The sequence below is a fragment of the Mesoplodon bidens genome (assembly GCF_964165515.1).
Source record: "Mesoplodon bidens genome assembly, chromosome: 1".
Lineage (NCBI taxonomy): Eukaryota > Metazoa > Chordata > Mammalia > Artiodactyla > Ziphiidae > Mesoplodon > Mesoplodon bidens.
Genome location: NC_138176.1, coordinates 229,409,940 through 229,482,028, shown reverse-complemented (window position 1 = coordinate 229,482,028; position 72,089 = coordinate 229,409,940). Strand labels below are relative to the sequence as shown.

The 72,089-nt window shown below is 38.5% G+C and overlaps 2 protein-coding genes across 3 annotated transcripts; both read left to right on the top strand.

Annotated features, from left to right (window-relative positions):
* Positions 1 to 37,338: 37,338 nt before the first annotated feature.
* FGG (fibrinogen gamma chain) lies at positions 37,339 to 45,701 on the top strand. Of its 2 annotated transcripts, XM_081249096.1 has the most exons (10): positions 37,340 to 37,493; positions 37,595 to 37,639; positions 37,832 to 38,015; positions 38,127 to 38,220; positions 39,764 to 39,894; positions 40,185 to 40,318; positions 41,497 to 41,681; positions 43,135 to 43,412; positions 44,787 to 44,956; positions 45,480 to 45,701. In XM_081249096.1, exons 1-10 carry the CDS (start codon positions 37,416 to 37,418, stop codon positions 45,492 to 45,494), a joined length of 1,314 nt encoding a protein of 437 aa, XP_081105222.1. In that variant the 5' UTR covers positions 37,340 to 37,415; the 3' UTR covers positions 45,495 to 45,701. The 2 variants fall into 2 exon arrangements, with proteins under 2 accessions (XP_081105221.1, XP_081105222.1); XM_081249095.1 differs by lacking the exon at positions 45,480 to 45,701 and having other exon boundaries at positions 37,339 to 37,493; positions 44,787 to 45,433.
* A 10,106-nt stretch (positions 45,702 to 55,807) lies between these two features.
* On the top strand, positions 55,808 to 63,896 carry FGA (fibrinogen alpha chain). Its single transcript, XM_081244528.1, has 6 exons — positions 55,808 to 55,961; positions 57,862 to 57,987; positions 58,779 to 58,962; positions 60,059 to 60,204; positions 60,791 to 62,249; positions 62,982 to 63,896. The coding sequence occupies exons 1-6, from the start codon at positions 55,824 to 55,826 to the stop codon at positions 63,689 to 63,691; spliced, it is 2,763 nt and encodes a 920-aa protein (XP_081100654.1). The 5' UTR covers positions 55,808 to 55,823; the 3' UTR covers positions 63,692 to 63,896.
* Positions 63,897 to 72,089: the final 8,193 nt, after the last annotated feature.

Sequence of the window (72,089 nt, the reverse complement as noted above, 5' to 3'; positions counted from 1 at the left end):
TCACAAAGAGAGAAAACTAGAGGCCAATATCACTGATGAACATAGATGAAAAAGTCCTCAACAAAATACTAGCAAACAGAATCCAACAGCACGTTAAGAGGATCATACACCATGATCAAGTGGGGTTTATCCCAGGAATGCAGGGATTCTTCAATATATGCAAATCAATCAGTGTGATACACCATATTAACAAATTGAAGAAGAAAAACTATATGTTCATCTCAATAGAGGCAGAGAAATCTTTTGACAAAATTCAACACCCATTTATGATAAAATCCCTCCAGAAAGTAGGCAAAAGGGAACTTAACTCAACATAATAAAGGCCATATATGACAAATGCAGAGCAAACATCATCCTCAATGGTGAAAAACTGAAACCATTTCCACTAAGATCAGGAACAAGACAAGGTTGCCTACTCTCACTACTCTTATTCAATATAGTTTTGGAAGTTTTAGCCATAGCAATCAGAGAAGAAAAAGAAATAAAGGGAATCCAAATTGGAAAAGAAGGAGTAAAGCTGTCACTGTTTGCAGATGACATGATATTATACATACAGAATCCTAAAGATGCCACCAGAAACCTACTAGAGCTAATCAATGAATTTGGTAAAGTAGCAGGATACAAAATTAATGCACAGAAATCTCTTACATTCCTATACACCAATGATGAGAAGTCTGAAAGTGAAGTTAAGAAAACACTCCCATTTACCATTGCAACAAAAAGAATAAAACATCTAGGAATAAACCTACCTAAGGAGACAAAAGACCTGTATGCAGAAAATTATAAGACACTGATGAAAGAAATTAAAGATGATGCAAACAGATGGAGAGATATACCAAGTTCTTGGATTGGAAGAATCAACATTATGAAAATGACTATACTACCCAAAGCAATCTATTGATTCAATTCAATCCCTATCAAACTACCACTGGCATTTTTCACAGAACTAGAACAAAAAATTTCACAGTTTGTATGGAAACACAAAAGACCCCAAATAGCCAAAGCAATCTTGAGAAAGAAAAACAGAGCTAGAAGAATCAGGCTTCCTCACTTCAGACTATACTACAAAGCTACAGTAATCAAGACAGTGTGGTACTGGCACAAAAAACAGAAGTATAGATCAATGGAACAGGATAGAAAGCCCAGAGATAAACCCACACACATATGGTCAACTTATCTTTCATAAAGGAGGTAAGAATAAACAGTGGAGAAAAGACAGCCTCTTTAATAAGTGGTGCTGGGAAAACTGGACAGGTACATGTAAAAGAATGAAATTAGAACACTCCCTAACACCATACACAAACATAAACTCAAAATGGATTAAAGACCTAAATGTAAGGCCACTCACTCTCAAACTCTTAGAGAAAAACATAGGCAGAACACTCTATGATATAAATCACAGCAGCATCCTTTTTGACCCACCTCTTAGATAAATGGAAATAAAAATAAACAAATGGGACCTAATGAAACTTAAAAGCTTTTGCACAGCAAAGGAAACCATAAACAAGATGAAAAGACAGCCTTCAGAATGGGAGAAAATATTTGCAAATGAAGCAACTGACAAAGGATTAATCTCCAAAATTTACAAGGAGCTCATGCAGCTCAATATCAAAAAAACAAACAACCCAATCCAACAATGGGCAGAAGACCTAAATAGACATTTCTTCAAAGAAGATATACAGATTGCTGACAAACACATGAAAGAATGCTCAACATCATTAATCATTAGAGAAATGCAAATCAAAACTACAATGAGATATCATCTCACACCAGTCAGAATGGCCATCATCAAAAATTCTACAAACCATAAATGCTGGAGAGAGTTTGGAGCAAAGGAAACCTTCTTGCACTTTTGGTGGGAATGTAAATTGATACAGCCACTATGGAGAACAGTATGGATATTCCTTAAAAATCTAAAAATAGAACTACCATACGACCCAGCAGTCCCACTGCTGGGCATATACCCTGAGAAAACCATAATTCAAAAGGAGTCATGTAAGGACTTCCCTGGTGACACAGTGGTTGAGACTCTGCCTGCTGATGCAGGGGACACGAGTTTGTGTACTTGTCCAGGAAGATCCCACATGCCACGGAGCACCTGGGCCCGTGAGCCATGGCTGCTGAGCCTGCGCGTCCGGAGCCTGTGCTCCCCAATGGGAGAGGCCACAGCAGTGAGAGGCCCACGTACTGCAAAAAAAAAAAAAAAAAAAAGTCATGTACTACAATGTTCTTTGCAGCTCTATTTACAATAGCCAGGACATGGAAGCAACCTAAGTATCCATCAACAGATGAATGGATAAAGAAGATGTGTCCCATATATACAATGGAATATTACTCAGCCATAAAAAGAAACGAAATTGAGTTATTTGTAGTGAGGTGGATGGACCTAGAGTCTGTCATACAGAGTGAAGTAAGTAAGTCAGAAAAAGAAAAACAAATACCGTATGCTAACACGTATATATGGAATCTAAAAAACAAGCAAACAAAAATGGTCTTGAAGAACCTAGGCACAAGATGGGAATAAAGACACAGACCTACTAGAGAATGGACTTGGGGATATGGGGAGGGGGAAGGGTAAGCTGGCACAAAGTGGGAGTGTGGCATGCACATATATACCCTACCAAATGTAAAATAGATAGCTAATGGGAAGTAGCTGCATAGCACAGGGAGAACAGCTCTGTGCTTTCTGACCACATAGTGGGGTGGGATAGGGAGGGTGGAGGGAGGGAGATGCAAGAGGGAAGAGATATGGGGATATATGTATGTGTATAACTGATTCACTTTGTTATAAAGCAGAAACTAACACACCATTGTAAAGCAATTATACTCCAATAAAAATGTTAATAAAAAATAATAATAATTATGTGACATGATAGAGGTCAAGGTATTACTGTTTCCATATTTGTTTTCTATAAACACATTAAATAAGTTTAAATCTCCCGAGGAGTATCTTCCTTTCCATAAGAGAAAAACATGCCTACAGTTTAATTCTCTTGGATAAGATTTAGCATGTTCGTCATCACATTGGGATTATTAAAACAGAAGTCTGGGCTTCCCTGGTGGTGCAGTGGTTGACAGTCCGCCTGCCGATGCAGGGGACACGGGTTCATGCCCCGGTCTGGGAAGATCCCACATGCCACGGAGCGGCTGGGCCCGTGAGCCATGGCCGCTGAGACTGCGCATCCGGAACCTGTGCTCCACAACAGGAGAGGCCACAACAGTGAGAGGCCCGTGTACCACAAAAAACAAACGAACAAACAAAACCCCAAAAACCAGAAGTCTGTCACATGTTAATGTTGCATCAGATTTAAAATATATCAATAGATAGTTATGGCAGCAAATTCACTCATAGCAGTTACTTTTTAAGTAGGGTAAAAAGAAGAACCTCTGTTTTAGAAGAAGGACACAGATGAAATAACAATACACTATCTACACAGAAATAGGATGGCTCCCAAGGTTCTCTCCACAGCAATTTTCACAAATCATAAATCTAACCCTGCAGATAGTACATTTAGCAGGCCTGGCTCTAGGAAGATAAGCTAATTATCAGATCTGTTCTGTGTACACTCCAAAAAATGAGTCTATTGGTTTTCTGTGGGTTCCTGACACCTATTACTAATATTACAAATATCCAAAGACCCAGAAAAAATATTTGCATTTCACAAGTGGGATTTTACATCTTTTGCATTTTACCAGGAACCAAGCTCAGATGGTACTAAGGAAAGAGTGCCATGCAAAACATGATACTTGCCTGAAACATCCAGCTTTTCACACTGAAGTGTTAATAAAAGAAGTTATTAATTTAATTTCCCTTCGGTTGTGACACAGAATGTATCACTTGCAGCAAAATCCATCAGCTGTAATAAAATGATGGTAAGATTAGAGCGGTAGATAATGACATACCAAATAACTTTATGCTTTGTAAGAAGCACAATTTCAATTTAACCTTCATGTCCAAAGAAGGATCCAGAGTCATTTTAAACACTACCTTCAATGAATCAATAAATCTTTCATACCACATATAAGTGGTTTAAACATAAATAATAGACATAAATGGATAACCAATCTAGGCAGCTTTTTTTTTTTTTTTTTTTTTTTTTTGCGGTACGTGGGCCTCTCACTGTTGTGGCCTCTCCCGTTGCGGAGCACAGGCTCTGGATGCGCAGTCTCAGCAGCCATGGCTCACGGGCCCAGCTGCTCTGGGGCATGAGGGATCCTCCCGGACTGGGGCACGAACCCGTGTCCCCTGCATTGGCAGGTGGACTCTCAAACACTGCGCCACCAGGGAAGCCCTAAGCAGCTTTTATAGGCAGATTTTATAGAGTAACAGACCAGAAAGAGATTTCTAGAGCTCAGTCCTGAGTTATACCAAAACCCAATAATTAGACCAAATTCAATTATGGTTATTGTTTATCACATTATATAACTTCTTGCTTAGGAGGTATCACATAAGTGTCAGTAACCTCTCCCATGATGTCATCTCCAGGGACAACTATTTTCAAATTGACGCCAGCCTTCCTGGCCATCTTGTCAAGGGCAACAGCACACTCCAGAGGATTGATACCCCCAGCATTGCTGATCATGCGCACACCTGCCAGAATAGAAACACCATGGCAGCCACTTTGACCTGAGTCCCATCACCAGTTTACATTCAATGAACTCCTCTCTCTTCATATTATTTTTATGTTGTTTATTTATTATTATTGTTTTTTCTTTTAGAGGCAAACACACCACAGACAATGGCATCCCTGTACAATATTTAAGTGGCTGCAGCCACTTCTGGTGTTTATGCTCCTCAGATGCATGGCTAGTAACTGACGTGAACCGAGATGTAAAAGTTAGACCTTAATAAAAATATCTGTGGCCTATTAAAGAAATGATTAGTTTTAATCTTTAAAATTCTCTGGATTTTCTAAATAATCCTCTAGAGAGGACTGATCCAATCAACTACCTTTCAGAAGCTCTAATCTTTAACTCCGTCTCTGACAGTGACTTGCTAAGACAGGCCACGTGGAACACTAAAGCCTGAGAGGTGAACAAAATTCCAGAATTCTAAAGAAGACAGGACTCTAGTGATCACCTATTACACTAGTTCTTTTTTTTTTTTTTTTTTTTTTTTTTTTTTTTTCTTTTTGTGGTATGCGGGCCTCTCACTGTTGCGGCCTCTCCCGTTGCGGAGCACAGGCTCCGGACGCGCAGGCCCAGCGGCCACGGCTCACGGGCCCAGCCGCTCCGCGGCATATGGGATCCTCCCAGACCGGGGCACGAACCCGTATCCCCTGCATCGGCAGGCGGACTCTCAACCACTGCGCCACCAGGGAGGCCCATACACTAGTTCTTATCTTTCTAAGGTTCATTATCCTTTGTGGAATCTGATAAAAGTTATGGATCCTCTCCTTAGAGGGGAAAAACATTTTTCTGTTTATAATTTAGGGGGAATCTCAGATTCCTTGAAGCCCATCCTTGGAAATCAGATTAAGAAACCTTGACCTCATCCACTCACATCATTTACAGATGAAGAAGGTAAGGTGAAGAGAGGCTAAGTGCCTTGTCCCAGGCCACAGCTTGTTAGTGACAGAGGGCGGATGAAACCCTGCTCTTCCCACTTATTGTACAACTGCTGCATCTGCGGGGTCAGACTCTCTATGGACTTTTGCATGTGGGGAGAGATGGGGTTAATGACAAGAGCCATCAGACAATATCTGTAGAGCTTTGAGTGTTCTGCTAACCACTCCTATTAACTGTCCAGAGAATGAGGAAGTATATGCAGTTAGAATTCATACCCACTCATCCTCTAACAGAGGACAACATTCTTTCTCTGTTTTCACACTCCTCAACATATTCAGCTACATCTGAACCCACCCCCAACCTCCTTCCTCCACCCACCAACACTTTCTTAAAACTCCCTCCTCCTTGCGTTCTGTGACTGCACTTCCAGGTTCTTCCCCTGTCTCTGCAAGGGCTCACCACCTCCGCCCCCCTCCTCTTCCCAGGGGTTCCCTAAAGCTCAGCCCTACCCTCCTTCATATCCATTCTCACCCTCACACAGAAATCCTTCCCAATAAGGGCTTCAATTGCTACTTCCATTGAATGAAGCTCCCTCCTCCAAACCTGCTTCTGCTTCTACCCTCTCTTCTAAGGAGAGTGTCTTGAGCCTTATTTGTAGGGGAGCATCTTGCTCTCTGCCACGTAGCAAGAGCAGTATTAATTCTTGTGGATTACTAGACATTTTATTATTCCAAAATTATACAATATAAATAACCAATACCTGGGGTTCATGAGAAGTTTTGGTAAGTCTGACACTTTGTTTTGTTTTTGCCTTACTTTTTCTGGGTAACTAATTTTTTAAAACGGGATATAGCTCCTCCTGGTGGAAAGTAATGATATTAAAAAACCCGACCCTCCTAACTGGTGTATTCTGAAATGCATCAACAATAAAGCTAACGGGTATAACTACGTCCAGACTATTAATTATTCAAAGCTCTTCATCTTATGATCTTAAATAACAACATACTCTAAGGGATTTATCTTTCTTAAGCAGAGATACATTTTCAGTACTTAAAAAAGAAATATTCAGTAATGCCACCTCTGTACCCAGCTGTAAGACTTTCTTTGTTAGCCCAATAAATCACAGCACTGTGATAATAAGGCCAGAGCCCTGGATTTGGTTCAAGTACGGTTGGCACCTTTTATGCGTCCTAAATCCACAAGTTTCACCCTGAGTCCAGCAAGTCATCTTAGTAAGATTTGAACTGAGCCGCAGAAGACCCAGGGTGAGAGAGAGCAAACAACCACAATTCTAACCCTCTGACTAGAAGTCAACCCAAATATGCTGGTGAGTTAACAGTGGCCATATTTTAAGTATTCTAATGGCAACTGCCTGCTTTCCTCAGAACTACACCAATGTGGCTAATAAAGCCCTTTTAATAAATGTTCATTGAGTTATTTATTTACTTTTAGTGACTATATCAGTCAAACAGTTTTATTTATATATATATTTTTTTAAAAAATTAATTAATTAATTTATTTTTGGCTGCGTTGGGTCTTCATTGCTGTGCATGAGCTTTTTTCCAGTTGTGGCTAGCGGGGGCCAATCTTCGTTGTGGTGCACGGGCTTCTCACTGCGGTGACCCCTCCCGTTGCGGAGCACGGGGTCTAGGCGAGTGGGCCTTAATAGTTGTGGCCCGTAGGCTCAGCAGTTGTGGCTCATGGGCTCTAGAACACAGGCTTAGCAGTTGTGGCGCACAGGCCCAGTGGCTCTGCGGTATGCGGGATCCTCCTGGACCAGGCCTCGAACCCGTTTCCCCTGCACTGCTGGCGGACTCTCAACCACTGCGCCACCAAAGAAGCCCCTATATATTTTTTATATATAAATCCTCTCATTCTTAAAAGTTGACATGGCACTGAAAACAGGAAATTAGGATGATTTAATGACAAACATTTTTCAGATTACCTTTTTGATGCATGTCCTTTATATATGGAGCCATGGCAGTTTGTACAAAATCAGGGACATAGCCCATGTCCTAAAATATAAAAATAAATGTGTTATGCACTATAAACTGTATGTAATCAACTCAAAGGCAACAGACTAATCAATCTTTTAATTACTTGCAAAGCTACATTAAATATTAGGTAATTGTAATATTTATGTTTACAATCAATCAATGGAAATGTCTAACAATATGTTCAAAATAAATGGAACTTTCATCAGCACCAAAGTGATGAAATAAGGATAATAACTTTAAAAAGTAATCACTTTTCTTTTGTGATCTATTAGCAATTTTAATTCCGAATTTCCATTAAAATCTAAAATTTCCAACACTATACATGCCCTGAGCATTCATTATGAAAATCCAACACTAATTCTCAGTAGAAGCCAGTGAGTTCACATGTAATTGATAGATTATAGAAACAGATGCAAGAGACCAAAAAGGTAGATTGGCGTAAGAGTTACCAGGAGTGATGTAGTTATTAAAAAGTAACTCACTTTCAGTCAAACTATAGTTTAAAGCACAAACTAGATAATTAGTTATGTTACTATGGGTTCATTTTTAAAAAATTAATTCTACCAAGTAAAAGCAGGTACTACATAGACTAAATAACAAAGTTGTACTAACACTTTTACATATTCTCTAACAAGCTAAATCATGCGAATGTTTCTCTAGTCTGAATGGAATTTCTACTGGGATAGTCCATGCCTCAGGCCAACATCTAGGTCCTACATATTAATATAAGAAAACTTAATCCACTGGAACTAATAGAACTAACAGAAATATTTCAAAGTTAAGACTAAGACATTTATCACGTACCATACTTGACGGCATAAACGAATTTCCTTACGAATTAAACGAATAAAGCTTTTTATAAACATAATTTTAGTGGGTATATAAGCTTTCATTGCCTTGATCTCTCATCATTTATTTAATCACTTCCTTATTGTTGGGCATTTAGGCCTTTAGGTTTTTGTGTATGTTATATATAAGGCTGTATTATCCATCTTTGAGAGCAAAGCTCTTCCACGGTTAGCTATATTTCCTTAAGACAATTCTGACAAACTGATAGTTAATAGCCAAATGACTTACATTTTTTCTCCAATAACAAGAAGACCTCACATTTTAAAGTCTTACAATAAGTCACATAAACATTGTCTTGTATAATTAGTCATGTGTGGCTACATGGCCATTAAAATGACAACAGTACTTAACTTACAGATGATTTTTCTTTTGTAGCAGTTAGCAGACATATCTCTGAGAGATAATCAAAAACAAATAATCCAGCTGCTCTCCGTATAGTAGCTGAGGAACTGGAAGTAAAGTACAAAGTGTAATTTACTTTTTAAAATTTAAGTTTAATAATAATTTAATCAAAATTGGAAAAAATGTGTAAGATCTCATTTGCTTTATATTTTCCAAATACAGAAGCTGTAGATATATACTTATGCTTTTTGGGGTTATGCCCTGGGAACCCTTTCTATCGCAATGAGTTTTTGGTCATTGTACTTTACATCTAAGCACTGTCATTTTAGGGTGAAAATCCACATACTGAACCCTGCTGATTAAAGGAAAAGTAAATTATTGCAGGGTAACAGAAAAGACAAGAAAACAGAAACATATCTATAGCAGTGGTAGCAGATATTCCTATTCTCAATGTGTTCCAAAAATTATTTCCCTCAAATGGCAAGGATCTCTTGGTAAAAGAAATGATATATTTCTAATTCATCAGGTGTTAAATCTTTGCTATTCCAAGCTTATAATCAATTCAGGCAAAAATCAACACTGCCCCTCACGAAACTTGCTCTGATGCAAATATGAGAGGTCAAAGGGGAAATCTGCTCTGACCAAGCCTCTAGTTTTGCTCCTTCCATGGTTCTAAGATAATTGGCTGTCTTCAAGTTATTTCCTAATTGAAAACCTCAAAGCCAGTTCCCAAAATGCAAAACAAGAGGTATAAAAAGTCTAAAGAAAAATACTATCAAAAGATATTGTTTCCTCCTAAACAGTGGTATGTTTAAAGGTAGGAGCTTTGTCTTAATGTGGGGTCCTGAAGTCTCCAGCACTGTACTCGACAGGCACTTAGCAAAAGTTGGTTGAATTAATGGCTGAATGAATAAGAGAATATATTTCAAAACAGTTCTTCTTCTTAAAGGTTTCTTCACATCATATCTCTCATTTTTCATAAGCTATTATGCATAACCAAGGGGTACTTAAACCTCTAATTTCTTATTAACTGCCATAAGATCCCTTTCTTCTGAACTGTTGAAATTCCCAGACCCACTGTAAAGATTCTATGTAAAAGTTTTTCACAGGGAAACATTTTCCACTATGTCAGAGACCTTGGCACAGCAAAACCTTATGTGAATACATAAAATAAGTGCAGTGTAGAAGTATTGCTTAATTACTGAGAAGTCATTTACACATTTTTCCCTATATAATGCAGCTACAGTATGCTATAAGACAGACGGATGGCTTTTACAATCATAAGAGTAAATTCAGACATGATGTGATATACATATGAAAAACCCTTTAAAATATGAGGAGAAATTATTGAAAGACAAATTGTTCTATAATTAATTCTATGTTATTTCTCCAGGACATTTCAGCTCAGAAAGGTCAATAGAAACTACTTTGAGATGAGAAACAGAACCATCTGATGAAACGTCCATCAATCTCCAATTAAACTGTTCTACAGACTGCACACAGCAGAATCTTTTAATTAGGGATTTCAGAGAATGATGACAAATCTCACTTTGGGATTTCAGGTCAAGATGTTTAGTAAAAGTGCAAAATTCAAACAAGGCATAACAAGTGGTTGTGTCTGCGATCGTGGGAATATTGTGGGAAGGGCGAAAAGAAAGACGAGAACAAATGGATGGCACAAAGATCAGACAAAGACCGCTTTGTGGCTGACAGATAATCACATGACCACCATAGGCTGCAGAGACAATGCAAACTCCAAGATAGTGTTGGAAACCACATTGCAAATGAGTATCATGTATTTTTAAATGTTTCCTTGTTCAGATTCTTAAATCATCATACCTGCCAGTGAGTGTTTCAATAGTCCAGAAGCAAATGAAGTGGCTCACGAAATATGCTTTCTTGAAAAAAGGTATCTGAACAAGTGGAAGACACAGTGGAAAATTTCAAGAAGGTGCAGAACTGGCTGTCAGTCTGCCTTCCCCACAGTGCACAGGAACATGCAAAGAGCCCAAGCCAAAAAGGGAAGGTGCAAGGATGCAGAAGCATCAGAGACCTAGCTAGATGCTGCTCTCCCAAGGGCTGCAAGGCGTCCTCACTGAAGTCACCCTCTGTGGAGATAGAGCTGAGGGTCGGAGTTGGATCTGACTTTGTCCCACTCTAACTGTGGGGCTGAGGGCTACTGAAGAGTTAAATGAATGACATTGCTTGTACATTGTGTTAATTAGAACTCTTAAAAAAAGTAAATAGAGATGAGAATATAAAAATAATCATCTTAAATTATTTCTCTACGGTTTATATTTACATTTTAAAAAGTTATTGTTGTTTGCTGAGAGCCCTGGGTTTTTGAAAGGTAAACAACATGTTGAATTTGGTATAAACCTGGAGATAAAACAAAGAAAGACCAATAGAATTTATCTTGGGTTCAGGAAATAGGTTGTATTCTGTTTTGTATTTCCAAGGCCCAGTACGGTGCTCAAGAAATATTTATTGTTAAGTAAATACTAAACTAAAACAATTCAAATTATGTAGATGTTCCAGAATTCCTGATGAATAAATATGAGACTCATAGATATTCCTAAAGAATAAATTGATGTACAATAAATGACTGATATACTGTGTGTGAGAGGCACTATACCAAGCAAGAATGAATAAAACCTGGTCCCAGTCCTCTGAGTGCTTACCAGGCCGTCTTTACTTTATTGAAAAATAAAGGCATTTATTGGCCACAACCAATTGCTTTTTAATTAATTAACTAATTAATTTTTTGTTGCATTGGGTCTTTGTTGCTGTGCACGGCTTTATCTAGTTGAGGCGATCAGGGGCTACTCTTCGTTGTGGTGCACAGGCTTCTCATTGCGGTGGCTTCTCTTGTGGAGCACAGGCTCTAGGCGCATGGGCTTCAGTAGTTGTGGCACATGGACACAGTAGTTGTGGCTCATGGGCTCTAGAGTGCAGGCTTCAGTATCTGTGGCGCACGGGCTTAGTTGTTCTGTGGCATGTGGGATCTTCCCAGACCAGGGCTCGAACCCATGTCTCCTGCATTGGCAGGCAGATTCTTAATCACTGCGCCACTAGGGAAGCCCCACACCCAATTTCTTAACTGAAGAAGTCCCTTCTTCAAGTGTAATGTCCCAAGGTCAAGTACACCCATCTCTTCTCCAGGTCTAGGACAGCTCTGTCCTGGTTGAACCCTCACACGTTGGGATCATCTCCCTCTCAACACCAGGTGGTGCACTCTGCTTGGGCCCCTAGGGAGCCTAGCCTTGTTCAGATGGGGCTGTCAGGGAGGTGGGGTTTGGATCTAGGGAAACCTTAGAAGGTACCTGGGTTCTTGAAGTCATTCTGAACCTGCATGTACTAAAGAAGGTGTTGCACATCACACCTTAAAAGGCACATCACAACCTAAGTAGGACTGCTTGGGAGTCCTCAAGAAGGTTTTGAAGCTGTCTCCATATATGTAGCCGTCCTATACACTATGATCTTTAAATCTCCACCCATAAGAATACAAAACTAGGCCTGAGTCTCAGCCCCTACCCCCCACAGCAGTGCCCTAGAAGCTTCTAAACTTAGAGTCTTAAGAATATGGACTATGGGCCTATGTAATATATAAATATTACAAATCACTTTACAGACTCATTCATTCAATAAAGATGTATTGATAAATTTACCTGCTGCTTTGGACTGAATGTTTGTGTCCCCATCAAAATTCATATGCTAAAATCCTAATGCCCACTGGGATGGTATTAGGAGGTGGGGCCTTTGGGTGGTATTTAGGTCATGAATGGGATTAATGCCTTTATAAAAGAGATCCTACAGAGCTTCCTAGCCCCTTCTGACATGTGAGAATACAGCAAGGAGCCTTTGACTTGGAAGAGAGGCCTCATCCAACCATGCTGGCACCCTGGTCTCAGACTTTCAGCCTCCAGGAACCTGAGAAATAAACTTCTGTTGTTTGTAAGCTACCTGGTCTCTGGTATTTTGTTACAGTAGCCCAAAGAGACTAAGACATATGCCAAGCACTGTTCTAGGCACTGGAGACACAGCAGTGATCAAAATTTTCTTTGGAGTTTACATTCTGGGAAGGGGGTGGGAAGAGGAAAAAAAATTCCAACAGCTATTTGGCAAGTGCGGTGGAGAAAGATAAGGCAACGTAAGGGGTTAAGAGGTACCAAGAGGGACTGGGTAGAATTGTATCTATTGGATGTGCAGTGGTCAAGGGCAGGTGTGTTTTGTAAGATATTTGAGTGAGCAGAAGGAAGTGGAGCCAGCCATGAGTTGTCTGAGGAAAGAGTGTTCCAGATGGGGAGACTAATAAGTGCAAAGCCTCCAAGACAGGGATGTTCTTGGCCTATTGTAGTAATAGCTGGGAGGTCAACGTGCCAGCAGTGTTTTACTTTTTTATTTATTTATTATTTATCTTTGGTTGCATTGGGTCTTTGTTGTCATGTGAGGGCTTTCTCTAGTTGCGGCGAGTGGGAGCTACTCTTCATTGTGGTGCACAGCCTTCTCATTGCGGTGGCTTCTCTTGTTATGGAGCACGGGCTCTAGGTGCGTGGGCTTCAGTAGCTGTGGCACGCAGGCTCAGTAGTTGTGGTTCGTGGACTCTAGAGCACATGTTCAGTAGTTGTGGCGCATGGGCTTAGTTTGTGCGCAGCATGGGGGATCTTCCCGGACCAGGGCTCAAACCCATGTCCCCTGCATTGGCAGGTGGGTTCTTAACCACTGTGCCACCAGGGAAGCCCCCAGCAGTGTTAGTAATGGGAGGGGAGGGTGGCAAGAAAGAGATGAGGCCAGACTAAATCACATAGTCTTTTAGGTCACTGTAAGGACTTTGGATTTTACTCTGAAGGAGATAAACCATTGGACAGTTTTCATCTGAGGCAGGACATGACTAACTTGCATGATTGCTCTTGCAGCTGTGAGGACAACAGATTGCAGAAGGGCAAGGGGAGACTAGGCAGGAGGCTATTGCTATAGTCCAATTAGAGGGATGGTGCTTTATACTAGAATGATGGTGAAAGACGTTTGACTGCAAAAGTCTTGGCCTGAGCGTGGAGAGATAGGGTTGCCATTTATGGAGATGGGCAAGACTGGGGGTAGCGGTGGGGATCAGATCTGGGGGTGAAGATCAGGAGTTCAGCTTTAAACATGTTACTTCTGAGATGCCTTTTACAAAAGATGTCAAAAAGGCAGCAGGATGCCTTAATACGGATTTCACAGGAGGACTAGTCCATGTTGGAGGCATAAATGTGGAGTCTATCAAACCAAAAGAGTAGGTGAGACAGAGGAGAGGCCTGGGACTCTCCACACTTTAACTTTTAGAAATCGAAGAGGATCCAGTCAAAGAGACTGAGAAGGAGTGGGCAGGAAGGAAGGCAGAAATTCAAAAGACTTCCAGAAGAAAGCATTTTAAGGAGAGAGTGATCGATTTGGTCCAATACCACTGATAGGTCAAGAAGGATGAGGGTCAAAATTGACCACTGAATTTCGCACAGTCATTGGCCAATGGATGATTAGTAGTACTACTAGCTTCCCTGAAATGAGAAAAACAAGGTTCTGAGAGATTAAATAAATTGAACAACAAAGGTCACATAGCCAATTAGCAAGAGAACTGGGCCCAGAAGAAAACACTGAACACAGGCCTTCAGAAGTTAGCCCTCTTTTTGAATCCCAGACCAGGCTCTTCTACAATAACCTTTTATGATGCCATCCTTCCTGTGGTAACCGCCATGCATGAGAAGGGCTCTAAAAGAACACTAAGACCACAAACCAACAGGAATAAACGTCAGTAGAATTTTGGGCACAATGACAGTCAGACAATGGTTTGGCATTTCATGACAGAGACAATGGCCCTCAAATCAAATAGACAGACACTGCAACCAGGACAGGCCCAGGTGTCAAACACACTTCGATGCAAAGAAATGTTGCATCTCCTCAAAATGAATTCTCTGTTCATTGTGTTTTGCTAGATGATTCCCATGTAAATAAGTAGATGAATCAATACCCCCAGGCCTGATTACCATATGTTACTAGTGCTACATATAATCAGGACGTGAATAGAGGGGATCGGATCCTCCATCCTCTTTCCTTTATTTGACTTATCAAGGTGCTCAAAAAGGGGGAGAGAGGGAAGATATATTTTCACTTTCAATTTAAAAAATTCAAACAAAATTTTTAGGGGGCCAAAGGCACAAGAAAGTCCTAAACCATTCAGGTATAAACAGTCCCTTTCCCGCCCCTCAAACTCACAACCCCCAACAGACAAAGAGGCTGGATCATTTAGGGAATCCACTCTGTTGCCAACGTCTGCTCAATGATTTTGCAGACTAGGAAGTGAAGATTTCTAAAGGGAAGAAGAGCGGGAGATGAATGAAAAAGAGCTGGACAAGGCTCAGAACAGGAAAATCACTGAGGACAGGGTGGGGAGGGAGGGACTGACCATCACGGGCCGGGAAAGTGGAGAAGGCAGGCACTTCGCCAGGCCAGCGAGAGGCTGCACTAGGGTGCACCCGGCCGACCCTCCTCCAGAGCTGGGTGCATGGTGAGGCTCCGGCCTGGCAGAGTCCAAGTGCCACCGCTAGGACTCGGGGCCCAGACCTGGGGTCTCTCTCCAGGGTCGCAGCTGACTCGGCGTGCCTCCCTTCCCACCTCTCCTTCCGGGATTGCGGGCCGCTGCTCGGTTACCTGACACTGCCGTGTGTCCCCAGAAGGCGGAGGCACAGCACAAGAGCATGGAGCGGAGCATGGCACAGCCCTCCAGCCCCTACTGGCACCCTGCACCCGCCTCGGCCTGGGTGCCCAGTGTGCAGGGCCCCACGCCTGAGGCGGCCGGCTGCAGGAGCCCGAGCCTGGGTGGGAGAGTCACCCTCAACAGGTGCAGCACACAGGGCTCCGCCCATGGCCGTGTGCTGGGAAGCCCAGATGCCTGAGCTCGTGCCCGCGTCCCACTCTGCCAACTCGCGGGGTGACAGCGCCCGCATGCCCCCTGCTGGCCTGGCCCCACGTCAGGCCCCCCTGAGATCAATTCCAGCAACCACGACTGCAAAACGTTGTTTATGGTTGTGGCTCATCTCCTTCCCTCCGGTTTTGGAGTTTGTGCCAAAAACTTAAAGATTCTCCCTGCACTCCCCATTCCCTTCCAAATTCTGAGTTTGAGAAGGAAAAATCCAACAAGATAAAGATATAGGAGCCCCCAAATTATCTTCCAAGTAGCTAGAGAACTGTATGAAGGTCAGCTCTGTTTCTCCAGCCAGGACCATGAAAAACCTGTTTTGTTTTGTTTTGTCTTTGTATAGTTATAAATACCATCCAATCAAAGCATGCTGGCACACAGGATGACTGCAAATATTAATTCCTAGGTACTTAAAGGGATACAAAAGAACCATGCACAGGGAGTTACAATCTAGTTAATTATTAGTGAACAAAGAAAGGGGAGCCAGTCTCCTTTTTTTAAACTTAATAGTTGAATTGTTTTGTTACCATTAATGCACTTATCTTTCTTTCAAGTCCCCTGGTGCTGGCTGTCTTCCTAGTTTGAATTTAGCAAAGCAAGAGTTCAAGTTAGAAAAAGTAAAATAAAAGGAAGGAAACAGAAACCAGGCCTTGCTTATTTAGAGGATAATTAATAAATCTTATGGATTATCTGGGCAGTTATGTGACTAAAAATAAAATAGTTTACATTTATTGAATTCTTACTGTTTACCAGAAACTGATCTAAGAGTTTTATTTACTTTATAATAAAAATAAGCTCTTATGAGTTTGCTTTAAATATTTTACATTTATTAATACATTAAATAAAACAACCCTATGAGATGAATACTGTAATCATCCACATTTTAGAGTTGAGACTGAGACATAGAGAAGGTCACACAGCTAGAAGTCATAAAGCTGGAATTTAAACACAGGTGGGACAGAAAGATAGACAAGATGAAAAGGCAGAGGGCTATGTACCAGATGAAGGAAAAAGATAAAACCCCAGAAAACCAACTAAATGAAGGGGATATAGGCAATCTTCCAGAAAAAGAATTCAGAATAATGATGTTAAAGATGATTCAGGACCTCGGAAAAAGAATGGAGGCAAAGATAAAGAAGATGCAAGAAATGTTTAACAAAGAACTAGAAGAATTAAAGAACAAACACCTAGAAGAATTAAAGAACAAACAAACAGAGATGAACAATACAATAACTGAAATGAAGAATAAACTAGAAGGAATCAATAGCAGAATAACTGAGGAAGAAGAACAGATAAGTGACCTGGAAGACAGAATGGTTGAATTCACTGCTGCTGAACAGAATAAAGAAAAAAAGAATGAAAAGAAATGAAGACAGCCTAAGAGACCTCTGGGACAACATTAAACGCAATAAAGTTCACATTATAGAGGCACCAGAAGGAGAAGAGAGAGAGAAAGGACCCGAGAAAATATGTGAAGAGATTATAGTTGGAAACTTCCCTAATATGGGAAAGGAAATAGCCACCCAAGTCTAGGAAGTGCAAAGAGTCCGAGGCAGAGTAAACGCAAGGAGAAATATGCTGAGACATGAAGTAATAAAATTGACAAAAATTAAAGACAAAGAAAAATTATTGAAAGCAGCAAGGGAAAAATGACAAATAATATACAAGGGAAAAATGACAAATAACATACAAGGGAACTCCCATAAGGTTAAAAGCTGATTTCTCAGCAGAAACTCTAAAAGCCAGAAGGGAGTGGCATGATATACTTAAAGGGATGAAAGGGAAGAACCTACAACCAAGATTACTCTACACAGCAAGGATCTCATTCAGATTCAATGGAGAAATCAAAAGCTTTACAGACAAGCAAAAGCTAAGAGAATTCAGCACCACCAAACCAGCTCTACAACAAATGCTAAAGGAACTTCTCTAAGTGCGAAACAAAAGAGAAGAAAAGAACCTACAAAAACAAACACATAACAATTAAGAAAATGGTAATAGGAACATACATATCAATAATTACCTTAAACATGAATGGATTAAATGCTCCAACCAAAAGACACAGGCTCACTAAATGGATAAAAAACAAGACCCATCTATATGCTGTCAACAAGAGACCCACTTCAGACCTAGGGACACATACTGACTGAAAGTTATGGAATGGAAAAAGATATTTCATGTAAATGGAAATCAAAAGAAAGCTGGAGTAGCAATATTCATATCAGATAAAGTAGACTTTAAAATAAAGAATGTTACAAGAGATAAGGAAGGACACTACATAATGATCAAGGGATCAATCCAAGAAGCAGATATAAAAAAGATAAATATATATGCACCCAACATAGGAGCACCTCAAAACATAAGACAACTGCTAACAGCTATAAAAGAGGAAATCAACACTAACACAATAATGGGGGGACTGTAACACCTCACTTACATCAATGGACAGATCACCCAAGCAGAAAATTAATAAGGAAATACAAGCTTTAAATGACACAATAGACCAGATAGATTTAATTGATATTTATAGGACATTCTATCCAAAAACAGAAGATTACACTTTCTTATCAAGTGCACACAGAACATTCTCCAGGACAGATCACATCTTGGGTCACAAATCAAGCCTCAATAACTTTAAGAAAATTGAAATCATATCAAGCATCTTTTCTGACCACAACACTATGAGATTAGAAATCAATTACAGGGAAAAAAACGTAAAAAACACAAACACATGGAGCTTGAAAATACGTTACTAAATAACCAAGATATCACTGAAGAAATCAAAGAGGAAATCAAAAAATACCTAGAGACAAATTACAATGAAAACATAATGATCCAAAACCTATGGGATGCAGCAACAGCAGTTCTAAGAGGGAAGTTTATAGCAATACAAGCCTACCTCAAGAAACAAGAAAAATCTCAAATAAACAATCTAACCTTACACTTAAAGCAATTAGAGAAAGAAGAACAAACAAAACCCAAAGTTAGCAGAAGGAAAGAAATCATAAAGATCAGAGCAGAAATAAATGAAAGAGAAACAAAGAAAACAATAGCAAAGATGAATAAAACTAAGAGCCGGTTCTTTGAGAAGATACACAAAATTGATAAACCATTAGCCAGACTCATCAAGAAAAAATAGGAGGAGGCTCAAATCAACATAATTAGAAATGAAAATGGAGAAGTAACAGTTGACACTGCGGAAATACAAAGCATCCTAAGAGACTACTACAAGCAACTCTATGCCAATAAAATGGACAACCTGGAAGAAATGGACAAATTCTTAGAAAGGTGTAACCTCCCAAGACTGAACCAGGAAGAAATAGAAAATATGAACAGAACAATCACAAGTAATGAAATTGAAACTGTGATGAAAAATCTTCCAACAAACATGAGTCCAGGACCAGATGGCTTCACAGGTGAATTCTATCAAACATTTAGAGAAGAGCTAACAGCCATCCTTCTCAAACCCTTCCAAAAAATTGCAGGGGAAGGAACACACCCAAACTCATTCTATGAGGCAAACGTCACCCTGATACCAAAACCAGACAAAGATACTACAGAAAAAGAAAATTACAGACCAAAATCACTGATGAATATAGATGCAAAAATCCTCAACAAAATACTAACAGACAGAATCCAACAACACATTAAAAGGATCATACACCATGATCAAGTGGGATTTATCCCAGGGATGCAAGGAATCTTCAATATATGCAAATCAATCAATGTGATACACCATATTAACAAATTGAAGAATAAAAACCATACAATCATCTCAATAGATGCAGAAAAAGCTTTTGACAAAATTAAACACCATTTATGATAAAAACTCTTCAGAAAGTAGGCATAGAGGGAACCTACCTCAACATTATAAAGGCCATATATGACCAACCCAGAGCAAACATCATTCTCAATGGTGAAAAACTGAAAGCATTTCCTCTAAGATCAGGAACAAGACAAGGATGTCCACTCCCACCACTGTTATTCAGCATAGTTTTGGAAGTCCTAGCCATAGCAATCAGAGAAGGAAAAGAAATAAAAGGAATCTAAATTGAGAAAGAAGAAGTAAAACTGTCACTGTTTGCAGATGACATGATACTATACATAGAGCATACTAAAGATGCCACCAGAAAACCACTAGAGCTAATCAATGAATTTGGTAAAGTTGCAGGATACAAAATTAATGCACAGAAATCTCTTTCATTCCTATACACTAATGATGAAAAATCTGAAAGAGAAATTAAGGAAACAGTACCATTTACCACTGCAACAAAAAGAATAAAATGCCTAGGAATAAACCTACCTAGGTAGACAAAATACCTGTATGCAGAAAACTATAAGACACTGATGAAAGAAATTAAAGATGATACAAACAGATGGAGAGATATATCAAGTTCTTGGATTGGAAGAATCAACATTGTGAAAATGACTACTACCCAAAAGAATCTACAGATTCAATGCAATCCCTATCAAATTACTAATGGCACTTTTTACAGAACTAGAACAAAAAATCTTAAATTTGTATGGAGACACAAAAGACCCTGCATAGCCAAAGCAGTCTTGAGGGAACAAAACGGAGCTGGAGGAATCAGGCTCCCGCACTCCAGACTATATTACAAAGCTACAGTAATCAAGACAATATGGTACTGGCACAAAAACAGAAATATAGATCAATGGAAGAGGATAGACAGCCCAGAGCTAAACCCACACACCTATGGTCAACTAATCTATGACAAAGGAGGCAAATGTATACAATGGAGAAAAGACAGTCTCTTCAATAAGTGGTGCTGGGAAAACTGTATAGCTACATGTAAAAGAATGAAATTAGAACACTCCCTAACACCATACACAAAAATAAACTCAAAATGGATTCAAGACCTAAATGTAAGACTGGACACTATAAAACTCTTAGAGAAAACATAGGAAGAACACTCTTTGACATAAATCACAGCAAGATCTTTTCTGATCCACCTCCTAGAGTAATGGAAATAAAAACAAAAATAAACCAATGGGACCTAATGAAACTTAAAAGCTTTTGCAAAGCAAAGGAAACTACAAACAAGATGAAAAGACAACCCTCAGAATGGGAGAAAATATTTGCAAATGAATCAACGGACAAAGGATTAATCTCCAAAATATATAAATAGCTCATGCAGCTCAATATTAAAAAAAACAAATAACCCAATCCAAAAATAGACATTTCTCCAAAGAAGACATACAGATGGCCAAGAAGCACATGAAAAGCTGCTCAACATCACTGATTATTAGAGAAATGCAAATCAAAACTACAATGTGGTATCACCTTACACCAGTTAGAATGGGCATCCTCAGAAAATCTACAAACAACAAATGCTGGAGAGGGTGTGGAGAAAAGGGAACCCTCTTGCACTGTTGGTGGGAATGTAAATTGATACAGCCACTATGGAGAACAGTATGGAGGTTCCTTAAGTTGAACAGTATGGAGGTTCCTTAAATAACTAAAAGTAGAATTACCATATGACCCAGCAACCCCACTACTGGGCATATACCCGGAGAAAGCCATAATTCAAAAACACACATGCACCCCAATGTTCATCGCAGCACTATTTGCAATAGCCATGTCATGGAAGCAACCTAAATTCCCATCGACAGACAAATGGATAAAGAAGATATGGCACATATATACAATGGAAAATTACTCAGCCATAAAAAGGAACGAAATTGGGTCATTTGTAGAGACGTGGACGGATATAGAGACTGTCATACAGAGTGAAGTAAATCAGAAAGAGAAAAACAAATATCATATATTAGTGCATATATATGGAACCTAGAAAAATGGTACAGATGAACTGGTTTGCAGGGCAGAAATAGAGACACAGATGTAGAGAACAAACGTATGGACACCAAGGGGGGAAAGTGGTAGGGGGGTGGTGGTAGTGTGTTGAATTGGGAGATTGGGATTGACATATATACACTAATATGTATAAAATGGATAATAAGAACCTGCTTTATAAAAACATAAATAAAATAAAATTCAAAAATTTTAAATTAAACAAACAAACAAAAAACAACCACAAGTGGTCTTGGCTCCAGTGTCCTTGCTCTCAGCTCTCATGTTACACTGCCTCACTTAACCCTCACAGCAAATCTACATGGTGGGTACTGTTATTGTCTCCATCTTACAGGCAAAAAATGTAGGCACTGGGAGGCTAGGGAACTGTCCAGGATCAGAAGAGAGCTGGTAAGTGGTTCAGGCAAGACTGGACTGGTATCCATCAGTCTGATCCTTATCTAACCACAGCAAAAGAGATGCTATTTTCGTACATTTAGCCATCCAGAGAGAGAAGGAATTGCCTGGAAAGCGTGTGAAGCTTTCATAACCTTCAAATACTGAGCCCCTGGGCTTTAGACTCAGTCCCTCATGCCCTTTCTCAGGCTTAATGCTGAGCTGGACTTTCTCTCCAAGCAGCTCCATCATTCCTGCACTCCACTAGCAATGCTGAGAACACAGGCGCCCTTGACTAAATGCAGAGTTAGGCAGTCCTGCCATTGTACACAGAGGGGATCTCTCTTCCCTGAGGAGCGCACAGCAGACTTAAGGACCTACACACTGAGCTTCCATCCTCTTTGCGGCCGGGCCCCCAGGACACTTTGAGAAGGGACAGCCAGTACTACCAAGCCCTCTGGGCTCCTAGTTGGGAAATGCTGTTGTTTTCTGAAGGAGAACAAGAGCGATCAAAGAGGAAGCACAGAGGATGTGTACGGCCATGACCATATACAACTTGGTTTATGTCCGTTTGTGAAGCTCATCTCTTTCTCCCTGCCCAGGCAAGGCCTATCCTGCCCAATATAGTGAGGTCGAGGGATATTGGGTCTCATCAAGGAAAAAGATAGGACCAAAGGTTTGGGGCAACACTTTGATAGGTTTGCATGCAGAAGGCGGGGAGGGGAGTCCCAAACAGCATGGGACCATCAGAGGCTCTGGCGGAACAGGGCAGCACCCAGAAGAGTAGGAGGGTAAGGGAACTCCCAGGGAGAGGGGGTGGGGGAGGTACTTACACATTTAGATGAGGGCGCTCAGCAGCCCCTCTGGGAGTCTCTGGGTCAGGGCTCTACCAAAGGCCAGCAGCAGAGCGATGTCTCTAACAGCTACGAAGCTTCTCTGTCTGTGGCTCGCAGATGCTGGATGCGGTTTCTTAGGGTATGCAAAGCAGGCCATTTCTAAACAGCTAAAAATCTTCTCATCTAGGCTGTGTTTAAAACAACTGAATACGTTGTAAATATGAAAATTTGGCTTTGGTGCCCACAGGCTTTTGAATTCATGGATCCTAGCCTGTTGTCTTCACAAGTCAGGAGCCAATATACAGGGGCCATCTTTTGCTTATTTATGTAACATCTTAAGACCCAGTAGGAAGTGCAGCCAAACACACCCAGCACCCACTGCTCCACCAGGCCCAAACTGATGCACACCTGAATTCTGGATTCAGGGTTCTGACCTGAGAACCCACTTTGAATGCTGGTCATTGGCAGTGGCTGATGATTGATTCCCACCTCACCATCCCTTCATCAGCACAAAAGCAGAGAAATCTAACATTCAGACAATAAATAATATATATGCAAAAGGAATGTGTAGGAGGATATTTTACCTGCAAGAATCTATGAGGCAGTTTGAGTGGAGAGGTATGCGTCCACCCAAGTGTGACTGTTGTTGTCTAATTTCACCAGCAGGTGGCGCTGTTACATCACATATCGGAGAGGGTCTGCCTTCCACCCTAGGGCCTGAAAAGAAAGCATGCTTAAATTCCTTATACTCTGGTCACTAGCTCTAGCCAAGCCCTACGTAATCATGGACATCTACAATAACACGTGTGATATTAAACCCATTCACTATGCAGTCCAGCAGATTCCTCCAAGACCCTCAGGAAATTCAGTACACGTATTTAATTTTTGGAAAACAAAACAAAATCTATTTACCAGACAGTCTACCTGCTCCTGGCTCCATCGGACACGAAATAAATAAAATGACTGCTCCACTACTCACTCTGTATTGTTGAACATATTATCTCACAGAGAAGGTTCTCTCTATATAATATTGTTTATTTTTTTTTTTAATTTGAAAGCATTCCAAGGCCCAGATAAATAGGTGAACTCAAGTCTGAGAGATTTCACTTTGGAGATATGAAAGTCTTTGTACGTCTGTAGGATTGGGGCGTGCAGCAGAACAGAGCCATTCTTTCCTTATGTGTCCTGTTAGCCTGAAATTCAGGTCCAAGTTCTGTTCTCAGGCCCTTTTATTTTCACACCATATTTTCTTCTGGGAAACTCTCATTGTCTACCATCGACTCAACGTCCGTTCTCATGCCCAAAGCCCTGTCTCCAGCATTCCTAAGCCATCACCTATTACAGGTCTTGCTACTGCTCAAACTTAAAATGTGGGAAATTGGGCCCATCTTCTCTCTCCCCTAAGCAACTTCCTTCTTCTCATTTTCTTATTTCTGTTAATGGCCTCCCATCTCCTCTACCCCTCAGAGTTATTATCTTTGACCCTTTCCTCCCCTCCACATCCTCCCAGTTCAGTCCTTCCCTAAGTCCTTTCTAGTCTATTTCTGTAAAGTGCTTACATCTCTCCAAACTATTTCTTGAGCCCTTTGTACGTGCAAGGACTCCTGTGCTGTGTTAAGGCCTTGGACTTGGCGCCAGTCTACTTTTCGTTCTTTTGGCAACATTGAAGCAAAACTCATAAAGCAGTACATATCAATAAATTGAATTACCAAAAATATAATTTTAACTTAACTAGAAGGAACTGATGCAGTTTGGTTTTTTATTCTTTTTGTCGCAATAAATGATTTCACATGTCTTCAGAATAAAATATAACAAAGCGGAATTATGTGAGCTTTGAGATTGCTGAGTAGAAATTGGGCCCCTTATGTAAAGCAGGTGTGATGACTCTGCAACCCAGTGTAAGGCAGGGAATTCCCGTACTTTCCTGGGCATAGTAATCATCTGGGGAAGCTTGTTGATAAAATGCAAATTCTTAGGGTCCATACCCTGATACACTGATTCGGTAGATTCGGAAGGAAGCTGAGGAATCTGCATCTTTAAACAAAATACAACAGAAATCTAAGGAGCATTTTAAGGAAAAGTCACGGAGAAGAAAATCCAAGTATTTAATATAGAAATAAAATATTGTCCTTACACCATGAAATTGCTTTATAAAACTACTCTTAGTCACCTCATTTATGTTATTTGATCCCATAATTCTCTCCCAAGAGCTGACTGTTTCCTAAAATCCTATGTTTAGAAGCTCATATCTTTGGTTTCTAGTTTTATCTTAAGTTTAAATTTCAATCTTGGTAGAAGTAACACCTCAGCGTAGATCAATCCATTCATACCACACGAGTGTTTCAGACCCTGTTCTTGGAAGAGCAGGAAGTAGGCAAGACTCCTGAAAGGAGAAAGAAGGTGTCACATCATGCTCACGTAGGCTGGGGAGCTGGGCCAGGGTTTCCTCACAGCAAGCAGGGGTGTGGCAGTCTGAGGCTCATTGCAAATGGTAGTTGAGGAGTGGAATGGGCTCAGGAACCCAAAATCCTGCAAGCTTCCCAAATATAGGCCATGACCCCTCATATTAATCCTGGCCTGGGGCACAGGTGAGTGAGCTGGGCTAAAGCACGGGACCAGGCAGACGAGCCTAAGGGAAAGGGCAGGTGAAGGGCCTTTGGCTTTCCTTACCACACACACTAACCCAAGTCTTGTGTGCTCCAGACTTTCTTATGTTAGTGCAGGGGCCTAATGTAGCTCCCAAACACAGTGCTATTATAAATTCTTCTATTTCCCATCTTCTAGAATTTTATTTAACTTTGTTAAGGTATTGCTGTTTGGTTAGAACCCACTTGGTCCAGGCAAGTGGGAGTAGCTCAGAGGGCTGTGTGTAGCCTTCTCTCCTTACACTTCATAGAGAGGACCCAGAGAGGGAGTGACTGCCAGGTCCTGGAGGTTCTTCCTGGTTTTTGGCATCTGGGGACTTGTTCAGCCTATTTTATGGCCATCATTCAAACTTGTATTTGTTTTAAAGTGTTATATAGTTTTGCTTTTGTTTTCCAAAAATTAAATACATGTGAGGTCCCCTTCTGTCACAAAGTCACAGTGAGTGTCTCTCTCCCCTCCTGATGCCACTCAAATGCAGACATAGAAGAATCCCCATGGTTCATCCATGGGCAGCTGCTCCCATTTTATAACCGACCCGCCCTGTGGTATCTGATTGTCTTGCTGCATCTGAGAACAGATTTCGCTCTGAAACATATGTTTTCAAGGCTGGGTGTACTTTGTCTTTTCTTTTCTTGACGGACCTTGTAAGCCCCTTAATGGTCATGTGCTCTGCCGCCAACTGCATTTTAATATTTTATTTCATTGTTCCAGTAATATTTAGTATTTAGTAATATTTTCATGAAATATGTTTTATATTCAACAGATATTTATTGAGTGCACTGTTTGAAGGGCTTCAGATAACAGTGGATAAGAATCCTTGCCTTCATGGGGCTGACCTAAAATTTATTTTAATTAATTAGTTGTTACATGAGTATAATAATATCTTAAAATTTTATGGGACTGTGATAACCTCAATCTGACTTAGAAGATCCGGCTGATAAGTTATACTGGGCATATTTTTGCAGAGGAGGTTAACTACAAGGCCAAGAAGTTTATATTTAATTGGGTAGGAGATAAGGAGTCCTTGGAGGCTTTTGATGAGGAAAATGGCATCATCAAAGCATCCCATACTTGACAGTAGTGAGTAGATAGACTTCGTGGTGTTTGGGGGCTAATTTTCACAGGGTTCCTCTATTTTATTCTCGCTCTGTCACGTAAGTGGGCTTGTCAAATTTCTGACAACCCCAAATCAAAAATATATGCATGTTGGCTCCAAACCAAACACCCTGCAGGGGACTTCCAAGTGGCAACGGTGAGCCAGCCATGCACTTGGCAACTCTCCCACCACAGAACCAGCAAAGTCACAGCACCCAGCAGAGTGCTTCCCAGATCACCAGACCTCAACTAGCACTGACTCCCTGAGGTCTTTTCTATTTTTGCTCACAGTCTTTGTCACCGGTTGACATTCCATACCATGTTGTTTATCGCCTCCTGCTCTCCACTAGAGGGTAAACTTCTTGAGAACAGGATTTTGTCTAGTTTGCTCATTGTGTTGGACAAGGAGGGCCTGGCATATAGTACCTGCTCAATAAGCATTTGGTCCGAGATCCAGCGGAGGAGCATCATGGGGAGGTGTTCAGCGACCCTTTAACCAAATTTGGGGGTGCATATTTGATTAAGCATGATTTCAGGAATTTTCCTAGGATGATGCTATACAGTGCATGTGTCAGAGCCGAGGCAGTTTGCCACGTGAGGAGGACATGAGGAGGGGTGTAGAGAAGGGGCCTTCCACACCCATAATGTGATGATGCAGAATTAGATATTGATGAAATTAACCTAATATGGCATATTGGGTGATATCCACAGGAAGTGCTGAAATAATAACATTGGGTCGTTTTCTGACCTAGAGGGGTGCGTGATTAAGCCATTGCTTTCCTGGATCTTGATTAATGGAATTTCCTCTGTGTTGTTTATAAACTATGAGACACAGTGCTCTAAATTTTGACTTCTTTTGTTTCTTGATGGATACGTTTGTCCTAGTTAGTCCTGCAGGCACAGTAGTAATCAACCAAGAGTGTGGTTTACACTCTGGTCTTCCTTGCAAAACATTCAGTAAATATTTGGGCTCTTACAAATCGTATCTTTGTTTACTGATCAGAGGTCACCGTGCCATCACTGAAGGTAAAACATACACAGCAATCTCTGCTTGAAGAAGGGTAGCAGCACATGTCACCTTTCAGGGATGAAGCAACGGCCTTCAAAATGTCAGTGAGAAGTTAGCCTTTATACACAGTGTATTCTTTGTGGACTTAACTCGGAACAGAAAGGATTTTAGTACAATCACAGTAAGGTAGTAAACTAACCCAAGCAGTTGCAATTTAAAACAAAGATACAAGTCTTACAAATGTTTATTTGCCCTCATTCAAGACAGAATGTTAAAGTAAACGTAGGCATTAAGTGAGATCAGATGACTCATTTTGTTGACCTGGCAGCATTCTTATCTTCCCTCCTTCTTTGGGAATAGATAATTGTTTTTCTCCAAAGATAATTTGTTGGCCAAAAATGACCAGAGTTTCTCAGAGGAATGAAAATTAATAGCGAAAATTCTTTCATAGGGCAAGGGATCTCAAATTGCAAATTTCATGAAGATAGGAACAAACAAACACACCAGAAACTTAGTAATGGACCAACTGGGCACAGCAAACACTTAAATCTAACTTCTCCATTCCAGTTTGTGTCAATCCAGGGCAGCCTCAGCACATTCCTTAATCTCCAGCCAGTATTAAAAATGGCTGATTCTTGGCCATTTTGGGCTCTGGATGTAATTCAGATTAGGATAATCCTTCTCTCTTAACGCACTCAGTTGCTTAATTTCATCCGTAATTAATTAAATCCCATCCGTAGCACTCTTTGAGCATCCCTGCCCTCAGCCAGATGCCTCCATGGACACATCCAATGAAAATTTCTTTGTAAAGTTAAGAAGCTCAAAACCCAACCTGTGACTGCTGCCCCACCCCCAGGGAGAACTGTATATTATGTGCCCCACGTTGTTCTTCTGTCTTTGATTTACATAGTGAAACCAAAAGCACATTGTTCATAGACTATCAAGAAAACATTTTCATTTTCACTTTCCCTGGGCTATTTTAATAAACAAAGCAAATATTCTAACAGACAACTTAGGTTGGACTGATTTTCAACAGTGTCAACAGCTCATTTCTTTCTGCCTATTTTGAGGATATCCAATTCTGAAGAATAAGGCTACAAATTAGGTCTATAGATGGTTTCTTATTAGAAAAATGGACATATCATTGTCGGCATTGATTTGAGCTTCCTTGGACCACCCAACTGATGTATCTTCCTCTAAGCTACTGATAGAATTCTATTCATCAACTCCTATTTACTTGAACCATGTGGTCAGCATTGAAAAACTGCTTCCATCTAAAATTGGAATGAAAATACAAGCGTTATAAAATAAGTAAAATTCAGGTTTGAGAAAGACGGTAGCAGCCAACCTTGTTTCTAATCCAGAGAAGGAGACAGATAGGCAGATTAGATAGATAAGATAGATGTAAATATATGTTCATACAATCACACACACTTGTGCATATGCATACACACATTATTTTTTAAAATCCATAAACTCCACTAGCAACCATTCCATCAGTGAATAACTTTGGTTCTCATAATAACATTTTGTATCTGTATATCACGTTAGATTAAGAAGTGTTTCATGATTCTAGTCACAGTCATAGTTAAGAGTGCAGGCATTGGACCCATGGGTTTGGAACCCCGTTCTGGCACAGTGACCTTGCATATATCATCATAACCCCCCAAAGACTCTCTTCATTCATAAGATGCAGATAATCAGATCTAACTACAAGGTTCGTTGTGAGGATAAATGACAGAATATACAAAACAACATCAACTAAACTACAGCATGACGTGAAACATAACGATGATGCTCAGAATCAGTGGTTTTTTCTATTATTCCTTTAGGCCTTTATCATTTGTTACAGGTCAGGATGTCTTAAATTTAACTCTACATAATCCAATTCAAATTCAGCAAACAATTTGGATCAGAGGTGAACAAAACAGAAAAGGGGGCTCATAGGGTGAATTATCAATATACATGAAGACTGTTAGCAATATTTTGAAATATTTGAAAATTATATTTTCAAATCAGAGCACAAATAGTTGGATAATAGGTGATTTGGAAAATTATTATTCCAGTAAGCAAGCTCATTGACCTCTGCATGAAATAAAATGATTATTTTGGCTTAAATATTACCTCTGCTATTTTCTCAGAAAACCAACTGGGGAGTAGAAGAAAGTTGATTTAAGAAATACTCTTCTTTCCTGGAATTCATTAATCATTTATAATTTATCAGAGAAAAAATGTGTCCCAAACATGGATGAGAACAACTAGTTAAAATTTAACAAACCTAAGTGACTGAATGCAAGGCCAATGTAGGTCACTAAGTCACTGTTGGCCATTTTCTCTCAGAGAGCATCTTTTCTGATAGGATTCTGATTTAGGACTTGAGATTGTGGTAAAAAAAACAAGTCTCTTCTATAAGATTCTGATAACACATATTAGATTCCAAAGCAAGTCAGCAAAAACCAGAATATACTGCACTTCTAAAACTGGATAAGAAAGAATTTCTAATTTCCTCAATTTAACTGTTTATTAACCTTGTGAGTATGAAGTTATATATATATATATATATGTTAACATAAAGGGTAAACATAAAGTTATAAATTGTTACCTTACATTCAAGAAATCAATATTTTACAGTCTTCAACAAAAAGAACTACAATGACAACATGCTCTGCCCAACACACTTACTGGTAGGACGTACACCTTTTCATAAGGTGAGCAGACTGGTTCTATTATCATTTCATCTTTGATGGGTAGAATTAATTTAGGTGTCATTTCCACCTAAATTAGACAACAAGATGCTCTCTCCTCTGGGAAGCATTACAGTATCAACCTGCAGTTAGTTGCAGATAGCTTCCCAATTATCCTAACACCATACTAATGTCATATATTGAGTAATTTTTTCTATCATCACTGATATGCAATGCCAACTAGATTGTACTAAACACCAAAATATATTTAGGCTTATATCTCAACAATATTTATCTATCTACCTATAGTATTACATTGTTTAAAAAATCAATATCACTTTGTTTAAAAAATTATGGATTTATAATATGCTTTTATATTTGAGAGATAGTTTTGCCCTCATTTTTCTTCCTCTTGTTTAGAATTTTCCAAGATAATTTTATCTCTTTTTTTCATTTGAGCTTTAGAAACATCTTATCTAGTTCTTAAAAAAGGAAGAAAGAAAGGAAGGAGAAGAAGAAAAAATCTCATTTTTAGCTTTATTGCAATATCAATACAGTTCTAAATTATCATGGAAATAATTGATACTTTTATTGATTCTTTTTATTTAGGCATAGAACATGAGTTTTTTTCAAGTTCTTATTTTGTATCCTGATAGTATTATTTGGAATTTTTAATAATATCAATCTTCCTGCTTATTTTTTGTTAAATTTTTCCTTAGATATTTTATCTAGTTGAGTCTGTGTGGTGGAAATTATAAGTGCAATTTTTTCTTCCATTATATATTTTAACTGGTTGTTGTTTCTGTAGATGATGGCTATATTGATTTCTAATTAGTAATTTTTATATACCCACCTTACCAATAGCTACTTTCTAACTGATTATTCATTTATCTTTACATAATTACCCTTGCCGAAGTCATTTATTTTTGCAATTTGGAAGTTTTAAGGGCTATTAGAAATGTAAACTTTATTTATTTATTCCAGCCCAATTCATTTTAGTGTCATCAAATCATTATTCAGTGTCTAATATTGTTATGCTAGGGGCAATAGCCATAAAAATCAGTTTATAATCTAATGAGGTGGATGCAGCATGTGTATATACAATTTTAGGTTGCTATAAATGCTATGAAAGCGGTGGAGCTGGCCTCCAGAGCTTGGGTTTTGGTTCTGGAGGAAGCAGGAATCAAGACATAGCCAGAGATGCAGGAGTTTGTGTAAAGGCAATCTAGGTTGAGGGAGCAGCATGTAAAAAACGAAACACATGTGAGAGATGGGAAAATATGGTGCATGTTAGGGATATTATGTGATTCAATTTGGTTAGACTAGAGAGTGCAGGAGATAGAATCAAGAGAGAAAAAGTAGCAGTGGTAGGAAGGGACATTTATTATGTTTACATTCACTGTGATGGGATATAGAAAGTCATGGAAGGTTTTTGAGCAGGTGAATGTCATAATTAGAGCTCCATTTATAAGAAGATGAATCTGTCTGAAATATGACAACTGATTTGGAGCAGGAGGTAACTGAAGTGGAGGAAGGGAAATCAGTTAATAGGCAGCGTAGACAAGCAGTATAGACAAGAAATAAAAGGGTCTTCTCTAGGACACTGGCTGTGAAAATAGAAAATAGCAATAAAACAGAAGTGACAGTGAAGGCTTCTCTTGTGGTGCAGTGGTAAGAATCCACCTACCCGAATTCTATCAAATATTTAGAGAAGAACTAACACCTATTCTTCTCAAACTCTTCCAAAATACAGCAGAGGGAGGAACACTCCCAAACTCATTCTATGAGGCCACCATCACCCTGATAACAAAACCAGACAAAGATGTCACAAAAAAAACTATAGACCAATATCACTGATGAACATAGATGCAAAAATCCTCAACAAAATACTAGCAAACAGAACCCAACAGCACATTAAAAGGATCATACACCGTGATCAAGTAGGGTTTATCACAGGAATGCAAGGATTCTTCAATATACACAAAACAATCAATGTGATACACCATATTAACAAATTGAAGGAGAAAAACCATATGATCATCTCAATAGATGCAGAGAAAGCTTTCGACAAAATTCAACACCCATTTATGATAAAAACCCTGCAGAAATTAGGCATAGAGGTAACTTAACATACTAAAGTCCATATATGACAAACCCACAGCCAGCATCATTCTCAATGGTGAAAAACTGAAACCATTTCCACTAAGATCAGGAACAAGACAAGGTTGCCCACTCTCACCACTATTATTCAACATATTTTTTGAAGCTTTAGCCACAGCATTCAGAGAAGAAGAAGAAATAAAAGGAATCCAAATTGGAAAAGAAGAAATAAAACTGTCACTGTTTGCAGATGACATGATTCTATACATAGAGAATCCCAAAGATGATACCAGAAAACTACTAGAGCTAATCAATGAATTTCATAAAGTAGCAGGGTACAAAATTAATGCACAGAAATATCTTGCACTCCTATACAATAACAGTGAAAGATAATAAAGAAAAATTAAGGAAACAATCCCATTTACCATCACGACAAAATGAATAAAATACCTAGGAATAAACCTAACTTAAGCAGACAAAAGACCTGTATACAGAAATCTATAGACACTGATGAAAGAAATTAAAGATGATACAAACAGATGCAGAGGTATGTTCTTGTTCTTGGATTGGAAGAATGAACATTGTGAAAATGACTATACTACCCAAAGCAATCTACAAATTCAATGCAATCCCTATCAAACTACCACTGGCATTTTTCACAGAACTAGAACAAAATGTTTCACAGTTTGTATGGAAACACAAGACCCTGAATAGCCAAAACAATCATGAGAAAGAAAAACAGAGCTGGAGGAATCAGGCTCCCACACTTCAGACTATACTAAAAAGCTACAGTAATTAAGATAGTATGGTACTGGCACAGAAACAGAAATATAGATCAATGGAACAGGATAGAAAGCCCAGACATAAACCCACACACATATGGTCCACCTTATCTTTGATAAAGGAGGCAAGAATATACAACAGAGAAAAGACAGCCTCTTCAATAAACAGTTCTGGGAAAACTGGACAGCTACATGTAAAAGAATGAAATTAGAACACTCCCTAACACCATACACAAAAATAAACTCAAAATGGATTAAAGACCTAAATGTAAGGCCAGACACTATAAAACTCTTAGAAGAAACCATAGGAAGAACACTCTATGACATACATCACAGCAAGATCCTTTTTGACCCACCTCCTAGAGAAATGGAAATAAAAACAAAAATAAACAAATGGGACCTAATAAAACTTAAAAGCTTTTGCACAGCAAAGGAAACCATAAACAAGACCAAAAGACAACCCTCAGAATGGGAGAAAATATTTGCAAACAAATCAACGGACAAAGGATTAATCTCCAAAATATACAAGCAGCTCATGTAGCTCAATATCAAAAAAAACCCAACACAATCCAAAAATAGGCAGAAGATCTAAATAGACATTTCTCCAAAGAAGATATACAGATTGCCAACAAACACATGAAAGGATACTCAACATCACTAATCATTAGAGAAATGCAAATCAAAACTACAATCAGGTATCACCTCACTCTGGTCAGAATGGCCATCATCAAAAAATCTACAAACAGTAAATGCTGGAGAGGGTGTGGAGAAAAGGGAACCCTCTTGTACTGTTGGTGGGAATGTAAATTGATACAACCACTATGGAGAACAATATGGAGGTTCCTTAAAAAACTAAAACTAAAACTACCATATGACCCAGCAATCCCACTACTGGGCATATACCTTGAGAAAACCATAATTCAAAAAGAGTCATGTACCACAATGCTCATTGCAGCTCTATTTACAATAGCCAGGACATGGAAGCAACCTAAGTGTCTATCAGCAGATGAACGGATAAAGAAGATGTGGCACATATATACAATGGAATATTACTCAGCCATAAAAAGAAATGAAATTGAGTTTCTTGTAATGAGGTGGATGGACCTAGAGACTGTCATACAGAGTGAAGTAAGTCAGAAAGATAAAACAAATACTGTATGCTAACACATATATATGGAATCTAAAAAAAAAAAGGTTCTGAAGAACCTAGGGGCAGGACAGGAACAAAGACGCAGACGTAGAGAATGGACTTGAGGACATGGGGAGGGGGAAGGGTAAGCTGTGACAAAGTGAGAGAGTGGCATGGACATATATACACTACCAAATGTAAAATAGATAGCTAGTGGGAAGCAGCCACATAACACGTGGAGATCATCTCGGTGCTTTGTGTCCACTTGGAGGGGTGGGATAGGGAGGGTGTGAGGGAGATGCAAGAGAAAGGAGATATGGGGATATATGTTTATGTATTGCTGATTCACTTTGTTATACAGCAGAAACTAACACACCATTATAAAGCTACTCCAATAAAGATGTTAAAAAAATAAAAAAAGAATCAGACTGCCAATGCAGGGGACATGGATTCGAGCCCTGGTCTGGGAAGATCCCACATGCCACAGAGCAACTAAGCCCGTGTGCCACAACTACAGAGACTGAGCTCTAGATCCCACAAGCCACAACTACTGAGCCCTCGTGCCACAACTACTGAAGCCTGTAAGCCTAGAGCCAGTGCTCTGCAACACTGCAGAGAGAAGCCACTGCAATGAGAAGACTTTACACCACAATGAAGAGTAGCCCCCGCTCACCACAACTAGAGAAAGCCCACATGCAGCAATGAAGATCCAATGAAGCCAAAAATAAATAAATAAAATAAGTAAATTTATTTTAAAAAAAGAAATGACAGTGAGAAAATAGTTTTAATAATAAGCTTCGACAACTGATGAGATGAATAAACAAGGAGGATGACTGTGAGGCTTTAATTGGCTGGTGGTTGGTGATGTGATTGGCAATGATTGGTAAGTCAGAGAGGGTAACTGTTAAGGAGGAAAGAAAAGGCAACAAATCTGGTTTTGATGTACTCATTTTGTTATTATAATTATTGATTATTTACTGAGTAGGAACATTTATCTTTGTTTCAAGTCAAAACAAGTATTCCTTTGTAAAGATTTAGGATTAAACGTTGAAGTATTAGTATTTCTTTCAATTTAGATGTATTTCTCCCACTAAATATTTAATCAAAATTTGCAGTAAGCTTGCTTTCAGAGAATGAAATGAGGGATATTAAAAGTAGGGGTAATGATACTGCATAATTGTAAATTATCAGTAGGAGATGATGATAAGCATGTTGTCCCAATATACAGGAAGCTCTAGGGGAGAGTGAAAAGGACAGCTCCTGCCTAATATTTCATTTTGTGCCCTTTCCTTCAGTTATGCTCCCAGTCACATATATGCGACGTGGATTGTCCTAGCCCCTGCCTCCTGTAGCTAGGGTGTCCTCTGCGGTAACGAGATGGAGCCTCAGAGAAAACAAAGTAGGCTTCTGACTTGTTTCCCCTCTGTGGCAGGTGTGGTGCCCCACCAGCTGGTGCTTCCAGACCGAGGGAGGAGTTGAGTTCAAAACCTCACTACACTGTCGGTGGGAATGTATTGATAAATTGATACAGTCACAGTGGAGAACAGTATGGAGATTCCTTAAGAAACTAAAAATAGAGCTACCATATGATCCTGCAATCCCAATCCTGGGCATATATCTGGAGAAAACCATAATTCGAAAGGATGTATGCCCTCCAATGTTGATTGCAGCACTATTTACAGTAGCCAGGACATGGAAGCAACTTAAGTGTCCATCTACAGATGAATGGGTAAAGAAGCTGTGTGGTATATACACGATGGGATATTACTCAGCCATAAAAAAGAATGAAATAATGCCATTTGCAGCAACATAGGTGGACCTAGAGATTATCATACAAAGTGAAGTAAGTTAGACAGAGAAAGATGAATATCATATGGTATCACATTTGTGTGGAATCTTAAAAAAATGGTACAAATGAACTTTTTTACAAAGCAGAAATAGACTCAAAGACACAGAAAACAAACTTATGGTTACCAAAGGGGATGGGGTGGGGGAAAGATAAATTAGGAGTTTGGGATTAACATATACACACTACTATGTGTAAAGTAGATAACGAATAAGGACCTACTTAATAGCATAGGGAGCTATATTCAATATCTTGTAATAACCTGTAATAAGAAAAGAATCTGAAAAAGTCTATACACACACACACACACACACACACACATATATATATAAAACTGAATTACTTTGCTGTACACCTGAAACTAAGACAACATTGTACATTAACTATACTGCAATAAAAAAAAGGTTAACAAAATAAAAGAAATAAAATGAGAGGGGGGCATGTATCCTTAGGCTACCATCTGGGAGAAAAAAAAACACTGCAAACTGAGAGCCTATGTAAATAGTCAATAGATAGGTGAAGGGGGTCCAAAGTTACAGACTTCCAGCTATAAAATAAGTCCAGGGGATATAATGTACAGCATGGGGATTATAGTTAATAGTACCGTATTGCATATTTGAAAGTTGCTAAGAGGGTAGATCTTAAAAGTTCTCATCACAAGAAAAAAAGAAAAGTTTTTTGTAACTATGTGTGCTGACAGATGTTAACTAGACTTATTGTGGTGATCATTTCATAATATATACTAATATCAAATCATGTTGCACAGTTGAAACTAATATAATGTTGTATGTTAATTATATTTCAATTAAAAAAAAAAAAGAAAATGACCAACACAGTGGGGCAGGAATACATTTCCAGTGTCATTCATTCCTGGCAAGAGTGACATGCTGAGACCTGGTGGAAGGCAAAGCCTCCACCTGCCATAGGCAGGTTAAAAGTAATGATGTTCCTTCATCGCAGGTCTAAGAAAGGACTTGCGGTAATTTGGGGTATTTGGGTTATGGTACCAGGCTCCGTCTTAGTGTTGGGGCGGTTTGTTCTGGCCGAGGTCAACTGTGTGTTTGTTCTCTCAGCCTGTACTGGAAGCTGTTGCAACACGCAGCCTCCTCGGCCCCCTCCCTCCTCATCGCAACTAAGGCTAATGCTTCACTAGCCTTTGCAGAAGAGTTGGCTTCGCAGGAGAAGGGTTGAGCTGGGCCAGAAAGGAGGAGCTTAGACCTGTGTGCAAAACCTGGGAACCTGACTAAACATTAGTCCGGGGCCAGGGTGAGGACAAAGAGACTGGAAAGACATCCCGCCCCCCTGGTAAGAAAGCCCCGTGATCAGCTCCAGCCACTGGCGGTCCTGCCATCCTCGGAGCTTAAATAAAGGGACAATTGGAGCCGAGATGTCACAGTTCTGACCCTTCAGGCTTGGACCACTGGGCACCCCCGACACTATGAGTTGGCCCTCGCACCCCCGGAGTTTAATCCTCTGCTTCTACACTCTTTCATTGCTCTATTCAACATGCCTGGCAGTAAGTGTGCTGTTTACAAAATGTATTTGTTTTAAACGGAAAGCTTAAAAATAAGAAAATATACGATAAACTAGTGAAATGTCTGTATTTTCCTCCTCTAGTATATTGCTACCCGAGACAACTGCTGCATCTTAGATGAAAGATTTGTAAGTAGTTTTTATGTTTCTCGCTGTGTTTGCACTGGACGTGGGCAGAGAAATAAAAGAAATTCTCTCACAAATATCATTTGGCAGTTTAGACATTTTTTTAAAGGTAGTCTAGATTTTACCTATTTTGATTAGTAGATCTTTTGTAGGTTTTTATCAGGATTTTAAAGCACTCTATTATTGCATTTTCAGGGTAGTTATTGCCCAACTACCTGTGGAATTGCAGATTTCCTGTCTACTTACCAAACCAGTATAGACAAGGATCTACAGAATTTGGAAGGCATCTTACGTCAGGTTGAGAACAAGACATCGGAAGCCAGAGAGTTGGTCAAAGCAATCCAGATCAGCTACCACTCTGATGGATCAGCAAAGCCAAGTGAGAATCTAACCACCACTGACTGAGAACTTCATCTGTGAAGTTCTTTTGCTGTTATTTCAGTGGTTCTGTTTGTTTACGTATTTTTATGTCTCTGATCCCATGTTACAGATGGGATAGAGAGTGCTACCAAGAATTCCAAGAAAATGTTGGAAGAAATTATGAAATATGATACATTGATTTTAACACATGAATCAACAGTTCGGTAAGCACTTTTTGTTTCAATTTGCTCTCCAAGACTGAGCTAGTGTTTACTCAATATTCCAAGCTTCAGTAGAAGAAATCTTTTAATTTTTTCTACTTGTAGCTAATTGACATGATGCCTGACCATCTAGAACACAGTGGAGATAGAAGTATTTAGGCAATATGAGTTGTATTGGGTTGTAATTGCTTTTTAATAATGATGTGGAAGAAAATAATCATGTGGGAGAAAGATGTTTTAGGTGTTTTCCAATGCTTTATGACCGTATTTACCAAAATGTTTCCCCTCACCCCCATTTGTCTTACAATGTAAATTCAAACTGATGGGAGTATGGGTGTTGAAAATAAAATTCTTTTTATAAGGATGTCAACAAATGTGTGGTGAGGAATTTGTAAGCAGAGACATAGGAAGAATCTTGGCTGCAAAAGTAAATCATATTGAAGGCAGAGCAGAAAAAATGTGTTTTAAGAGATAAGTGTAACAAACATTGTAAAGCTACCTGTTGATCATGGAACCTGCAATTACGTATTCTCCTCCCTTCCCTTGAAAGTAAAATGTTTCTGTTAACAACTTCCCAGGGACTCGTAGACTTTCTGAACATAGGGTCTCAGATACAGTTTTAGTTTCTTCCTCAATTTTTTTCCTAAATTGTTCTCAAAGTAGTATAAGAAATTGAGATAAATGGTGGCTGAGGAAAAGTGGCCCAGGAGGGATTTATCCTCTTTTTGATATCAGAGAGCTATTATTATTATTGTGATTGTGATATTATGAGCATTATGATTTGCATTATTATTGCCCATCAGTGAAGTTGAAGGAGACTACAGCGCAGAAATTTTCTAAGGCGCAGTAGAGAAAAACGTGGCCAAATAGTTTGTCTATCCTGTACCTCAAAGAAAGAGATGACAGTCTATGTACTGTAGATAGTTTTCTATCATTTCTGAATACGCACAAGCAACCCTGTGAGAAACAACAAAAGCAGGATTGTTCACTTCCCCCAGGCTTTTTCTGAAGCTAGGTAAATAGAAGCATTAAGAAGAAAGGGAAAATGTCTGTTATTTTATTTTAGGAAAGGTAGTGCCCCAGATACTTTTCCTATGTAAGTTATAAGATTGAAGTCCATAAACAGATCCGCAGGAAATCCACAAGTGAAAAGGAATAATGCTTCAGCACATGTGAATTTTGGAACAGGGACTTTCCTTCCCTAAGAATATTGTCCCAAGGATAATCACCAGATGGTCTTCCTATTAAGCAGCCTCATCACTTGTGTACATCATTATCTGCTGCTCTTTATGCAAAAGATAAAATTCAGAAAGGCCACTTAACAATGATACTGTTTATTGGCAAGGACCCTGTTACTTTCTTTTCCAAAAAGCTTAGAATTTTAATTCACCTCAATGTCTTTATTAACATCATTTTACACATTTTCCAAGAATGGAGTAATTTATCAGGAAATAATTCTTGAGAAAATAAGGTGATATTTTAAAAAGAATATACAAAATTATTCCTCTAAAAGGAATGCTCTGTTATCTTATTATTTTGCTTATAGATTTTTGCAGGAAATATATAATTCAAATAATCAAAAAATCATCAACCTGAAACAGAAAGTGGTCCAACTGGAAGCAAAGTGTCAGGAACCTTGTCAAGATACAGTGAAGATACATGATACAACTGGGAAAGGTAAGTGAAACTTTTATATTGGGATTAAGTTCATCAAAGCAAATATAAAAAGTAAAGGAGGTTATATGTATTGGAATGTATACAAATACATTGGGAAATGTCTAGCTATTAAATCTAAACATACTTTTCTTGACTAGCTGAAAAAATACTTTGAAAGGAATAATCACGTGAGAAGTAAGAAAATACTTCTCAGGAAATGAATAGTTTACGACACGTTAAAAATTTCATTTTCAAGGCTGGCACAGTCTTACCTGGATTTCAAACCGCCACAAAAATTTCTTCTTTTTCAGATTGTCAAGACATTGCCAATAAGGGGGCCAGAGAGAGTGGGATTTACTTTATCAAACCTCTGAAAGCTAAGCAGCCGTTCTTAGTCTACTGTGAAATTGACGGGTCTGGAAATGGATGGACTGTGTTTCAGATGGTATTTTTTCCCACATCGTGTGTATTTAATAGACACCTAATTGTTCTGCTATATGCCCGATATGTTTCCAAGCACCTTGTGAACATTAACTCAATTAACACTCACAACTTCCCTTTGCAGTACTTTTTGCCTCCTTAACCCTATTTACAGAGGAGGAAACAGGCACAAGAGGCTGAGTATCAATAACTTGCCCAAAGTCACATAACTAATAAGTAACAGAGTAAGGATATAATCTGGTTTCAGTTTGTGCTGTGACTCTCTACTATTCTGGCCCTGTTGTTGTAGATTCATGATGGCACATAATCACAATATCATAGTGACAAAGAACTCGAAGAGACCTCTCTTGACAGGTACATCAAGACCTAGGGCTGCCCATCAGAAGAAGATGATGTCGCCCAGAGCATACACTTAGGCTGTTCCAAGACCAGGACGCGCAATTGTCTTTGCCAGCCCCAGGCACCCACTGCAAATCCTCTTGCATTCTGTTTACCTTTGGCCACTGTTACAACTAATCCTGCAGGGGGCACTCAGAGCCAGTGAGTGATGGGAGCTCTGGCTGGTAGCAATAGGTTGACCTTTCTACCATCAGTACAAGAATCAGCAACATCAAGCTGGTGTTCTGGAGTCTTCTAGGAGTCTTTAAAACTACTAGTTTTGGGCTTTCCTGGTGGCGCAGTGGTTGAGAGTCCACCTGCCGATGCAGGAGACACGGGTTCGTGCCCCAGTCCGGGAAGATCCCACATGCCGCGGAGCGGCTGGGCCCGTGAGCCATGGTCGCTGAGCCTGCGCGTCCAAGAGCCTGTGCTCCGCAACGGGAGAGACCACAACAGGGAGAGGCCCGCGTACCGCAAAAAAAACCAACCAAACAAACAAACAAAACTACTAGTTTTATAACTACTAGTAGTTATAGTAGTTAAAACTACTAATTTATAATTTATCATGTGCCAGTCACTCTTTTAAGTACTTTTACATTCTCTGGTGTAATCCCTGCAACAACCCTAAGAAGTAAGCATCACTATTCCTACTTGATAGGTGAGAAAACTGAAGCAGCTAGCCCAGGGTCACTTAGTAAATGATGAAATCATACCCTCCATATTTTGGACAAAATGTTTATAATTTTTTTTTTATGTGCACTGATAATCCACTCTCTCCTTTTGCCCATGCAATTGTGTAATTAGAGGCTTGATGGCAGTGTGGATTTCAAGAAAAACTGGATTCAATATAAAGAAGGGTTTGGACATCTGTCTCCTACTGGAAACACAGAATTTTGGCTGGGAAATGAGAAGATTCATTTGATAAGCACACAGTCTACCATCCCATATGTATTAAGAGTGCAGCTGGAGGACTGGAATGGCAGAACCAGGTACTATTAGAAAGGACTTTTAACTTTTTGCCGTAGAGACAGTCTGGAGTGTGCACTTTCCAGCTCTCAACAGAACAGTGGGGAAGACAGTCTGACAGATGCGAAGAGCACATCCAACTATGTTCCCCAGAAGTCAGTTTGGTTCTTGGGCAGTGCAAGTTGCTAGGTCCTATTTAGGCAGGATCTAAGTGTTCTGGTACAATCCACTTACCCTGGAACCATACAAAATAATAGCTAGTATTTCCTGAGCATTTAATATGTACCATAAATTGAACATGAAATTATAATTTAATCTAATCCAAATAACTGTTTCATGAGGCAGGAACTACTATTAATCCCATTTTACAGATTAACTTTTCCACAGTCGCATCGTTGGTATATGGTAAAGGTTGGATTTAAACTCAGGTAGCTTAGCTCTACAACCCATCCTCTTAGTGATTATCCTTGTTAAAGAGTGAATCTAGCTTCTTCAGATTTCCCAGTGCTTTAATGACTATTCAGTCAGTCAAATCCAGGAGCTACTTTAAAATGAAACCAGCTGGCTTCTTTGGTGAGCTAGAGCTGTCTGGGCACGTTGAGTGTTGTATGCCTAATTAAAATTAAAAACAATATCCAACCCTCTTGTTACGTCTATGGCATGATGAAATATAGTCTGTGCCCAAATACGTATTTTTACTTTTTTAAGTTTTTAACCAGGAAGTATAATACCATAGTCAGTAGACCTCCTATGAGAACATCTCCTATATCCCAAGTCCTAGAGATCAGGGAAGCTAAATGTTTTCTGGAAATCTCTGTTCATGCACCAAAGCCCATTCATCCCTGAACTCTATAGAATTCTGGCCCTCATTCACAACTTTTTCCAGGGGAGAATCTCTCTCTGATCCTATAGCTCATGGTTTGTGGGCCATACAGGGAACTTCTTTTTTGTGATGCTTGAGGAAACCCTCCTTCTTGTCACCGCCACACTACCTTGGGAAAGGAAAACCCCTTTAGGACTTCACACTTTAGATGGTATGAGTGGCTAATGAAACTGTAGCTCCTTCAAGTTTGCTGCATTGTTTGTCACTCACTGTCAGATAATTAATGTTGTTTATGAGAACTGTGTGTACATGCTATATACTGAGATAAAAGTGGAAAATATGAAATTAGTCAGGTTCATCCACATATCTGGGTTGGATAGTAGGATCCTGTAGGCAAAAAGCATTCAGAAGGCTGAAATGTTTAGTCTTCCTGGGACTAGAAGCCTTCCTTGAAGGCGTCTAGACCCATCCTGAGTGGTGTTGGTTCCCACATCCATTTTCCCTTGCCAGATTTGCAGAAATTTTTATTCAATGAGCATATTTCAGATTAAGAAGCAAAGTTAAAAATTCCAAACAATTGTCCTATGAAAGAAAGAACTTCTGAGATGCCTTCTGAGGCTCAGGGTCTAAGGTCTCTATTCCCTTCTTTGTAGTACTGCAGACTATGCTACGTTCAGGGTGACAGGTGAAAATGACAAATACCGCATGACATATGCCTACTTCATTGGTGGAGATGCTGGAGATGCGTTTGATGGCTACGATTTTGGCGAGGATACTAGTGACAAGTTTTTCACATCCCACAATGGCATGCAGTTCAGTACCTGGGACAATGACAATGATAAGTTTGAAGGCAACTGTGCTGAACAGGATGGATCTGGTTGGTGGATGAACAAATGTCATGCTGGCCACCTCAATGGAATTTATTACCAAGGTATGGCTTTCTTCCTTAGATGCATGAATTTGTGCATAGTCTATATTTTTATAAAAGGTAATAAATAAATATAAGGAAATGAATAAAGATATTGAGAGCTTATTATATAGTTCTTTATTTTAAATCAGAATTGAATACTGCTAGCTTATATCTGAAATTGTCCTTCTACAAGAAATCCAACTGCTACAAACTATGCAGTGGTATTCATCGTGCCTCCATCAGAGTTGATACTTTGGATTGTGGTGTCTCCTCTAGGCTTACCATATATATGATCTGGATGGACTAACATTACCATGTTTATGCTTGTTAACACAGTAGCTTGGTTCAGCTTCCCATGAACTATGTGTCAGATAGATCCAGTAAGCAGTGAGTAGGTGTCTGGAGGAATTAAGCAAAGAGCAGGGGTGTATTGGTGAGGGCAGATGTCCATGAAAGCTTAAGAGGGGAGGAGTCCAGCCTGAGGAGTGTAGACACTTATTTTAGGACAAGGGGAGGGCAAGCTATAGTTTGCTCTAAGACTGGAGTAGTTCTGAGCACTGGTTTTACTTACTGACAAACTGTTGTAACTACCCAACAGGTATGCATGGGGAAACCCTCACCCATTAAAATGAACAATCTTCCCTCCTTAGGGCACTGTCTTAGTCAAGAGGTGACTTGGAATCCTCTTAAAAACTACTTAAACTTACCTTTTGGTTTTCACAATGTTTTTTTTTTTTTGAAACCTAACTTAGCTTTGCACCAGCAAACCATGTAATTAGAAGAAGCTCTCAGGGAAGGTGCCCGATCCATATGATCCAGAGTAGCTGTGTTGATAGCTTGTGGTACCCTCCAGTACTAGACTCCGACAATCCCTTACAAAATCACATGAGATCTAGTGTCCAGGAACGAGGTGAAGGTACTTCAGCCTAGCCACCACTTTATAATGGAGATATAAAATAACATTCCAGAACTGCTTTCTAGAGCTCCTCGTATTTTCCAGTAAAATTGTGTTTTTCAGATGACCTGAGATCATCTGATGAGGAATTATGACCTGTTTTCAGAAAGGTGGTCCATAATAGCTGAATCCAGGATGGCTAAACTTAGGGAGAGAGACCAATTGGGGAAATTTGGGGTTCTAAGCCTGTTAGCAGTGAATACATTTAAAGTATGGATGTGACCAGAAAGCACAACACAGCTGTAAGAGTTTGTTTAATAATAAGTTTATGTCAATTGTAATGGAGAATTTAGGAGTCTTTAAGGATATTTTCAGTTAGTAGATAACACTATAAAATCTGATGCATATGACAATGGAATTCATAATAGACAGTTCTTTATAGACTTTCTGAGGGGAGGAGCTTCAAGAGCGGTGATATGTGCATCTACAATTTGCTTTAGGTGGCACTTACTCAAAATCGTCTACTCCTAATGGTTATGATAACGGCATTATTTGGGCCACTTGGAAATCCCGGTGGTATTCAATGAAGAAAACCACCATGAAATTAATCCCATATAACAGAATCGCCATTGGAGGAGGACAGCAGCACCACCTTGGGGGAGCCAAACAGGTCAGACCAGAACACCATGCTGAAATAGAATATGACGAAGTCATTTTACCCTGAGGACTAGCTGTTCATTTCTATTAACCCACAAAGTTTCAGAAACTTTTATGAAATTTTCTTCCCATTTTCTCTTGCTGTATTTATTAATTTTAAGTCTTTTATTAAGAATAGTTAGCCTTGAATGGTAATTAAAACTCACTTTGGACTGTATTCCCAAATTACTGAATGCAGAATTATTTAAAATTTGTTTAATGAGATAATAGTATTTTAGCTTATTTCCTAAATATGTAATAGAATCATTGTGATAGTCTGCATTTTAATGATGACACTTCATTGTGCCTTGGTGATTTTTTAAATTATTTCTTAAATATTTTAGTATATACTAATATAATAAGAGCAAAATCTAGGAGCATTTCAAATGACTAAGTATTTTTTCCATATTTATTACCCCTAAATCATTCTTATCTAACTATTCTTTTTAAATGGAGATAATTATATCTTTTTAATATATTTTTTGTTTTGGTCATAGGCTGGAGACGTATAAAAAGACCATTTCAAAAGTGATTTACTTATGAAATGACTCTATCTAAAAAGAAAAATATAATATTTTTCCTATGGGACAATGGACTTGCAAAGCCTCACTTCATTTTAAGAGTAAAAAGAACCCATGTTGAAAACTCCACTAAAAGTTTTATGCTGGTTGTAATTTATCTACCCACCACTTCAATAAACATTTTCTTTCCTAAGACTAGATACATGGTACATTTTATTGACCATTAAAAACCATCACTTTCCTTCAATTTAATAGTTACAGATGGACAATCATCAGTAGTTGCTCAGTGTTCACTTTATGCTAAACATTGTACCTGACTCTTGGGAAGTTATGAAGGAAATAGAAATCATGGCTTTTGCCCTCCAGGGGTTATAAGACAAATACAGAAAAATACAGTAACCCAAAATGACAAAATTTGATATAAAAACATAAACACATGTCACAATCACATAACTCAGGTTCATAGTACCGCAGTGCAGCTGGAGACATAAGGCTGTTTGGGGATTCTCCCAGTAAATCCTTTTAGCTCCGGGCTCCTGTGGCCACATGTGGGCACTTGGAGAGGATTACAACTCAGAACAGAGAGCTCCAGGGAACAATCTGCTCAGCTCCTCACTGCTGAACAAGTTGAGCAGAATGAAGCCATTATTGCAGCAGCCAGAGATCAGGAATCGCTAACTTTCTGTAAGGAATAGCTGCATTTACATTAATTGGCATAAGGTTGAACATGGAAAGTAATTGACTAATTTTATTGGGTCGTGGGGGGAGGTCTGGTTGTTCTGAAGTCCTGAGCATTGGCTTTGGATTCTCTTCCTTTTCACAATTTCTTTCCTAATTCTTTTGCTACCTTGTTCTCATAAGTCCTGATTTTAAAAGCATCCTATTAAGGAGATAAAAACCAGTTAATTAAACTTCTAGGTATACAGCCAAATACTTGTGAGGCTTTGGGAAAATAGGAACATTGATTCATTGTCTGTAGCACTCATTCATTCAACTAACATTTATTGACTTCCTTCATTGTACTAGTCCCTGTGCTGGGTATATAGCACATAGTAGCATCCTCCTTTCTCCCAGTACTCTTCTATTCCATCCAGTTCTCAAGTTCTAAAAAACCAGCAATAAGTCTTCCTTATTCCTCCCTCCTCATATCCTCAAGCCTGTCAAATCCACCTCCTAAATATTTATTATATTCATTTCCTTCTCTATGCCAACTGCCACCGTTCTAGTTGGGGTATATATCTCTTGCCAGGATAATGGCAAATGCCTCCTTCCTGTTTTCCGTCTTGCTTCCAGCCTTGCCTGTTCCCACCTTATCATGCTCCAAACTGCTTCTAAATTCAGAATGCATATAATCTACCCTTTGAGAATCTATAAAATCCTTTGGGTGAGCAAGTTGGTCATAGATAGGACGAGTTATGTAAATATTCATAAGTTTAAATGCAATAATATCATTCTAGTGATTTATCCCAAGAAAATTATTTTAGAAAAAGAAAATAGCTCTTTATAGAAATATAGATAATATTTAAATATTAAATAAATATTTAATTACAATGGGAAATTTAGGAAATATTTAACAGTGGAAAAATGGACAAGCAAGGTGGTTTATTAGTACAATGGAAGAGAATGCAATGATTACATAATAAGTATAATATCTCTGTATGAGCATAGAAACATTTACTAAATAATATGTGAAATTTTAAGATAAAAACAATTCTACAATGATAAGTATGTAAAAGTATATATGCATATACTTTTGAACAAAATGTAACCTTGACATACATGCATTATTTGTATATATTTGTTCTCCCCAATTGATTTATAAAATTTAATAAAAATACTAAACAAAATAAATGTAAACATGTCCAAAGGTTTCTGATTTTTCCCATGATCACTTTTCCAATGCTTCTTCTAAAATATCAATTATAACATTCTTTCATAAACATTTTGGAGGTCCCTGTTTTTGTGAGTGTCCAGAGTACATATACGGTCTGCATGTTGGGTAATTCAGGATCGATTAGTGGGAAGGGGCTTCTAACGTTCTCCTATACCTCTGCATTGTTTGATTTGTTATAATGAGTACGTTGTTAGTTTTGTAGTTAACTTAAAACCCAATTAGGTAGAGATAAAAAGGTGAATTTCAAATTTTTACTTGTTTAGTTATTAATATTCAGTTGTGAACATTGAAGGGTTATAGCTTAAGAAATGAAGCAAGATATGTACTTCCACACTCAATTGGATCGTGTCTCCACAAATAAAATAGAAATGAAAGGATTATCTTGACAAATCAAATTTAAAAATTTACTTTTAAGTGAAACAAATAGTTTGGAGCCTCCTAGCGACAGATCACTTTTCTGCACAGCTCAAATCACAGATAACTATTACCCAACCCTTCCCTTCACTTTCCAGGCACGCAAAACTCAGGTCATTGCAAAATAGGGCGGCTAAGTACAAAACAGATGTGCAGGGTCACACACTTTGAAGAACCCACAGAGGGAAGTTTCCAAAAAGGAGGGTACTGGTACAGATGCACCAATACTATGACTTCAGGTCATGAACTACAGGGCAGAGTTCTTTAATCAGCAGACAGGAACAGTCATTTATTGGACAATATCAAGGTTTTTAAATATACCTCTGAAGTGCTATAGCTTTTTTTCAATTCTTTGTTATGTTTAGTAGTTTGGCTTTAAAGATCATGTTTCAGATTTGTGGGTAGGCTGAAAGTGAGTGGGAAGTGAAAACGTGTAAGTATAGACAACATATTTGAGAGCTTACAAGGTCTAAAATTCTCAACTCTGAACAGTATAAACTAAGCCAAGTTATACATAGTAGGTATCTTTGTAGATATAAATTCAGGTGATCGGAGTGAAAACCAAAATACACATTTAACCCTGGGGAAAATTAATCTACTGATGATTTCTTATCAGTTTGATGTAGCTCAAAAAGAATGGGGAAAAAAAGAGTTAAAGATAGTAAGATGAGTTAAAGTAGATGGAAAATGCTAAGTTGATGATAAAGAGACCACGAGTGTGGGAAAGACTGTTTCATACACCTTTCCCGTGTGTGTGTGTGTGTGTGTGTGTGTGTGTGTGTGTCCCAGAGACAGAAGTTAAATTAGTCATACTTCTGGCACACCATTCACATTCATATGTGCTGGGTCACTCTGATTCTTCCCTTTAATCCCTTAATAATCAACCATTGTAATAGATTTGATGCATGTTTATTTGTACATATTCTTATAAATCATGGGTTGTTTGTGCTATGTATTTTTAAATTATATAAATAGCATTGTGCTATACATCAGTATTTCTCAGAATGCTGACCCACAAATTTTTTTGTTAGTCAGCATTATAAGTAAAAAAATTGAGAATTAGCATGTAGAAACATTTTTCCTATATTATGTATGTGATGATTTTATTTATTCAAATGTAATTATATGTCTTTGGAATCTAATAATTAAAAAATTGGCCTATATTTTGTATTTTTTTGCTTTTTTACATTTTATTTTACTAGAAATTATTTTTATTGCATTTTATAAACTAATAGGTCTGTGACTGACTAGAAATTTAATAAAACTGGTCGTTTAGAACAAACACGTTGAGAAACACTACTAAGGTCTTCATCATATTTATTACTTTTTCCATTCAGCACCGTTAAGGTCTACCCACAATCTGAGTATTTTGTAACTCCCTGTGATCTCCTTTTGAACTGAAGACTTAAAAAGTGAATATTATTTGGTTCCAAAGCTTGTGCTTTTTAAAACTGTATTTTTAATTAACATCTAAGTTCATTTCATTATGGTCAAAGAACATAATTTTGATGATACTGATTCTTGAGAGACAGCTCAAAAATTACTTTGGGACATAGGAATTACCAGAGAATTAATGGGTCCCATAAAAGTGTACATAAATCATAACCACTCTCCAATAATGATCTGCATCCAATAAGATTATTAATACTTTTTTTCCGTTAAGAAGGAAAATGAACTAAAGATAGATAGTGATTGGCCTTGTAAACATGAGCTTTGGCCCAAATGGCCTTGTAGCCCTGGCCCGTTATGAGAATCGATAATAGGTTTGACCACTGACTTGTAGAACACACCTTTGTAACACGTTTTAAAGCCTTGTGGGAAGGCTGGCTGGTGAAATTTTAAGCTCTTGTTCATCTCAGTTTCATTGGGAAATATTTGAAAGTCCAAATGGATAAATTCAGATCATAGCATTTAATCAGGTCTTCAACTGGCTCAAAACTGTCTTTTCCAAATCCCAAATCCAGTATTCTTGACCCTCTCTCCCATTTCCCAGATCTTCACCCAGGTTTGCTTCTGCTGGTAGCTTAAAAGTATGAAGTAACCTGAGGTAGATGGGAATCCTTCCTAAATAAATCTGAATGTTGACTCTCCCTAAATAAACAGAGTAGGGCAGATTCCATTCTGTGATGAAAGTTGCCTCTTTCAAACCCTCAGGGACAAATAGGTAAAGTGTGACTTTTAGAAAAAAAATCATCTAACATTTAAGAGACCCTGGACTGGAAATGTTTTCCTTCCTAAATCGCTCTTTTTATATCACAAAGCTATGGGAAGGGTCAAATGAGATCACATATGAAATTGCTCCAGAGGCAAAAACAAAACTGAATTGATTTTTGCTGTTAAGATTGGTATTGCTGCATGAGATTTGAATCTAATGTCAGTTAAGTTTGGAAACTTAATTTTAAAACTTTAATTTTTTTGCTTTTATATTTTAATAAATTTTAAATTTCAGAATACTTTCTAATTTGCAGAAAAGAAGATACAGAGAGTTCCCTACCCCTGTCACCCAGTTTCTCTAATGTTAACATCTGACATTACCATGGCTCATTTGTCAAAACTTAAGAGACCAACCCTAGTAGTCACTCTTTTCTAACTTCCATGCTTTATTCAAATTTCATCAGTTTTTACACTAATGTCCTTTTTCTGTTCCAGGATCCCATCCAGGATACGTTACATTTAGTTGTCATACCTCCTTAGTCAGTTTTGGTAACAATTTCTTAGTCTTTTCCTTTTGCTCATGAACTTGACTAAACAGTATATTCTGGTGGACTGGTCAAGTATGTGTAAAATGTCCCTCAATTTGGGTTTCTATTCTGTTATGCTCAATAATTTTTTGTTGAATTTTATCTAAGCAAAATTTTACCAAAATGCCTTCTTTAAATTGCCTTGGTTTTACTATAGAATGGTCTGTTAAAAATAGGTTTCAAGGAGAATCACAGAGAATTAAATGGATATTGATAATTAAATTACCCCATAATTTTCATATAATTCCTTGTTGTGGAAAGTCTAAATACCTCACAGATACTATTTCCCCAGATCTCAATGCATCCCTATTAAATAAATACTAACTGATGGATCATGTTTGCTAATCTTTAATAGAAGAACCACAATGAAATTGGCAGTGTGCCAAATTAAATGGATTTAAGCTGTATGATGGTGGAATGAATTCATGTTGTTGATATTAATACATCACTTGATTATTCATCTGCATAACGGTTTTACTTTTCAAAAAAGGATTTATACCTTAATACACATTCAACAAAGAATTTGATAATTCCAGTAAAATTTAGCAAAGCACATTATAAGTAAAATTGATTTATCTTGAAAAATTAATTATTTAATTGATAATGCAGTTAAAAACCAAAGGAAGTAAAGCAGTGACAAAAACTCAGGGACCTCACCTTCACCTCTCTTTCTCTCATACACACTCATCACACATACATACATATATCACACACACACATAACGACTTAGCAGAAACTTGATTAAAAGTGCTTAAGTAAAAGATCATGAAAATCATGCATAAAAACAAAAGAGAGGATGATCATTCTATTGTTGGAACATTACAGAATTTAATTCCAAAAATGTTTAAAAAATTATTCAATTAGATGGCTACTCACCTGGGAACAGTTTAATTACAAGAAATAAAGTAGATTTCTTTCCTGAATAAAGAGATTAAAGAGAAATACAGTGTGATAGAATCAGGAACCATCAAGAAAAACTCTTTTGTTCCCTTCTCACTTTCATAAGTGTAGTTCAGAATTATTTCTGTGTATTTAAGGAAATTTCCAACTTCTTTCTACAGCCATAACTTCCAGGAAAACCATCTGCAGTCAGAGTACTGATAAGTTCTGAAAGTAAAAGTCCCATTAGTTCCTCTCAGATCAATCATCATACTATCCCATTCACCTTTTACAGTAAGCAGATTGGTTAAAAACAAATTTCTGCAATACTCTTGAAATGCAGGAGACAAGGAGAGAAAATAATATACACAAAGCTAAGGAGCCTTTCCAGTGTTTTCCAGTAAATCCTTTATAGACCCGTCACTGTTGTCCAAACCTGAGGCAGAGGCCCTGAAAGAGTAGTATAAGTGCCAGAACCTCCTATATTTTTATAATTCAAGCATTTCAAAATTTAGAAATTAATTCTGGTACTTTCCAATTGTACACTTAATATTATTTTAACAAAATATTTCCTGTCAAGGTACCATTATAGTCTTGTTATTAGGAGAATAATAAATTTATAGATTCATACAGATTTTTATGCTAAAAGACTTACAATTAGTATTTTTTCAAAAGCATCTTTCATTTTTAGGCTTGAATTAAATCTGATATTTTAAGGAACATTTTACACAAAATGTGACAGAAAACAATGCAGAAACGCTATTTCAGCCTCTACTCTGTGCTCTAAAAGTACTTTGAACTTACCTCATGGGATTTTTTTCATTGTTTTATATCAGATTAAACCATATGAAATTGCAGACATTCATCATTTTGATGATGAATCCAAATGGTTTAACTTCTCAGCTGCACGTGTATTTATTTGCTCCCCAACTGTAAGCAACTTGAACGTACAAGGCTATACATTATTTGTCTTTCTATCTCAAGAACACGGCATGCAGGACTGACAAATAGTAGACATACAATAAATGTTGTTATAGTCAAATGAATGAATAAGTAAGTGACCTGTCCTCAGAATTCAATACATTTAAAATAAATTGGTAAAGAAAGGGATGTTCTTTTACTTTCCTGGAATGTAGCCCCCAGAAGGACAAATACCCCATTCAAAAGAAAGCTGGGGATTGTTTTATTTTATTTTGTTTTGCTTCTATTTTAAGTTTATGTTTACACAGTGGCAAATATTTAAATGACTGGCTATGTATTTTACTCTCATGTATAACTTTTGGTGTGTAGATACATTTTAAAAGTGAAACATAATTACAGCTATAGAATTTCTATTCTTTTTACATACATTATACATCATATAAATAAAATCTGTTCCAGCGCTGCCCGATGTGATGGCATAACAAATATGTGAATCCCTGAGTTTAAATACTTATAATTTGTGAGAAATTATATTAATTTCAAAGGATAAATGAATGAAACATTCCTCTCATTAGAGCTAGGGAAAATAAGATATAGTCATCTGTGGGATAAATGCAATACACAGTGGTTTTGGTCTAAGAAACTGGAAATTTCTTAATTTTTTCCCACTTTTACACTTGTAAAGTTATCCTTATTGTCACATGCTTTTAAACAATGATACTCCTATATATTGTACAACGTAGGAATATAGCCAATATTTTATAATAAGTGTAAATGAACTATAATCTTTAAAAATTGTGAATCACTATGCTGTATACCTGAAACTTATATAATATTGTTCATCAACTATACCTCAATAAAAAAATGATATTCCTTGCATTATTTGTTGCCTATTCACCTGCATGGCTTTCTGTCTAAACAAAACCTACTTCTCCATAGCTGATAATAAAGCTTGCTTGTGAGGTAAAGTGCCCAGCCTGGTGCTCATCCCTGCAGTTCTAGGCCCAAAGAGAGCCTCAAAGGTGCCTGGTTAGGGAATTGTGGGACTGGAGAGATAACATAGGAACTTTCTATTTAGGGGCATTGGAATATTCTAGGAACCATTTCTGGAGCTTGTAATGTGTATATCGAACATGTTACATAGCGTTACATTTTATGTAATCCTCCCAACAACACTGCAAGATAAATACTGTCATCTCTACACTGCAAGATAAGTATTGTCATCTCTATCTTACAGATAAGCAAGCTGGTTCGGAGAATTTTGTTTGTCCATGTCACTCAGCTAGTATGCAGATCTCACTCTCTACAAAGCCCACTGTCTTTCCACCACACTGTGCTGCCACTGTGACAGCCTTCCATCGCTCCAACAAATACTTACTGGTACTTACTCTATGCCTGGCGTTGTACTAGACAGTGTGCCTTGGCTTCAGGAAACTTAGTGTGGAAGAGACCAAAAATAAACAAATAACTTTCCCATATTTACTGTCCAGTACTGATAAAGTAAAATGAGTGAAAACCAACTCAGGTTAAAAGAATAGCATGTGAGGGTGGCTGTCCTTCAGGTAGTGTGGTCAAAGGAGACATTTCTGAAGAGGTGCTATCTGAGCAGAGCCCTGGATGAAGTAAGGGAGTGAGACATGCAGATACTTGAAGGAGCCATGGAAGAGCAAGGACGGTGCCACAGGTGGTACCTTGGAAAAGCCCAGACATGGCACCAGAGTGCTGGCATTCAGTCACACTAGTTTCTGTTAACTTACTTTCGATCAGATTATGTCCAGCCAAGTCACCTGAAGCTCACCAGATTACTGTCTGGGAACTTCTTCCATATACCATGTTTACCCCTAAAAAAGGCACTTCTTGTGGGCAGAGGAAAACATCTGGGGAAGTCAGTCTCGGATCCTATACATTCCTGGCATTTTGCTAGTTCAACCACTGTGGACAAGTGTTAACCCAGATTTCCATGGTGTCATTGCCCTTCATAACCTGGGTAAGACTCTAGGGTTCTCTCTGAGCTCTGAAGCTTCTTCAGAAAAGCCACATCAGAGGTGAGCTTGATCAGACAAAGAACCTTCCATGGAGCAAGCAGTGTAGGAGGGTGCTGCCTTGTACCAGGGCTCTCACTCATTTACAGCAAGCTTCACATGCCCCCAGAGCCTGAGACAGGGCTCAATTTCACAACAGTGGAACCCACTCATGCTTTCTTGCTCAATGAAGCCCCACACCTTTTGGGGAGAATATAAAGACCATTAAAATATGTCACCAAATAAGTTTATGATCTAGTGGAAGAGATGGACAATGTTCCTGTAGTAATAAATGTCATGAGTGGTACATGGTCTAAGGAAGTATGAAAGAACAAGAGATTGCTTTCAATTGGAGACATGAAATCAGGTACTGTGTAAAGTGTCCAACAAAGTCCCCAGCACTTAGTAAACACTCAGTAAATTTTGGCTGTTATACTATGATCAGGATTGGCTTCACATAGGAGGCAGCATTTGAGACAAGGTAGGATTGGCAGACATATTACAGGATGCCCAGTTAAATATGCATTTCAGATAAACAACAGAAACACATTTTTAGTATGAATACATCTGAATATTGCATGGGACAAACTTACACTAAAATATATTTGCTGTTTATCTGACATTCAAATTTAACTAGGCATCCTGGTTTTTTATTTGCTAAATCTGGCAACTCCTAGACAAGAAAATTTGATATGGAGATGAAGATCAGGGAAAATAAATTAGCATGTCCAAAGGCACAGAAACTGGAAAGAAATAATAATTGTTATTGGAGAACATAAAGTGCCATGAAAATACTATTTCTTTCCAGTTTCTGTACCTTTGGATATGTGGCAATCTGAGGGCTTTACAAGGATTAACTCATTTATTCTTCATAAAAACATGTGTGATAGGTTATTACTATCCCCATTTTAAAAATGAGGAATCTGGGGTATAAAGAGGTAAAGTAATTTGTCCAAAAGCAGAGCTGGGAAATGGTGTATCTGGAAGTATGAACCTAGGATGTTTGGCTCCAGAGGCAGCTTGTTTTAACCATTCTTGTTAGAGGAAGCTTATCGAAGGCCTTCAGGATCAGCTCATCACCACAGTCAGTCAAAAGTCAGATCAACCAACCATAATTCCTGCAAAAAGTGAAATCTCAGTAGTCAGATCTCTGCCGGTGGGCTACAGCTAGCCTGCCTCCACCACCCTCTATATTCTTTCAAGTACTCGAGTAGAGATAGGTCCTCCCATGTTCCCCTTTGCATTCCCAAAGTCACCCTGTTCCTGGAATGTGGAATCTTCCACGAACTGGGCTACCTTTGCAACAGCTTATCTGAAGCAAACAAGCTTAGGGAATTGAGCAAGAACTTCTGGGACACCAACTTTACAGAAGGAGCAAGGGATGCAGGGTGCATGTTGACTGTCTCAACGGGACAAAGATAATGATTAATCAGACCTCCTGCAGACTTAAATGGGAGGGGAACTCGGCGTGGAGGCAGTCCTCCTTTCTTTCAGCTGGAGTGCTCCTCTTGAGCCATCCCCACCCACGGCAGAGATGGTTTCTGTGAGGGTCCTCTTCCTGGTTCTGAGTGTGATGGGCGCAGTTCAGGTATGGTCTTCTTTATTTCCTCTCCTCTTTCTCTCTGGTGTTTATTCCACAAAGAGCTTGCAGGTCTGAGTCACCCATGTGTACATCCTCACACACTGTTAGCTTTATAAGCTGTAGTCAGTGGAGGCAAGTCCCTAGATGGGCTTGACACCTCAAGAATACAGGGTAATATCACCCTCAGAGGGAGGCTTAGCGGGACCAAAGCGTATAAATTCACAGGGGAATCTTCGACACCTATAGCTTGATCTTACATTGGATTTTTTCAAAGAGAAGAAATTTTTACCATCTTTGTTGCTGTAAAGCCTTGGGATTGCTAGTTAACAGAACAGAACATTCTAATGATAAGAATTTTTAACCTAGTTATTATTTTATTGCTATTTGTCCATAATAAGCAGAACAGTGGTTTAATGTAGCCTTTCTGAAAGGTTGTTTTTGTGTTTCTTTAAGACAAATAAAAAGGAAATTAGCTATCTTTGAAAACATATTACATAGCAAAGTTGGAAGAGATTAATTGATAGGCAATACATTTTTTGGAAGCAATTGTATTCTTTTAAGATAATTACAGATATTGCAATAATTCCTAAAGTTTGACTCCAAAGACCTATGCAAAAGAAGAGAAACTTCATTCAACAAGATTTTTCAACTTCTATCTTATAAAAACATGGTAAATATGTTCCAGAATCTCAGTTACTTCCATACTGTGAATTATTCTGTTTTATTTCTTTTCCTTTATTGCTCATAAACCTTAATATCAGAGCAGAAGAAACTAAAGAGTGTTTCTAACATAATTTTCTCCCTTATACAAATAACAAGTAAACATTTTTATGGGAAACAAGACTAACATCATTTGTTAAAGTTATACTTTGCATAATTCATGTTTCATTTATTTCTCCCTTAATGGTATAAATATTTAATTTTTGCCTGTTTTTATTTTTGTGCCATTTTTTTCCAACGTATGTTTGAATTTATGATTTTATTTCTGAGACGAAAAGATTGTACTTGTTCATTTAAATAAGTTGTTCTTGATTGCTTGAGTTAATATTACTATTATTGGGGTATTTTTTTGAATGAGACAGAAAATGTTAGCTAATTATAAGAATAAACTACTGAGATTGATAGTCATAAAAATCCTTGTAACTTGGTGGTACAAAATAAAAATAGCTAAAACCTAAAACCAACATTGATTTCTTAGGATATAACATCTTGTTGGAAGAATATCTATATATCCCATTTCACTTGATCACAACAGAAATTTTTTTAAAAGTCTGTATTTCTAATTATAAGGTGTTCCAAAAAAAGTATCAGTCATGGACCTTTTTTTTTTTTTTTTGCTCTCAGTGTACATTTTTTCATTTCAAATAAAAAGAAATTATTATGTGAGTGACCCAAAAAGCATTTCTGAGTCTGAATTGGCTACATTTGTGTCCTTGTATATACTTGCTCAAATTATAGACCCATGAGGTCATTGTGGTAGATACTTGAAGAAGAGACAGACCTGAAGCCAAGATGGTGTAGGCTTTTTCCTATTAAAACAGGAGTTAGAGGAGAAAGAACTCTGAGTTTTTCCATTATTTTTCTATCTCCAGACATGAATGAAAATATAAAGGTAATTTTTAACTAAGCTTGTTGATTCAAATAATTTTCCATTTATAATGGATCCTTTAAAACTCCTAACATTTATTAAATGCTTGTTTAGTACAGAACACAGTTGAGATTTGTACACTCATCTCCTTTCATCTCACAACTCCACGAAATAGGCATTAGGATTTTCATTTCAAAGATAAGAAACCTGAAACTTGCAGAGCCCCTTGGATCCCTTGCTTGGGATTTACAGGCATGCCAGCATCTCCTCCTTATCTGCTTAAAGACCTCTCTTTTGTGTGTTTATGAATTCTTAAAGGCGGCAGATCCCAGTGAAGGTGAATTTATCGCTGAAGGAGGAGGTGTGCGTGGCCCAAGGCTTATGGAAAAACAGCAGTCTGCCTGCAAAGAGTCGGACTGGCCCTTCTGCTCTGATGAAGAATGGGTGAGCCGTGGGCACAGGGAGTGGAGCAGGACAGTCCTTTCCTGTGCTGCTGGCAGCACACACAGGCTGACACTTTAGGTCACAGAAAACTTGTCCAGTGGGAAATAATCTAATAGCTCCTTACATATCAAATTAGCAAAGATAGATGGAAAGGAACCTATGCTGAGAGCACTGTTTAAATTACCTCTGAGACTCTGGGTCATTGTTGGAATTAACAGATTGGATTTTAGTTGTACGTTCAGGCAAATACTAGGAACCTGAGTATTACGACCTCTGGATTTCATGGGTTCTAATTTATGGTTAAGTGGACCCCCATTCCAGAATTTCTTTAAGATCTCTGACTAGCCCTCTTAAACTACGTTTAGGTCAAGAGATGATCTGAGGAGAGTGGGGAGGGGAGCAGTGGGGGCTCATAGAAACCTTCAAATTTATACTGGATCAGAGAGATAGACTCTTTTATTAATTTTATTTTTTAAAATTTTATTGAAGTATAGATTATTTACAATGTTGTGTTAATTTCTAGTGTATAGCAAAGTGACTCAGTTTTATATATATATATATATATATTTGTCTTTTTCATATCCTTTTCCATTATGGTTTATCCCAGGATATTGAATATAGCTCCCTGGGCTTTACAGTAGGACCTTGCTGTTTATCCATCCTACATATGCTAGTTTACATCTGCTAATCTCAAACTCCCAGTCCTCCCCCCCACCCTCCCTCCTGCTTGGCACCCATAAGTCTGTTCCCAAGAGGTAGACTCTTAAAGTAATTTTTCCTCTTCATTCCAGAACTACAAATGCCCTTCTGGCTGCAGGATGAAAGGATTGATTGATGAAGTCAATCAAGATTTTACAAACAGAATAAATAAACTAAAAAATTCACTATTTGATTACCAGAAGAACAATAAGGACTCTAGCACATTGACCAGGAACATAATAGATATTTTGAAAGGGGATTTTACCAATTCTAAGAGTAAGTATTATAGTTAATGCTTTGACTTTATAGCACACAACCAAAACAACAAAAATCAGAAGTAGATATGATGTCTCCTTATTACCACTGTGATTTTATTCCAAAGTAATTTATGTAGAAAAAGATACCTTTACAATATCCCTGAATTTTAAGGAAGGGGCTTGTTTTTGTTATTTTTGTCATGTAAAGGAGGTTAGTTTAGAATTGCTTTAAGATCACAAAATAAGTCAGCATTTTGGACTAAAGACTAGAATTTAAGTGTGTTCTTTTTTAAGAGTATTCATGGAAAATAAGATGAGTCCAAACTTTTGAGTAGATACTTCTGTTTCTGTCTAACAAAGGAGGAAACTGAGAGGTCAGGGGACTTGCTCAAAGGCCAAAGGTGTAAAGCTATCATGTGGAGGGGCTGGGAGTGCAACCCACAGACTCCACCTAGCTTATTATGAAGTGTTTTACTTTGTTTTGTTTTGTTTAATTTAAAATATAAAGTCATGTTGTCTCTTTCTCATAGGCCTAGGACTAAGTCTCATTAGGACTAGGAAACTCTGGACTCACTCTGGGCATAGGCAGTGAGTTTAGTAAGGCCTCAGCTCCTGAAACCTTGCCTTGACTCTTTATATCCTTGGGAGGCACTTGGCTAATTTAAAGTTGATGGTGCAAGAGCAACTGGCAAGTGCACGATCCTGTTGACCTAAAAAAAGCTTAGGAACAATTTCAAATCTATAACTGTGAAGAAAACCTTTTCAGTAAGAAAATCCAAGAATATATTCACGTCCCTTGATTAAGGATATAATGAAATAATTGGAATGTGATCAAACTGATTATTTTATCTCAGTTATGCCTTTAAAATTTCAAAGAGTTTTTGTCTTCTGCATTTATTTGGATTACTGATAAGGTATCTTAAGTGATCTCCATGGATGACTGCAGGATATTGTCCAAATATGAAATGTCTAATAGATTTAGAAATCCCAAATTAAATGTCCAAACTATTATAGAAGTAAAATGGGGAATATCCATAAGCAAATTTCCTTCTTTTGCTGGCTATTACAAGCAAATCACTCAGCAGTTACTTCAGTACCCATATTTGCTATTTCAGACAATGAAAATACATTTAGCCAAGTGTCAGAAGATCTGAGAAGCAGAATTGAGATCCTGAAGCGCAAAGTTATAGAACAAGTACAGCATATCCACCTTCTGCAGAAAAATGTCAGGGATCAGCTGATAGATATGAAACGACTGGAGGTGAGTAATTATGTGGCTCTGACCCCAGATTTCTTTGTTTTTGAATAGCAGGGAAAGGAAGGCAATAGTCATTCATTAAATGCCTCCTCTATGTAGAGCAATGTGTTATAGCCACCATCTACCTACAAAGTAGGTATTACTTCCCCCACTCTACAGATGAAGAAAAAAACTCAGTGTTATTAAGTAAAATTTCCAAGGGCATGTAAAATGGTAAATTACAAAAGCAAATACTCAGTCCTTGCATCTTATTCCAGGCCCTGCTTGTCCCTGACATCACTGTGTCTCTGAGTCTTCAGCCTCAGTCTCACAGAGGATCACATCATCAGTGTCTCCTTTCAGAGGGAATAGCACTTTGCTCTTGATCTATTCTAAGATAAATCCAGATGCTCCTATCGCTTATCCTGACCAGCCTTAGAATACCCAACCTCTCTTTCACTGAGGATACTACATAAATGAAGTATTGGTTGGTAGACCTCCAAGTCAAAGAAATGAAACCAGTTTCCAAAAATTAAATTAACTACTAAGAACTCAATAGACCTAGTTTATTATAGCTACCTTTTTTCTCTATCTTCCCCTCCCCCTCTAGGTGGACATTGATATTAAGATCCGATCTTGCAAAGGGTCATGCAATAGGGCTTTAGAACATAAAGTAGATCTGGAGGACTATAAAGATCATCAGAAGCAACTTGAACAGGTTACTGCCATAGACTTACTTCCCTCTAGAGACAGTCAATATTTACCACTGATAAAAATGAGGCCAGTTCCAGGCCCGATTCCCAGAGAGTTCAAGAGCCAGCTTCAGGAGGCCCCTCCAGAGTGGAAGGCAGTGCTGGAAATGCAGCAGATGAAAATGGAGTTAGAGAGGTCTGGTGGAGATGGGCATGCCAGAGGAGACTCTGCATCTCATGGAATAGGATCAGCACCAGAAAGCCCCAGGAAGCCTGGAACTGGTAGTATTGGAAATGTGAACCCTGGGGTCTATGGATCTGGAGGTGCTGGCACTTGGAACACTGGCCATCCTGATCCCGGAAGCGCTGGCACTTGGAACACTGGACGCCCTGAACCCGGAAGTGCTGGCACTTGGAACACTGGACGCCCTGAGCCCGGAAGTGCTGGCACTTGGAACACTGGACACCCTGAACCCGGAAGTGCTGGCACTTGGAACACTGGACGCCCTGAGCCCGGAAGTGCTGGCACTTGGAACACTGGACACCCTGAACCCGGAAGTGCTGGCACTTGGAACACTGGACGCCCTGAGCCCGGAAGTGCTGGCACTTGGAACACTGGACACCCTGAACCCGGAAGTGCTGGCACTTGGAACACTGGACGCCCTGAGCCCGGAGGTGTTGGCACTTGGAGCTCTGGAAGTTCTATGTCTACAAGTTTTAGGCCAGATAGCTCAGGGCATGGGAACACCAGGCCTTCCAACCCAGACTGGGGCACATTTGAAGAGGTGTCAGGAAATGTAAGTCCAGGGACAAAGAAAGAGCTCCACACAGGTAAACTGGTCACTACTAAAGGAGATAAAGAGCTTCTGATTGGTAGTGAGAAGGTCACCTCTGGTCACACAACCACCGCTCGTCATTCATGCTCTAAAGTTGTCACAAGGACTATTACACATGCTGATGGTCGCACAGAAATGACCAAAGAAGTGGTAAACTCCGAAGATGGCTCTGATTGTAGTGACACAGATTTAGACTTCCACTTGCCTGGCAGGGGTAGCCTAGATGATTTCTTTCATAGGCACAATGATGGTTTTTTCTCCCCGACGTTAAAAGAGCTTGACAGTACGATCCATTCTATGGGCTCAGACTTAGGGGATATCAGCTCTCACCTCCCCAGCATACCCGAGGTCTCTTACAGTAGTAAAACTTCAAGTCATGGCAAAGAGTTTGCAAGCAGTAGCATGACTATCAACAGAGGAGGCTCCACGTTTGAAAGCAAGGGCTATAAAATGGCAGATGAGGCCGGAAGTGAAGAGGATCTTGGCTTCAAAGGAGCACATGACACCAAGAGAGGCCATGCTAAAACTCGCCCTGCCAGAGGTATCCACACTTCTCCTTTGGGGAAGCCTTCCGTGACCCCCTAGATTAAGTTCATTATTCCTACAATGTGTCTCCCATAGCACCTTTTACTTCTTTCTTAGCCCTCTATCACGCTTTATTGAAATTACAGGTTTTTGCTTATTTTTTTGTGCTAGACTGTAAGTTCCATGGGGGCAGGGACTTTGTCTATCATGTTCATCTCTGTATTCCCAAATGCCTAGCAGTGTGGAGTCAGCACTCAATAAATACATGTTAAATGAATGAATGAATGAATCCCTCTGGAACTCAATTTTAAATTTGTTTAACCAAATTATTTTACCATTCAAAATGTGTGCCATTGGAAATTGTCACTCAACTGATTAATCATATTTTTAGTGTGTGTCTCAGTTGACATTGAGAGCAGGTTAAAAACAAGTGATATTAGTATTAAATGATGCTTAGATATCTTTGCTGGTTACTTGCCATTAATCAGTATGTGCAAGTGAAATTCCAAATTCATTGAGAAAAATCACCCTTACAATGTGTATATATAAATGCTACTTACTTGCATAAGTTCCATCCCAGTGTAAGCACATCCTTTCTCTATAAAGGGAAGGAAGGAAGGAAGGAAGGAAGGAAGGAAGGGAGGGAGGGAAAGAAAGCCAGTATTTGCCTTCATTTAATCTGGGCCATTTAACTTTGTAAAGTTAAATGAGAGTAAGTTCTTCCAACCAGCTTAATTTTTTTTTTTAGACTGTTATGATGCCCTCCAAACACATCCTTCAGGTGCCCAAAGTGGCATTTTCAATATCAAGCTACCGGGATCCAGTAAGATTTTTTCTGTTTATTGTGATCAAGAGACCGGTTTGGGAGGATGGCTTTTGATCCAGCAAAGAATGGATGGCTCACTGAATTTTAACCGGACCTGGCAAGACTACAAGAAAGGTTTCGGCAGCGTAAATGACAAGGGAGAAGGAGAATTCTGGCTAGGCAACGAATACCTCCACTTACTAACCCTGAGAGGCTCCATCCTTCGGGTTGAATTAGAAGACTGGGCTGGGAAAGGGGCTTATGCAGAATATCACTGGAGGGTAGGCTCTGAGGCAGAAGGCTATGCCCTGCAGGTCTCCTCCTACGAGGGCACGGCAGGTGATGCTCTGATTGAGGGTTCTGTAGAGGAAGGGACCGAGTACACTTCTCACGCTGGCATGCGCTTCAGCACCTTCGACAGGGACGCAGACAAGTGGGAAGACAACTGTGCCGAAGTCTACGGAGGAGGCTGGTGGTACAACAACTGCCAGGCAGCCAATCTCAATGGCATCTACTACCCCGGGGGCTCCTATGACCCCAGGGACAACAGTCCCTATGAGATTGAGAATGGAGTGGTCTGGGTCCCCTTCAGAGGTGCGGATTATTCCCTCAGGGCTGTTCGCATGAAAATCCGGCCCTTCGGGACACAATAGGCTGAAGGGGTGGCAGTGAGAGCACTCTGTTTCTGTGTTTAGTGAAGAGGAGAAAAAAATAAGGAGGAGATACGAGTCGAGATTCTTTACAGCCTACTAAAAATTCTCGGGTGCTATTTTATTATTCTTTGTACTGTAGCTAAATGTAACTGAGACATACTAGTGCTTTAAAAAATAAAGTTATATGAACTTTAAAGCTTTAAAATAGCTCTGTGGGTTTTAAAATTTTTATTAAAATTCACCAAGGGACATTTGGTACATCAGGAAGGGGGTGTTGAGTGGAAGGTCCTCTCTGCAACACTTAAGGGTGGAGTTCTGAGAACGTCTCTATTTCCCACACCACCCAAAGTCATGGGGTCATTGTAAAGTAAAAAAGTAATTTCATCCATTCTAATTGAATGGTTTTAAACCAATATCTTAAGTTGCGAATCATTGAACTGAACACTGGCTGGCCTTTGTATAGGAATTTACAAATTACTAAGTACATCCATCTCTTCTGTTGGCAAGCAAATCCAGCAAGGCAGGAGAAGCATTCTTTCCTAACAGAAATAGAGATCTATCTACTTCTTAAGTCTTCCAAGGAAGACCATAATGCACATAGAATTTTTTCCCCAGAGTCTAACCAATTTCTTTCGAAAAATACACACACAAAAAAGCATTTAAAATCTTTTAAATATTTACAAGTAGTCCAAAAACACTGAACTTACACACTAATAAAAAGTCCCCACAGCATTCATTTGACTTCATTTTTCACCAATCATAAAGAATATCCTGTGATGTAATACTTGTTATTAAAGTAAGACATTCGCTTGAAACCATCTCACTACATATGATCTATGCCATATCCATAAATTCAACATATTTACATTGGTCAGTATTTTATTTAATCTAAAAATAGATCATCTTTGATCTTGGTGAACTTGGCTCCTGGCCCCAATTTTTAACTCACATTTTCTTCTAGTGAGAACCACTTGCCACTTACCCTTGGAAATGTGTTAAAATATTCCAAGCGTATTGGGATCCCAGTACATTGCCCTCACTTGCACAGTTTCTATCCTAATGTAAATACATCCTTTCTCCTAGGAAGGAAAGAAGGGGAAGGAGGGAAGGAAGGAAGGAAGGAAGAGAGGGAGAAGAAGAAGGTGGGAGGGAGGAGGGGTGAGAAGAAGGAAAGATGCCAGGGCTCTTGTCCAGTGCCTGGGGAGCAGAAAAAAGGTGAGCAAAAGAGCTTGCAAATGAGTCACATAAGAAGCCCCGATATTCTTGCGTTTCCTTACGTGCTGTTGAAAACCCTTCATACAAATAAGTGACGTCCCCCACAACTTTGTATAACTGGATATGAACTTCTTCAAAATTAAAAGGATTTTCATTCATTTCAGACATTAGAGTGCCATAGTATTTCTCGGCCTACCGCCTTTACACCCACACACCTTCCTCCACAGAATTGGAGTTGGAAGTATTTTATTTTCCAGAATGTCACACTGTTAGGGACAGAATTGGGTCCCAAAATGAAATCAACTTTGATTGTGAAGGGCCATTCATTTCTCATTTATTTTGAAGGCTTTGAGTTTATTAGCAAAGAATAAGCAACCTCTTAACTTAATAAACAATGCCAAAATTAGCAGAATCATGATAATTGGAGATACAGTTTGGTTGTGAGAAAAGACACCAAACATCTCTTTTTCCACTTTATCTTATCTTTAACCTATTGCCCTATTTCCCTAATTCCTGAAATTAAATACTAATTCAGCCTCTCTGACTCCCATTCACATAGAAGCCCACAGTAACTTAGCTTTCACTTGTTTACCACTCTCTTGAAATTGCTCTCTTAGAAGTCAACAGGAACTTTGGAGTTCTACATTTAAGGCCCTATGTTCAAGTCCCTTCTGCCTGATCTTTTTCAAACATCTGCCGCCATTGTCTCCATCCACCTCTGCAAGCTGTATTTCTCTCTTGCTTTCTAGTGTGCCATGCCCTTCTGTCTCACCTTTCTCAGTCTTTGCAGCTGGCAGTTCCTTCTCAGATCATTCCTTAAATGTAGGAGTTTCTCACTGCAATAACATTAGTACTCATTTTTATTAGTTGGGATTAGGTTTGACACAGTGGCTTAAATAAGATGGAAAACTCTACAAGAATATGTTCCCATGATCTTTAGGAAACCTGCATCGTAATAAATAACTTCCATCCTCAAGTTTACATCATGTCCCAAACATTCTGTCCTGGGCAATCTGGAAGAGGAGAGACAGAAGAGAAAGGAGTGCCTTGCCTCTTTTAAGAAACTCTCCAGGACATAAATTATTATTTATTTATTTATTTTTGTCTGTGTTGGGTCTTCGTTTCTGTGCGAGGGCTTTCTCTAGTTGCGGCGAGCAGGGGTCACTCTTCATCACGGTGTGCGGGCCTCTCACTGTTGCGGCCTCTCTTGTTGCAGAGCACAGGCTCCAGACGCGCAGGCTCAGTAGTTGTGGCTCACGGGCCTAGTTGCTCTGCGATATGTGGGATCTTCCCAGACCAGGTTTCGAACCCCTGTCCCCTGCACTGTCAGGCAGTTTCTCAACCACTGTGCCACATACATGCTTTTATGTGTGGTCCATGTGTATATAATAAGGTCTCACTCAGTGTTTTGTGTATGTGTGTTTTCTTTTCCTGTTCTAGAAATTTTGTTTTGTGTGATTGGCTCTTTTATTATCTAGTGCATGAAAGTTTATGACTATTATACCTTCTCCATGGATTATAATTTTTTAATCATTATATAATGTGCCACTTTTACTTGTTTCATCTTTTTAGAATTGAATTTCCCTTTGTTAAATATTAATATTATCATTACTCCCAATTTCTTTTTTATTGCATTTACCTAGATATCTTTACAAGCCATTTTATTTTTAACATTATCACTTTATTTAAAAAGCTTTCCTAAAATAACAAATACATTTTAAAACAATTTTAAGTTTATTTTCTTAATTTTATTATTGTTTCCTCTTTCTTTAATTTTTTGTATGTTGTTCCCTTATTTCCAAACTTTATCACTCAATGTAGAAGATTTTCTTACAGTTGATGAATTTTTTTAAAACAGTTTTATTTTACATTGACTTTTTAAATTTTTTTGTTTCCTCTTTCCTTAACTTCTGCTACTTACTCATGGTGCTACTCCTCCTTCCACCACCCACCCCACTCAATCCCCCTCTTAATCTGCAAGTTCTGTTTAGATTACCCATTTCAAAATAACCCCTAGTTGAATGAATGAATCAATAAATGAATAAAATAGATATGAACCTGAAAGTTTTGCCAGGAAAGTACATGGTTTTTAAATATGTCTGCTACAGAGGAAAATGCTGAATTAAGGATTTTGTTCCTGAGTAAGAAATGTAAAAAATAGTCAGCTGTATCTTAATTTTACACCTAGATAGATCCATCTTCATCTGTTAGCCTGTAGCCTCCTTGATGCTCTCTTTAGCATGCAGTGGTGCATGAGAAACCTCTTGATTCCTCTTTCCTTAAGTGCAGAGACTGTATTGTTTTCCCTACTACTTCACTCAAGGTATAGCAGAAAGTTATGACCCAATAAAATATTTGTGAATTAAGAAACTTAAGGGTTAAAAGGAACGTTAAAGGTCTTCCATTTCAAGCTCCTACTGAATGCATAAATCCCTTCTGTATTTATTGATGTCATATTTCATTTTTATTAAAAGAAATTATTTACATGTTGATTCATGTATTCTATTTACATATTTATTTTTAGTGTCTGGAAACGTTTTAGAATAAAGTATTACATTTCCAGAAAATATTATAAGAATATTTTAAATTGATAATTACTAGAGTTCCTTTAATAAAGGTGAGGACATTATATAAATTGATTTTTTGATGAGAAAATAGTAGCTTAGGGAGGTTAAATAATGTGATAAGGAACACATCTGGGGATGAAGCTCACAACAGTGTTCTTACAGGCTCTAGCCACTTAAGTTGCCCACATAATTTATTCTAAGTTCTAGGACAATGATACTGTAGTTTATAGATAAACATGAGCATATTGCAAATAGTATTTAATTTTAATTACTTTCCCAGTAGTGTTACTGATCTAATTATACTCTGTCATGTGTTCCCCTTATAACCAACAAAATACATTTCCAAGTTAGCCAACACAAGGGGTGCAGCTGGTGAATCAAAGCAAGACCCATCCATCCAAGTTCATTATTTATCTCAAATCATGTCTAGAAAAGCCTGAAAGAAAATGATACCATATTAATATAAGTACATGCAGGATGCAAAAATCATAAGCTAAGTATTTGTTATACTTGAACAAAGTATTACAATATTTACTATTTGCTGAAACAACTTGAGAAGTAGCAACATTTAGATTTTGGTGAAGATTATGCAAATTGCTTGTAGCTAATGAAATTTACATAGAAACCATTCTGGAGCTATCATATTTATTTATTTATGCATTTATTAATTCACCTATATCCTCTTTTTAATTGACTCTCAAATACTTTATAAATCTCATTTATGAAGAAAAATCTTTAATTAATTGAGGCTGGAGGTGTCAGGGCCTTAAACATCATAGAAGGGAGTAAGTAGTATCGTGAGGAATTTGCACCCAGGGAAGAGATTCATATTCTCATACGAGAGTTAGATATTTTGTCTTCCATTTCCACTTGTAAAAGCAACACTTCAAAACCACAGAGGTAAGAAAAGTTAAGGTAACCTGCCAGGATTGAGCTGAGAAATGCCTAGCTATTAAACAGTGGTCTCCCTCTTCATCAGCTCATTGCTGAAGGTGGCTACGTGTTGATTGCAACAGAGCACTCTGGAAAATATTTGCTAAATCCACCTTTGGCTCTATCTGCAATAGATCTATGACCTCAGGGTCATATGCCTACATAGGCTGTTGCAAAACTGCATTAAAAGTATCTCCTTTTGAGAGATAAAGCAAATATAGCAAACAGTTGGTGACTCTAGGTGAAATACATAGAGGTATTCATGAAACTATTCTTACAATTTCTTTGTAAGACTGAAACTTTTCAAATAAAAATTTCTTGGGGAAATAAATATAATTCAGTCAAAAGACAAAACCAAAAACCATATCACCTGTTGGTCACATCTTGGTTGGGAGGAGAGAAAGGGGTACAACGGTTAATATTCATACCAGTTAAGACTATTTGCATAAGCATATGACTCTCCCAGTGTAATCACCTAGGAAACAAAATATTTGAGTAAATAGTGGGTAATATCATGCTCCTGATTGCTATCCTACATACATAAAGAATGGTTAAGAATTCATATAAAAGATGATTCTCCTAATAGAAAATTGGGGATAGGACCTGAAAGGGAACTCTCAAAACAAGATACACAAATGATCATTAAACATTTTTAAATCCCTTAGTTGCACCAGTAATTAAAGATATGAAAATTAAAGCAATTGTCAATATTTTAATCATAACTTTCAGCATTCATGAAGGAGAAGAAAAATGAAAATACAAACATCTCTAATTCTGTGTGTTACAGGTAAATCAACGCAATCTTTACGGAGAGTTATTTGACAATATATTTATTTTAAAAACGTTTAGAATGCCAAAATCCTTTATTTCCTCTAGAAACTCTGCTTCTAGGAATTTATTCTAGAAGGAAATAGATAAAAACCTATATTATACATAATACAGATTATGTATATATGCAAAAAAGTTATGCATAAGGATGTTAATTGCAGTATTATCTTTATTAGGACTAGGTCAGAAAAATCTAAATGTCTAATGAGAGACACTTGCTTAAAAAAAGAGTACATGGCACACAATGGAATATTATAGGGCCATTAAAACTCATATAGAAAATAACACTATAGAAGAATATTAAGTAACATGGAAAATTTTCCATGCCACAATGTGAAATATTCAAGTTCTAAAATGCACACTGGATAAAAAGAAAAACATCTACTGAGATATTAGCTGCTTCCCTCTTAGTGCTGAAATTATAAATTGTTCTACATTTCTCTGTATTTCCCAAAACGTCTACACATAATATGTACTACTTTCATTATTTAAAAACACAATTAATGTTAAAATAAACAGAACTGGGCTTCCCTGGTGGCGCAGTGGTTGAGAGTCCGCCTGCTGATGCAGGGGACACGGGTTCGTGCCCCGGTCCGGGAAGATCCCACATGCCGCAGAGCGGCTGGGCCCATGAGCCATGGCCGCTGAGCCTGCGTGTCCGGAGCCTGTGCTCCACAATGGGAGAGGCCACAACAGTGAGAGGCACACGTACTGCAAAAAAATTAAAAATAAAAAAAATAAACAGAACTTATTCCATTTGCTAGGTTTAGGCATAATTATGCACCAACACGTTGTGACTTGGTGCAGAGCTGAGTGACAGTGAGAGCATCAAGCAGGGAGCATCAGATCACATGGCACAGTGGGGGAATGCATGGTGTTCAGATCACAGCTTCAGCTCTATGTACAAATGGTAGGTAGCATCTTTCATTTGTTTCTACACCTCAGAAAAACTAAGTCCAACTAAAGAATCAGCTGAGACTGACAGATACCAGAATAGAAATAGTGGTTCTAGCTGCTAAATCCAAGTTGAGCCTTAAAGATAGGCAGTGGTCACAGTATGAAGTCACAGTAATTTCAAAGATGACCTCTTGCTCTAAATATTGCCTCATAGTCACCACTTGGGTGGGAAGAGTGCTAGATAAGAAAGATGGGAGTCTCAGGTGAATGCAAATATAGCCTGAATCATTCGTTCCGAAATCCAGCTGGTGATCAGGATCTCTTGGGAACATTTATTAAAAATATATATTCTTGGGGCTTCCCTGGTGGCGCAGTGGTTGGGAGTCTGCCTGCCGATGCAGGGGACACGGGTTCGTGCCCCGGTCCGGGAGGATCCCGCGTGCTGTGGAGTGGCTGGGCCCGTGAGCCATGGCTGCTGGGCCTGCGCGTCCAGAGCCTGTGCTCCGCGACGGGAGAGGCCACAACAGTGAGAGGCCCGCGTACCGCAAAAAAAAAAAAAATATATATATATATATATATATATATATATATATATATATATATATATATATATATATATATTCTTAGGATCTTCCCATGTAGAGGCTCTGATGTAATAAACCTGGGTTGACTCCAGAACTCTGTATTCTAAATAAGCTCTGCAGGTTTAGATGATCGGTGTGTGTAATGGTTGAACAGAAATGTCAGTTCAACTACTGTGGCTCGTGGTATGCTAGATAATCTATGTTTTTGCCCCATGTGTTTTCACCTTAAAAAACAAGGCTTCAGTTAATATTGGTTACTTGTTTTCCTTGGTTCCTAAATGCAGAGGAATGGGAAGTTTACATCCCAAGTGCATATATCCTTTATAGTTTATTCCATACTTTCAGTCTTAATTGTATAATAAATATACTATAGTTCTCATGCCATAGTGTGGGATTTTTAATTTTCAACTCATCTTTTTATTATCTTCATAAAAGTCATGAGTTAACCTTTTTAGATACTGTTTTATATATTCTAACTAGGGGACACTACCTTTTGATTGTATTCGAAATTGTGAAGCTTGAATGGGCAAAATCATATAGGTAACATTTCTTACCAACTGATACCTTAAGAAGGCTTACTTCTTTCTAGATAGATATTACATATTACCCAGGTGTGGTCTCTGTGTTTCTGCTACTTGTACATTAACTAAGAAATTGACCATCGGATTATCTACTTTAGTGGGTTTTAATCTGTGGTTTTACTTTAAACTCTAGGATTCTCTTAGTCCTCTCTGAGTACATAAGGGGGTTGAGCAAAGATCTGAAGGGTATTGCCCTTAGATTGGGCCCCTGCCACCTCCGCATCCTTTATTTCATGGGCTTTTGATACACTCAGGTTTGCTGCAAAATTTCTAATTTCCAGTATCTTGCATATTGAGTTTCTATGTGTGCCTTTATTGGAAAATGGGTTCTACCTAAAAAAGGGCTATCCGAGATCTTGATAATCATTGGATTTACTCATAGAATATCTATAAATTTATGAAAATCTGACTTTCTGACAGGCAGATGATTCTGGAATCAAAGATGAGTAAGAGCTCATTATCAGCGAAGGAGAAAGATGTGTAGAACAGACAAATTGCATTTAAAGCGAAGCTTGAAATGGACAGCAATTTTGTCAGATGGTGTTGGAGGAAAGATGTTGTTTACAATGGGAGCACAATATAAAAGGGCCTGACCTTTCCGGGAACAGTGAAAAATTCACTGGGACAAGAGTGCAGATGTATAGTGAAGGGGGGCAGGGGTAGGAGACAGTGCTGGGACCAAGTAACAAACCATTTTCACTCCCAGCTAAGAAATCTGGATTTTAACACTTAGATAATAACGAGCTAACATTAAGCAGGAAAGTAACTTGGTCAGAATTTTCTGTTTTTAGGA

Excerpts from the sequence above, each read along its gene's own strand:
- FGG (XM_081249095.1), top strand. The coding sequence starts at position 37,416 with ATGAGTTGGCCCTCGCACCCCCGGAGTTTAATCCTCTGCTTCTACACT. Across the intron at positions 37,640-37,831 it reads GCATCTTAGATGAAAGATTT|GGTAGTTATTGCCCAACTAC; the intron begins GTAAGTAGTTTT and ends TTGCATTTTCAG. Across the intron at positions 41,682-43,134 it reads GACTGGAATGGCAGAACCAG|TACTGCAGACTATGCTACGT; the intron begins GTACTATTAGAA and ends CCTTCTTTGTAG.
- FGA (XM_081244528.1), top strand. The coding sequence starts at position 55,824 with ATGGGAGGGGAACTCGGCGTGGAGGCAGTCCTCCTTTCTTTCAGCTGG. Across the intron at positions 57,988-58,778 it reads TCTGCTCTGATGAAGAATGG|AACTACAAATGCCCTTCTGG; the intron begins GTGAGCCGTGGG and ends TCTTCATTCCAG. Across the intron at positions 62,250-62,981 it reads TAAAACTCGCCCTGCCAGAG|ACTGTTATGATGCCCTCCAA; the intron begins GTATCCACACTT and ends TTTTTTTTTTAG.